The sequence below is a fragment of the Emydura macquarii genome, unplaced genomic scaffold (genome assembly GCF_026122565.2).
Source record: "Emydura macquarii macquarii isolate MOO-44397 ecotype Brisbane River unplaced genomic scaffold, CSIRO-AGI_Emac_v2 contig_480, whole genome shotgun sequence".
Classification (NCBI taxonomy): Eukaryota; Metazoa; Chordata; order Testudines; family Chelidae; genus Emydura; species Emydura macquarii.
In genome coordinates this window covers 5,472,173-5,544,261 of record NW_027130617.1, presented here as the reverse complement: position 1 = coordinate 5,544,261, position 72,089 = coordinate 5,472,173, and the positions used below count along the sequence as shown (strand labels likewise).

The following is a 72,089-nucleotide window of genomic DNA, read 5'->3' as shown; positions in this document are numbered from 1 at the left end:
CATATTCCCTACCTTTGTACTACTGAAGTAGTGCACTACTACGCTAAGACATGCACTCATCCCTGGGAGCTTTCCACATGGTCTTGCTGAAGTTTTTCTATAGGGTATTTACATGAAGTTTTATGAAAAGATTTAAACTAGCTTCTTCAATATCCTCTTGACTCGGAGAGCTTAAAACTAACTTTTTAAGAATCAGCAAGTTATTTTGTTAAAGAATGAGCCAAGAAGCATAGTTTATGGTTCTTTCACAAGTGTAATCCCTTATAGCATTATTTCTATCTATGTATGCACAGAGCTACTGATGACTGAATGAAAATAGGATTAAATGGGATTTAGTGACACTGTCAGTAAAAAGCCTGAACTAATACAAGAATTCCAATGGGAATTTTTGCCAAAGATATTTTTAACTAGCACTTAAACTTTGAAAAGTGTAGAAAATAGAGGTGCAACTCTCGATTTAATTGTAGTGTCAGCCTTTATAGGAAGTAGAATGCCTACTCACAAAGACAAAGTGTATGCTTAGTCTTCTTAAGGTTTTAAAATATCCCTCTTTTCTCTTGTTTATTGACTTTGTTTAATACATTCTTTGAATTTACACTTGATGGACCAAGCAAACCAGGGTATAATTAACCACCACTTAGGTCAGCAGTCAAGAATGATGAAGTAACTGCCAACCATCGGGCATTTGTAAGTCATCAGCCTCATGCAGCCTGTTCCTTCTGTTAATTGTGTTTATTTATTCTTGGTAATATTGCTAAGAATGTCTTCCCCTTACAAGAGTCATGGCTATGCTCTGGCTGTTTCACCCTGTAAATGAGGCTGTAAACTGAGTGGTTACATCAGCTTTGCATCATCGAACATATCAATTGACCGGGTCCTCTGTCTTTTCCTACTAAAACTGAATAACCTAGTTGATATTAGTCTAGCCACTCCTTACAGTATATAATGCATTCTTAGGCTGAGAAAAGCTTCTTAATCACTCTGGAAGTGTTTGAGTGAATGGTGGGTTAAAAATCTTACTGAGTAATTATTACAAGTTGCTGGAACATATGGAAATTTGTAAAACTGGAAACATGGAGGAGTGTTGTAGAATTTAAATGCAGTGAAACCGGCCTGTGGCAATTGAGTCAAGGTCAATACAAATCAATTACTTAATGGAAGTCTGGAGATTCTTCGGGATGGTTTATTAAGCCAGGAAGTTGCCTAATAAGAGTGATCTTTTGCACAGATTTTACAATACTTTTTTTTTTTGCAACTTTACTTTCATTTGGTAAATTGTGCCAAAGTAATTGTAAAAAATCTGAAGGGAATGTGTTTCAGCCTTTGGGACTGAGGTTAGAGGGATGGATCTTGATAAGTGAATCAGATAAGGTGAAAATATCATCTAAAGAACAAACACCTGTTACCAGGGTGAAACTTAATAGTCAGGGAGGAGTGGCTGGTGTCACTCCATTCTCTTGCAGATATTTTTAATAGGACATTTTAACATACAACACTGAAAGTCTAGAGAAAGTAGAAGAGAGGATGCCAAGGGGAGATGTTCTCAGATGGAAAACACAAACAGCAATGTCTTTGCAGGATGAAGCTCAAAGAGTATGATGACAATGTCTGCTTTTCTTCAGTTGCCACAACAGAAGCATAAATATGGTTGGCCCCTCTGCCTCATCAGTGTATAACTGTAAGGCTAACATCACCAAACCCAAAAGGTTGTTTACCTTAAATAAAGATGGTTTTATTATTAGTGTTATTCATGGGCCATCAGTGGAACTCCTCACACAGTAAAGATCTTTTGAAATGAATAAAAAGCTGAATCATGGCTCATAGTTATGCAGGAGCAAGGCACATGTTAGCCAGCATGGGACATCATCTGTCAAGAATGACCGGCTTCTCTTTGTCAAAATGCTTTGGTCCATTTGGTCCTTTTGGACTCTTTATTACTGCTACGTACCCAAATAGCCTAAGGCTGCCAAAAGCACCTTTTCCCATCTGCTCCTGGCCACATGGGAGCACTCTATATTATGGGACTGATTGGAGCACAGTGTACCACAGAGTGGAGATGTCTAGACTTGATTTTTGCATTTCAACCAGGACTAATTCTGCTGACCCTTGAAAAGCTCCATTTGACTGTGTGTGTAGCAGCCTGCCTAATCAGTAACACAGGGTTCTTAGAGCACATCGCCCTGATGCTTCGTTGGCACGATTGGCTCTCTTTGGAATACAGAACCCTATTCAAGGTTTGGTCTCGCTATACAAAGTCACCTGAGTAACCACCTCTAAACATGTGACCAATAGAATTGGTGACAGCTGGCCCACAACTGTGGAACTCACTCCCTGAACACATCAAACTGACCATGAATCTCTTCACCTCGGGGGGGAGGAGAGAGAGGGGGGAGGAAAAACCTCACTTATTCCACTCAGTTTTGCCAAAACAAATGCTCATGTGACTATGTTCCTCCCTCTGAATGCCTCCACCAGTGCCCTGTTTCCCACCACATCAAATTCACTTCAAGGCCCATTACATCCATGCTTCTTCCTACTTATTTGCCCTTGAGTCCTATTGCATTGCCCCAGGCTTTTTGTTCTTCCAGAAATGCTAGCATTGGGTAAGGCCTAGATGGAGATCTGTTAAGTCTGTATGTGTATTGTTCCTACTTTATTTACATCGGGAGAGGATGCTTATTCTTTCTTTTCTATGTAACTGTTCAAATCTATGAGTTTGACATTTCCTGACTTAATAACACACCCTTTGTAATTTTGCTAACTAATCCTCTTGTATTGTGTGTTTCCCAAATGATTGTGATTGTAATCCTCCCCTGCAGTTCAAACTAAGGAGGTGTAAGTAGCAGTGTTCATCAAAATACTAAGCTGAACCCCCCCATGTAGATGCTATGGGCACCAACTTAAAGGTCCTACATTTGCACTAATATAATGCTCGTTGATGACATGCCCTAAGAGTCACTGACAAGCCAGAAGACAACCTATAATTATTCCAAATAGGTTATTTGGCTAACCTATTCCCAAAGCCTATTTACTGTTTATGTATAAAGGACAAATGGTTAAAAAGTAATTAACTGTTGAAATCTTACATTCATCATCAAAAGAATAACTATTTGCTAATAATCGGTCACATCTGCCTTTGAATCAATCACGACTGACTCTTCATAAAAGGTTCCACGAATAGTGACCTACTGCATGAGTCAGCTCTGCAGCTCATCTCTATGAGCAGATATTACGGTAGTTAGATATTAGGGTAGTAATCTAGGGGACACAGTTTTTAATGCGTAAGTCTTTTATTTTTCTAGATAAATTTCCCAAGTACCTAGTTCAGTTTCTTTTTAAAAATCTGCATGGAAGAAACAATGTTAAATCATCAAACAAATATTCAAGATACTCCTGTTTAAAGTATCCCTTGCTTTAAATAACAAAATGTCCACAAGGGGTTGTAAGGAAGAGAGCCCTGCTTAAGATTGAACGTCATTATCTGAGCTGTTGGATCTCTTCAAATGCTGTTGACTAAAGCCTCTTGTTGGAGGATTTTACAGGATTGGGTCCACTGTTGGCCATGAACAACAACTGCACTGATAGTTAGATCTTGAGGAGACCATATTCAAACATAACAGTGTATCCAATTTGTATGACAATGTATGTAAATATATGCTAATTTAAAAGGGTTATTTGGCTGGCCAGAGAAATCCCCATTTAGCAGCAGATGAGCAAGTTATCACAAAAGAATACAAATTAGGATAAAATAATACAAAATCCTGATTAATTTTTGTGGCCCTGATGATGTAGCTGTCAGCACATTTATCAAAATCTCCACACTGAATCACTCCCCTCCATCCCTCCTAATAGACTAGGAGCCAAGTGGTAAACATTGGTACTCTCACCCCATTCACAGAACCTACGCCACCACCTGCACTAGGTGTGTAGTGACATGAGACTTTGCCAAATGCTGATTAATTCTGTCAGGAAGAAACTGCTCTTGCCTGGTCTTAGTTTGAGTGTGATTTACTTTGCTATATAATCTATTGTCCAGTGTAACATAAGACAGGATCCTACCATAATTCACATGAACAAGGGTGGAGAATTATGATTGCTGGATGAACTTTAACTGAGAATTTCCTGGCTTCTGCAGCTTCAAATTTTCAGCCTTAGCATGACATTAATTTAGGAGTTTGGGATTTCAATGCAGGAACTGCTGGTGTTACATATAGGCTCTGTAAAATCTACTGGTGTAACCACACCACCTTTGGAAGTGCTGTTCTTACTAAAAATGAACTACTCACACACACCCAATTCTGCACTGCTCACTGAGGGCTCAATCTCCAGGTCACCTGCTTCTTTTTGTATCTGTTTATGATTAGCTCCTATGGTGACTGGTGCCAGAGAGAAGCTTACATAAAAGTAAATGAATATCTGAGTAAGTCCTGTTTCCTTACTTACTTACTCTCCTTCCTTAGCCCCATTAAATACTATTCAGGTGAGTAGTCAGTCTTCCTGATTATCTCCTAGACTAATGGCTACACTGGGCAGGATTCATGCAGAATTTTGTCTGAATATAACCTATCCATTCCAGGATTTCACGGGTAACAGGGAAATTGTTATAAATATAAAATAGTGTTTTATTTACTCTTGCTTTCCACCAAGGTGTTTCATTATTTTCCTGTGGAATTTTAACTTTCTTATTAATTATTATGTTTTGTTTGTATTACATTAGGAGTCCCAGTCAGGGACCATGACCCCATTGTGTTAGGTACTGTACAAATGCATAACAAAAAATTGCCCTTACCCCAAAGAGTTAACTTTACAGTCTAAGTAAATGCGTTGGCTGCTTTTCTCTCAGTTCCTTACAAAGAGGAAGAAGAACCAAATCTAACAAAAATGAAGATATAAAGAAAGCAGCAGACATTTGCTGCTGTTGTGTGGCTATCTCAGCCTTTTGGGCAGGAGAGAAAATCTTAGCACCCTTATCTGGGAGACTTTGCGTCCTTCTTGCCTTGTTACAAATGCGAGCTACATGATGTACTAAGCAGGCAATCCTAGTCTTACTGAATATTATTTTCTAATTGAGTTTTAATAAATATGACTTTACAGATCCATCAAGCCTGAAATATTAGACATAGCTAATTAGCTAATTAAGCAGCACCTTCCTCTTTCAACTATCTAACATCCAGAAGAAGGCAATTCAGATGTTTGTACTCAAACAAATTATTAAACAAATGGCTGGTTGGGGAGGCACCTAATGTTGTCTCATTAGTATTCAGCACTACTGCCATGGTATGAAGGAGAGGGGAAAAACAAAACCCCCTAAACCAGAGGAAAATGGAAAGCACTGAGAAGAGAAAGCATGTAGTTTCTTAACTGTATTGGAGAGGAGGAGGAAAATGATATAGCCTGCAGCTCTTTGTTTATGGAAACATGCTCTCAGTGATCCATGTCTGCAGTGAATGAGATGACTGCATGTGGTGCCACCTCTTCTATGTTTCCGGTACTTCAGTTAATGTGATGTAAGTCGTTAATGAGCAAGGATTAGCACTATGTAGACCATAGCCATCCTGAGCTGAATTCACTGTGTTAGCACTGCTGACTGCCTCATCAACTGTTCCTAGCTACACTGTGCTGAGGATTTCTCTCTTCTCATGGCTTCTGCTGCCTAAGTAAAAGAATTGTTATGGCAGATGGGGTGGCAGAGGCTCACATGTGGAAGTGACATAGGTCAGTTTTATACATCTCAGGGCTTGTCTTCACTACACGGCTCCATTGATACAACCTTACATAGAGTAGCCGCGCTGTCTTCACTACGCTATGTTGATGGGAGCCAATGTCCTGTTGACATAGCTTATGCTTCGCGTTCCACTGAAATACCGGAGTCAACGGGACAGTGCTCAACAATTGACTGAGCATGTCTTCACCAGACCCGCTCAATAGATGCTGCTGCGTCAATGGCTGCAGCAGTGTATTGAAGACAAGCTCTCAGTGTTGACAGTTTCAGAAGTTTCAGGAACTGGCTTCACTTTGGGCAAGCGTCCACAAGTGTGACTACTTCTAACTTTATCCAGTAGCCAAACCCTGGGAGCCTACAAAATTAGTCTGGAGAAGCTGAGAGAACAGGTTTTCTCATTAGGTCTCTGGCACATCTGCTTCTGGGCCTCCTGGTGAAAAAAATTGTCCAAATATTTCAGAATCTGATCTGAGGTTGGCTTCAAATTTGGTTTAGGAATGGATGAAGATTCAATGATTCCATGTCTAGTAACAACATTTCACAATAGGTTTGTCTCAAAACAGCCATGACTTTGAATACTGATTTTGCAATGTGTATAATGTTTCTCAGTACTGCAACCCATTGTAAGATTTTTGTAATAGGTATGAAATAACAACAACAATCCCCTATGTCACTACTCACTGTATGGACAGCACACATGTAAACACTCTTACTCTTTTTGATGAATAAAGAAAAGACTTCAGTCCCCAGGATCTTTCAATGTAGCATGTTTTCATTAACATTGGCGTTCACTATTCAGAAAAAGGAATTCTTTCATATCAAAGGAATAAGGGGATAATGACGAGTGTGATGGGTCTTGTGCACCATTTCCTATGGGAAACCACATAAAAGATGAGAACTGATATTCATAATTGTGTGGTTTATTGGGTAATTATTAGAACTGTATGGAGGGTGGGAGGTCTCTTTCCCAAAGGATTTAGAGATTTTGAAATTTGACTTCATTCCAAATTGGAGTGAAAACTGAACATTTCAAAATTCTCTGCAAAAGACAATTCTGAATATTGTTTGTTTGTATGTTTGGAGTTGATCAAAATGTTTTGCTTTGCTTTTGACATTTATAACATAAGAAGTAATTCAAACTGAAAAGTCATTTCAAAATGAAAAATTGAAATGTTTAGTTCTGAAAATGTTGAAATTGTCAAATTTTGTCTTTCTTTTTTCCTTCTGAAACAAAATTCTGGCAAAATCAACCTGATTTAGCAAAGCATTTCCATTTTGCTGGAATATGGCTAAGTCGAAGTTTCTCAGAATGGCTCCGGTAACCATAGCTGTTACCTGCTTTACATGAGAAGGGCAGTGGATGTATGAAAGATCGAGGGGGATGGCAAATCATAGTTTCTTGGGTAGGCTGGAGATCCACATGAAAGGACAGTGAATATCCCATAGATATTAGGTTATAAAATGCTTAATCCTTTGACTCTGTAGTATTCCTCAGACACGCCCACCACCAATCCCCTGTGCTGATCCAGCAATGGCAGTTTCTCTAGGATAATGACTGCATGGCTGGCTGCGCCTGTACCACCAGCACTGTGATCCATATGGGGTCATTTGTGGCATAAAATACTGCTGCTGTAGGCAGTAGAAATGTACACTAATGTTTTAGTTGTCAATTGTTCTGGTTAGCAAGGGGAGTATGCTGTGTGGAGGCAACATATTCCTAGACTTTTCTCTTTGTCGCAGGCACTTTTGCTCCATTCAAGGCATAAATAATTACTAGTGGTTTCCCTATTCCTCTCCAAGATGTGCGTGCAAATACCTTACTGAATTGGGGCTGTGTGATGGTGTGTATAAACCACACACTGGGACAAAAAAGATAAAGGAACATTTTTGGGCTAAGTTGCCTTTGGCCTGCCACATCTGCAGCACTCCAGCTGGAGGAAGAGTTTAAAAAATAACCAGACAACTCAGAAAGGGAGAAGACAGTAAAGGGAGAGAGACCTATTTTAGGAGTGCCTGAATAAGGATACAGCAGGAGATCTTAGTGCAAGGGAGCGGCCTAGAAGCAACAGCTACACCAGGCCCTTAAAAGAGGAGCCGAGGAAGAGACCCAAGGGAGAGGTAGCTGGGTGCTTTCTCTCCTGGGCTGAGGGCTGAAGTGGGAGCCTGACTGGAAATGGGCTTCTCAGGGACTGCAATCTACCTGAAACCCTGGTTAGTGGGAGGGTGTGACAGCCTTGGTTGGTGGGAGTGAAACCTAGGAACTTGGGCCAGTTTGAAGCTGGAGATAGCTTGCAAAGAAGAATTCTAGTAGCTGAGCCCATCTAGGTTGAAGTAGTAAAAGACAGATATTGTAAGCCCTGAGTTGTGGGTGTGCCACTTACAGTGACCTGGAGGTAGGCTGAAGACCCCCTATCTTGTGTGGGGATGTTGGACTGTATATATTTTGTTAAATTTTGTTACCCTGGAAAGGGGTGAGTTAAATTGGTGAGCAAGCTGGAGGCTGAATCACTACCTAAAGGTGGACTGCCACAGCATTGGAGTTATTGCTGGTGAGGAATGCTGGAAATGGGCATCAGCTGGGACCCCATGAACTAACTTGTAGGCTGCACAACCAGTAAGGTCAGTCCCCATCACAGGCTGACTATGCATAGTGAATTTTGTGCTTTAGCTCCCTTTGTACTGGGTAGAGGGGAAAACATCTGTGCCTGCAATCTATACAGCATCTTTCTTACACAAGTATTCAAAGTGCTGGTCACAGCCATTTCCAGACTGTGCTTGTATCTCTGACATAGGGCACATGTCATGTAGTAATGTACCTTTAGGGTGAATTACTCATGTACATGTTTTAAAAACTTTATTGAGTAAATGCATTCCCTGCTTAGGATTATTAATTTTCTAAATGTTGTGGCTCATCTAATGACAAATAGTAAATAGTCATATGAAATAAATATCCAATTTCATAATGATCTAGACATGTCATAAATACTAAAATTCAGTAATTACCTCTAAAATGATTTATCATTATTTTTACTTAAGTTTTAATAAAACCCAGTTATGGTTATTCAATAAGATAGACAATATTTTCACCAACAGCAAAAGACTTACAATAGAGCATGGATATAATAGAGAACACACTGCAAACTGATCTCATTTTATTAATTTGGATAGATTACAGTTTTACAGTGTTACTTGTCTTTCTGGCTGAATGGATGTAGAGAATACTTTGTGTATTTCTTGCTATGTATCATTATCTTTATACTGCAAAATAATATCCAATTAACATTTGAAATAAGAATGCAATTTGCTTTTGAAGGGTGAAATTCATTTCTATGTAGGGGGCCAGAATGAGACCTATGCACCTTCTATGTCCAACTTCAGCTCTCAAAATGGAGTGGGAACATTTTAAAAATTGTCTCATTTTCTCCCTCCTGTAATATAATGGCATAGCAGCTTTTGTGTGAGTGTCAGTACTGAGATCTCTGCTGTGTGGTGATGAGAATTGGTCCGTGGGTCTGACAATGTAATCACAATGTGGCTTTGGACAAAATGTCCCCAGTCATGCTGTAATTGGACTTGATATCATGTAGTTTACGCTATTTAAAGACAAGAGCCTTATCCCTCAAATACAGTGCATTACAGCCTTTAAGTACATATAACAGTGTGTTTTCCTTTTCTATTCTGAACCAGATTTATAGAAGTTGGATATCACTATTATCTGAGCACAAAACAAAGTGCCCTTTTTATATGTTGTGGAGAATGAGGAAGTTATGAGGAATATATTTTTTAAAAAATATCCAAGGTCCCTTAGGTCACCATGTTATATTATTCTTCCTGAATGCATAGAGTTAAGTGAAAGGAATTGTTAGGAACCAAGCAGGAAGAACAATGTTTCAAACAAGAGTCCTCAAGTGAACAACAGGAGAGTTGTTTATTGGGGGAATGCTCCTATCCTCCCGCTCCATCCAGGCTGGAATGGCTTACTTTTGCTCAGGCTAAGCCTTAAAGATCCTGGCCTTGGGAAGGAGGGGAGGCTGTCCAGGGAGTCAGCAAGAGCTGACAGTCTGGCAAGGAGTCACAGAGAGATGCTGGAGCAATTTCCTTCTTACAACCGAGAGAGAGAGATAATTGACCTGGCTGAAATGTACAAAAGCTTGCAAGGAAAGATTAAGGGTAAGATAAAGGAAAATATGTGTAGACCTTTGGTTTATCCCTTTCTTCTGATTTTTTTGTACCTTTCGGTGAATAAATAATGGTCTGTTTGATGAGGTGCATCTCCACAGTGAAAGGGCTTATAGGTACTAAACAAAGTTGGACTGATGTTGTCAATATGGGTGGGAAACCGGGAAGCTGCAACCCAGAGATCCAGTCTAAGAGTGGTTGGACTAAATGGTTCCACCAAAAGTGAGGTGCAGACAGTCAGGTCTGTTGACCAATGGGAAGAGCTGAAAAGAGACTAAAAGGGCATCCAAGGTGAAGTTTGTTCTGTAACTGGATCTATGTACTGTATAGGTTGAAACTATTTACCAATGGGCAGTCAGTCACTCTTAGGGCCGGTTGAAGACTTAATCTAGGAGTGGACTGGATGTCCCTTGTAGATAAGGATCTAGTATCTGTGCTTACGCATCTATTTTAGTTGTTACTTTAATAGTGGTATTGCTGTTACATTATGTGAATCAGAGTAAAAGGCAGGACTGGTTCATTTGTATCTAGAGATATAACAGTGTATGCTATCTGAATCCTAGGTAATAAAATCTTTTGTGAAGCCAAGTCCTGGTTTGAAAGCTTGAACTGGGACATAGGTCTTGAACTTGATTCTCAATTATCCGAAGTCCCCTTTAAACTGCTCTGTCAATGGGCCTTAAAGTGGGCAAATATGCCTCCCTACAAATACCCATTACAGTATAGAGCTTGTGTAAGGTCTCTGTGGTGGATTTACTCCCAACTCCTGATTTAGGGGATGGATTGGGGACATGTCAGGGGCTCGACGTAAGTGCAATACAATGTGGCTAGTCTCTGCTCCCAGGGTCTGAGCCAGTTACAGTCACACTGAGTCATACTGAGGCTGCTGTACCTTACAGAATATGGACAGCACAAAAGTAGCTTAAAGTCACATAGGCAAGAATAGAGTAATTGTCATCAAGAGTAACTGAACAGGGGTAAGTTTCAACCTTCAAGACCATTTACAAGCAGTTACCCCATAACACACACACCCTGATAAATTTACCAACCACTCCCTCAATGCATTTGTCAAGTAAAAAAATAACATCATCTAACCATAAGAAGCTGATGTATTTGGCTGCCTACCTCTCTAAAAAGAATGAAATAGAAACATGGACTATGTCTGGGGACTGCATAAGGACATAGTCTCCTCCTTATGGAGGTTTATGAGTAATAGAGAGACCTAAGAGATGGGATATCTGGTTTCTTTTCCCAGTGAGCCACAGACGCCTTGTGTGACTTTGGCTGAACTATTCCCTGCCTCAGTTTCTCCATCTGTAAAATGGGGATGATAGTAATTCCCTTTTGGGCAGGTGTGTTGTGAGATTTGATTAATTAGCTCTTGTAAAGTACTTTGAGATTCTCAAATAGCAGGTGCTATAGAAGTGTCAGGTGTTTTATGTTCTTTTCTCAATAACAGATAAAGTGTTAAAGCTTTTATCCCATGTGCTTTCCTCTGAAAAGGTACTTGTGTCTTCGAGTGGTACAGTAACCGTTAATCAACAGTGTCCTCCAAGGCGACAATAGCTCAGTCTGCCCAGATGAAGAAAATCTGAATAAATGGCTTGTTTGCACTGGACTGAGGCTTAACTAGAGAGGCATAAACTCTCTGACAGGATGCATACTCAATTGCCATGAATTCCTGAAGACAAAACTTGCCAACCACTTTGAGGGCAGGATGCAGAAAGGGGAAATGAACACTTAATATGCTATTGTGAAAGATGATTCTAATCTAATTTTTGACCACTGTGAGAAGGATCTAAATATTTCCTTAAAGCCAAATAAATAAAAGGAATGAAACCTGGTTTAAATCATTCCTGTAGCAGCCCATGAAATCCAATCCGTGCTGCTTCTCGGCAGTTTTTACAGGCACACCGGAGCTAAATTTTACATAAATAGGAAGATTAATTAAAGCCTTTTCCTGATGATACTTGCTGTACTATAAATCTCCTTTTCAGTTTCATATTCCATCTAAACAACCCTGCATTAAAATTCATTCCATAGATGAGCCGAGTCAGAGCAGGTATAACTGATGATCAAGAAGATGAATTAAAAAAACCCACCTCACTGAAAATAAAAGGAATCTGGAGAGTTTTGGGTGTGAGAGATATGATGCTGGTAAAACAAAAGGAATAATTTATTCAGAAAGTTTAGTAAGTTGGATGGAGTACCAAGCCTGCTGATAATACAATAGAGTGAAGTTTACCTTCAGTTCATTGAATAGACTGCTTCACCAAAAAGGCATTTTCCACCCCAAACTATTTCCACACCCTCATCTTGTAGAGTAACACTTGACCCTCCATAAAAATAAATATGTAGGGTCTGAGCTTTCCTTACACTAAGGTCTCTTTGCATCACTCTGGAAGGGTAAAGTGGCCTTAGCGTAAATGAAAATCAGGCCTTTAGAGTTTTATTAAACATGACTTTCACCTCTGAAAGCTCCTTCAGCAGAGATTTTCAGTACACACTTGAGAATCTGTTTCCTTAAGTCCACTCTTGTAGATATCGAGGAGTGTGATCAACTTACCGCAGGTCTGTGGCTGGTGGGCTGTGCCTCCTTACTTGAGTAACAATGTTTCAAAGGGTTGGACTCTGACCCAGTCCTACACAGCTGTAGAGGGGAATAAAATCCCCCAACCCTTGTGCAGCTGCATCCACTCTCCCCTCTTCGCAGCCCCATGTACGTGGGGTCAAGGTGGAGAGCAGAGATTGTGTGCCTCATATTCCCACTGGAGCCTGGGTTTTGCTCCTTCTCCCACTGCCTTGGCCAGTGCAGCTGACCCAATATAGAGCTGAAGTTACTTCCTCCCCAGAAAACAGCTTCCTCTGTTTCCCGCTGCTGCTGCTGCTTGATCAGTGCTGAGACTAGCTTGTAACCTACAGTGTCTTGTATTAACAAACTGAAATCAATGGAAGTTTTGCATGCAAAAGGACTTAGGGTACATATAGGGATCACTTCACCTGTCATCAGAAGGAAGCCACCTCTGGGATTGAACATAGCAACTATTTATTTGAACATAGCAGAACTGCACATTATTCAGGGAATGAGTGACATTCCAAATTGAGCTGGAGCTTGACCAGGCCTTGAGGGCAAACACTAACTAATTTTTGTGGCAAAAAAAAAGCAAAAAAAGCCTTGGAATCTTTAATGGCCACATGTGGACAAGATCTCAGTTTTACATGTCATCTTAAAGTAGTCACCAGAGAACTCTACCCTTTAGTAACACGCAGAATGGAATTGTGGGTAAATGGAAGAGGACCATCTCCTATATAGTCACATCCTCCTCCTAAAATGTGCCTAGGTTATGCCTTGAAGCGATCAGGCCCAGAGATTCAGCTTGGGATACCCAATCAAGGTAGCATGGCTGGATGAAGTAAAATCCCCTGTTGTAGTTCAAGTGTCATATTTTGCTTTACTTACTTGAATTCTCCATTTGAAAACCCAACACCATTAACGAAGTGTTTTCCAAAAGCTTCGAACGGAGCACGTAGCTGATATGACAAAGGAATATATGTAAATAGACAAACTGCCCACATGGGTCACGAGGAAGCAATTATATACAATATATAGACAATGTTGCATAGAGCTTGGAACCAAGTAGATCCTGTGTATTGTAAGGGAGATAGTCAGTCATTCATTCATGGCATAACTGCAGAAAATAATACCTAGCTTTTAGATAGCCCCAACACATTGCAGCACCTGTGCCTCAGTTTCCCTCCACCATTCTTTGGCCTATTCCAGCCATTGGAGCATCCTGAGCTTCCAGTCAGATTATGGAGTTCTTAAAGTCCTAAAGTAATGTATACAAAACCACCTTCAGCCCACCCGGACTCAGCTGCCAGCTACCTCATCATAGGTGTTTCTCTACTGCCTTAAAGGGTCCTCCTGTCTAACCACAGGCTTCTGTGCCTCAAACCCATAGCTCAGGGGCTGACACATTACTCCCCTTGTTCCAGGATTCAGGCAGATCTCCTCAGATTCCCTTTTTCTAGTCAGACTTTCAGATCACAGTAGCCTGTCTGCTCTTCTCTCCTCAGCCTTCTTCACAGAAAAAAGGAACTCTCTGCTTCCTCTTCCCCTCGGTTTACCTATTTGTAAAAAGAATACACAGTAAGATCTATCTAATAGAAATGATGACACTTTATTTCTGATTGATTGATTGTGACATTTTTTAAGATCCTTGGATAAAAGATGATACAGAGATGCATAATAATATCATTTCACCCAGTGTGCATGATAATATTTTACCCAATGCTCCCATTCCCTCTGGTTTTGATTTATTATAAATTATGCATTCTCACACTTCTTTTAACTAGAAATATACACTTTTGTTTAAAAGAGACCCATGCACCAAATTGAGGGTGTTTATAAGGCCTCAAGAAATGTAATCCAAATATTTTCAAGGCAAAGAGTATATAATTCTTTGGAAATAAATCAAACAATAGTATTTTAATTATTTGAATAATAAAACGTGTGTACCATTGAAGAAGCCTTTAATTTGCACACTCAGTTTCTTTTGATTGGGGTAGTAAGGGCTCTTTTACACTGCAAATCAGTTTACATTGCAAAAAAACCCAGACAAAACCAACAACCCTTCCTGCCCTCCCCCCACCCAAAACAATAACAAAAAACTGCCACCAACAACAAAAAATCTAGTGGGGACACTTAAACCAATATAATGCCTTCCATGATGAAAAGTTCCAGAGGGGTAGTCGTGTTAGTCTGTATACAGCAAAAACAACGAGAGTTCTGTAGCACTTTAAAGACTAACAAATTTAATTTCTGCAGGCATAAGCTTTCGTAGGCTTCATCAGATGTAAGGAATAGAAATCAGATTGGGGGTATATATATATACATCTAAGGTTAAGGAACAACAATGGGGAAGTTAGGTATAAGCAAAGTCCACTCAGTTAGAGTAGTTGAGGCCTATTCACAAACATTGATTAGGAGGTGAGAATGTGTGAACAGTGACAATTACCTCTTGTAATGGGATAACCATTCCAAGTCCCTATTTAGACCCAGTTTGATTGTGTCAAGTTTGTATATGAGTTCCAATTCTGCAGTTTCTCTTTGAAGTCTGTTTTTGAAGTTTTTTTGTAGAAGTATAGCAACTTTCAAATCAGCTACAGAGTGTCCTGGGAGGTTGAAGTGCTCTCCGATTGGTTTATGGATGTTCTCATATTTTATGTCTGATTTGTGTCCATTTATTCTTTTGCGTAGTGACAGTCCGGTTTGGCCAATGTACATGGCAGAGGGGCATTGCTGGCACATGATGGCATATATAACATTAGCAGATGTGCAGGTGAATGAGCTTCTTATGGTGTGGCTGATGTGTTTAGGACCTGTGATGGTGTCACTAGAGTCGATGTGTGGGCATAGCTGGCTACAGGGTTTGTTGCAGGGGTATGTTCCTGGGTTAGTGATCTTCTTGTATGGTGTACGGTTGCTGGTGAATATTTGCTTCAGGTTGGGGGCTGTCTGTAAGCAAGGATAGGTCTGCCTCCCACAGCTTGAGCGAGTGAGGGATCATCTGCTAGGATAGGTTGTAGATCCTTAATGATGTGTTGGAGAGATTTTAGTTGGGGGCTGTAGGTGACTTCAAAGAGAAACTGCAGAATTGGAACTCATCTGCAAACTTGACACACTCAAACTGGGTCTAAGTAGGGACTTGGAATGGTTATCCCATTACAAGAAGTAATTGTCACTGTTCACACATTCTCACCTCCTAATCAATGTTTGTGAATAGGCCTCAACTACTCTAACTGAATGGACTTTGCTTATACCTAACTTCCCCATTGTTGTTCCTTAACCTTAGATGTATATATAAACCCCCAATCTGATTTCTATTCCTTACATCTGATGAAGTGGGTTACAGCCCACGAAAGCTTATGCCTGCAGAAATTAAATTTGTTAGTCTTTAAAGAGCTACAGAACTCTTGTTTTTAATATAAAAGTGCTTATACTGGTATGGCTTATTCTGTTTCAAGTAACTGCATCAATACTAGAGCTTTTACCAGTATAGCTATCAGTAAAAATCGCAACCCTAATCAACATAGTAATACTGGTAAAACTTTGAAGTGTAGACCAGGCGTAAAAAGTAGTCAGCTCCAATACCCTGGATAAGAAGATTAATTTGTTTATAAAAGTAGACTTCCTGGACACTGTATGGCTGATACTGTGTCATGCACATGGTGCTTACTAACACAGGTCTACAGGTTAATTATATAGCCATTAAAACACAGTCATTGCTAACACACATCTAGAAGAATTCTCTAACCAGAGGAAGCAGACTTTGTTATCCATTTCTGAGGACTGTGCTATACAGTACTGGGAGGGTTTTTTGGAGTGTACACAGTAAATCTCTAGCGCACACTGACTAGCATGGGAAAGAAATCTCTGACTCATAGTTAGGGGCACTGTGGTAAAATCATAATTTCAACCGTAGTATGGACAGGTCTTTAGACTGCTTTGATCTAAATATTAATCAAAGCTCAGAGGGGAGCTGTTTTTTCAATAAGAAAGATTTCAGTGACTTTAAAGAAAGGTAACCACTGTGGGATACTATGGCAGGGTTTGATGAACATTTTTTTAAGAAGGTGCAGCCAGCCAGATGGCAGTTCTCTTTGCAGGAGACCAAGGGGTAGGCATGTCCTTTCAGGATCCAGACAGAGCCTGCTGCATAGATCAACATGAACACTCTTTTGTGTCCCTGCAGGCTGAAACCAAAATGGGTATATATAGTTCCCATGGATTCTGACTCTTCATGCTGTAGAAAAGAAAAATGTTCCGTGTCAACATAAACTCAACATTTTATTTGAAGAGTCCAGAAAAATGGATTGTGATTTTGTATACAGGTTTGACCTTTTAATCGTCTCTCTTATTTGTATCTTTTACTTTTCTGTGAGACTGTGGCATGTCAGTTGCATGATATGCAGGGATACCTGGACTTCTGCAAAGCTAAACCAGAGGCAGCAGGCAGAATTCATCTGATCTAATCATATTCTACTTTCATACTGTGCTGCACTCCAAACGCTGTGCTTTTTACCCTGAACATGTTTGGTTTCACTTGGGCTGCTTAAACATCCCTGCAATGTAATTATTTTAATTGACGGGTCTGGAGCAATGAATATAGGCAAAGCTCCACAGGATCTATGTCTGATCCTCAGCTGGCAAGCTGCTTATGAGCCCAGCAGATGATTCTGATTTTAAGGAAAATATGAACTTTGTTCTCTCTCTCTTTCTGTTTGAGAGAGAAACAAAGGCTCTGATCCTATAAGATGCTGAACACCTCCTGGGGAAATGCTAAGCTCCTTCAACTCCCTCAATAAACATAATTTTTATTTTCAAAAAGAGGCTGCTTGCACATAGTGGTTCTAGAGGAAGGCATAACAATGAAATGTCTGCCCTTATGCCCAAGCATCCAACCCCCATTGACTTCTATGGGAGCTGAGCACGTATAGCCAAGGAAAGGATGTGCCCCTTGTTTTCTCATCTTGTTTGACACCCAGATAAACCAACAATGATAGAGATGTTTGCAAGAAAAGAGGGAGCTGTGGTAAGGCTGGAACTCAGCATGAGAGTCTTAGTGAACATATTTACCTCAGAATCCGCTGTAAAATTGTGGGAATTCCCATGCTGTCAGCTTGGAAACAAATACCATGGATGAGCCGCTGTTCTTAATATTGACAAAGATCATGTATGTCAATATTTGTACTGTGTGTCATCCATAATAGTATTTATCACACTTCTTATGGGCATCCAGCAAAAATCCGAATTTCCAAAATAGCTATTTCCATTATGGTTTGCTGAATTCAGTGCTGGGATTCCTCATCTATCTACTTATACGTTCCCTTAAGTAGTTCCAAAGTAATTATAGACAAAAATAACCATGAAAATCAATATGTGCTTGTGTAGAGGAACTATTGAGCCAAAGATAAGTTCAAGAAATGAGTTTTGCATTTAGTTCTGAAGGTTGGGAATTCTCTGGTCATTATTATCTCTCCTGGGAGTGAGTTACAGAGTCTAATTCCAGCCCTTGTGGAAGTTCTGTCTGCTGCACACACTATTCTCCTTCTGTTGGTCTCGAGTTTCATTGTTTGGTGGAATGTAGCTGTCATGGGAGAGCATGGTCATGAAGAAAGAAATGATTTCTTAGGTAAATGTAGAGTTAAACCAGTGAAAGTTTTGAACATCAGCACAGAGACCTTGAATTGGACTCTATTCCACAACTGGTACTTCAAAGGTAGCGCTTGTCAGCATGTTGTGATTTAGATTACCAAACTCTCAAAATCACACTGAAGATACCGTGGACTCATACCAATACGTGCAGCAAAGAATTCAGCAGCAACTCATAGATAGAAATTTGTTTGCCTAAAACGTTCATCAACAAACTAACTAGTACAAATCATAGCCTGTTCACAGACAATTCTTGAATAATGTAAAGATAAAGTTCAATGGATAAATAATTTCTTATTAACTGTCTGTTGAGCATTAGTACTAACTCCTTCTGAGCAGTCAGTTATCATAACAAATTATTAGCTACCTGATTTATTCAAGCTGTGGTTGTCTGTTTGAAATAGACATCATGCTATGAACTTGATTTTGCAGTGGATCCAACCTACTGAGCTGAGTGACATTTAGTGCCTTTGGGGCTGTCTGGCAATGAATATTCTCTGACATAAGCAGTCAGTGATTGAAGCATCATATCATCCTGACTCAGTCAACTTTTTTTTAAAATTGATTAGCATAGTCAGTTTACACTGCTTACAGTGCCAAATAAACTCCCTTATAGTCTCTTTGCCCATGGTCTGCTTAACATGTTGTGATAGATAGATAGGATTGGATGAACAGTCTTTCTGAATGACAATGGACCTGATAGTCCTACCACAGGAAAAATTTTCCAGAGCAGGCTAATAGAAAGGTTAATTTCCAGGAGGTTTTCCCTGTGGAGGTTTGATCCTGATCTTTGACAGGGGGCAAGGTTTTCCCATTCCATGTAAAAGGCTATGGATCCCGTTGCCCATATCCTGCATATTTCCCAGAATCTATGTGGAATGGCTGGGATATCTGTTTGGGGGTTCTGTGTCTAAGTACCAGGTCTGTGTCCTTAGTGCCTCCTTCTCTTCTAGCATCATGGTTTTAACAGGAATTGGGAAACCCCTTTCTGTACAGGAATGTTGTGGTCAGTGCATGTTTTTTCCCCGTGAATCAACAATAATGTTCTAACATTATTTTGTTCACATTTAACAGTAAAGATTTTTTTTTCAACATCAGTACCTCAATATGTCAATATATCTAGACCTTTACTATAAGAATAAAGCTCTATTTGATAATATTTAGGACTTCTGCCAGGGCTTTCTGCCATATTATGGAGACCTTCCATTTGTGCTGTTGAATTTGGAGAACAATTTGAATTGCAATTCTAATGTAAGTGACATGTTTTTCAGGTTGTAAAAATATTTCTTTTGAGGCACCCATATGGGAAAGAAATTCAGGCAATCAATAGTGATTCACAGAAAAATTAGCACTGATGGAACATTCAGAAGGAAACAGCATCTTTCTTGCATGGTTATTTCCAATTTGAAGTGAGATTGTGACACCTTTACTCACAATGAATACTGCCTTATTCCACAAATGGTCCCATTGACTTCAGTGGACCCTTTATGAAACAAAGTACTACTTAACATGAGTAAGGGTATCCAAATCTGGCCCATAGTTACTAATCACTGTTACTGTTATCTATCTGTATTTCTGACAAGGTGGTGAGGTAATATCTTTTTATCGGACCAACTTCTGCTGGTGAAAGAGACAAGCTTCCATGCTTACACAGAGCTCTTATTCACCTTCTTGACTTGAAAAGGAGCTCTGTGGAGATCAAAGCCCTGTCTTGTTCATCAACCAAAATTAGTCCAATAAAAAGAGATTACCTCACCCACCTTGTCTCTCTAATATCCTGGGATCAACATGGCTACAACAGCACTACAAACAATAGTTGTATTTCTGACATCATCTGAAGTTGTTCTCATGTAGAAACATGGCACTGGCACCAGAGTTAATGGTGTTTTGTGGTAACTCAATAAACATAAGCTTCACTTCTCATTATAGTAACTTTTGTTTCTTAAATATTACACTTGTTGGGGATTTATGAGTGGTGTTATTGTTCCAAAAGCAATTTGCAGTTTATCTCAGACACTAACGTGGTGGTGTAATTCCTAAAGAAAGGAATTTAGCTGTAACAGTTTAATACAAATATCAATCCTGGATTTAGCTGTAACAGTTTAATACAAATATCAATCCACATTCACATTAGTACCACTGGGTGAGTGTTTGAAAAAAAAAAAGAAGCACAAACATTTCTTTACAACCCACTTAGATTGTGTTCATGTCCTTTTTTGTGTTTGTGTTCCCCAGACATTCTAGCAAATGAGGTTGATTGTGGGAATGTTTCTGGGAACAGCAACTGCATGTGAATATTGGTGAATATTTGCAGAAAGAGAACTTTGAATTTGTAAATGTGAGAATTTGTACCAAGTCCGGATTTTAAGAGTTGTGCTTATGCAGTCATGTAGCAAAAAGAGTCCAAGTGATCCAGGTGTTCAATCAACATGAATAAAGCTTAAATTTTGAATTTGGAATATCAAATGCTTGCCATGAACTCCTCATAAACAACCAGAGAGGAAATTCTAGTGAAAAATGTCCAAGTTTCATTTGGCAATTAGGTTTTGAAACAGAGAAATGGGCTTCTTGGGACTATTCGTCCTTAAGTGAAAATCAACAGAGACCAATAGAAACCAATAAAGACCAGTTGTAACAAATGGACAGCAATTAAAGAATTATAATGGAGCTTACAGAATTTCCATCAGAGAATATGCAGAACAAGAATTTTTCACAGAAATTGAGGTGAAATTCACTCATGATTCACAGGGCCCTGTGCCAGACATAAGCCCTGCTTAGCCGCTGCTTTGCAGGTAAGTGTACATGGCATAGTTAGACTGGGGAGTCAGAACACTACAGCTGGTTGATAACACTTTTTTACCAAAAGGGCTTTTTTAACTAAAGGGCAATTTTCATGAGAAAATTTTCATTTATGTTTAAATTTGGGTGGTTTTGTGAGGAAACAAAAGCAGATTCGTTTTCAGGTTTCAACAGCTCAGAACCAAGAATGTTTCAATTTTCTGATAAACAGAAACTAAAAATTTTTTTACTTTAGTTTTTTTTTTGGAAAAAAACCTGAAAAACTCAGCCAAAAACATTTTAATTGAAAATGAAATAATTTTTGACCAGCTGTACTGCCCACCCTTTATGTGCTCCAAAGATGACCACCATGACAGCCTCACACAGGCTGGTATAGAGGACTTCTCATGGAGGCGAGTTTAGGGCAGGGGCTATGCAATTTTTATTTACATGGATCCAGTGACCTCAACACTCAGAGTAAGGCTATGTCTATACTGACAGCGTGAAATTCGGTGCCTCCGGATCGATTGGGTGGAATTGGAAACCCTATCAATCGATCCGGAAGTCGACCGAATAAATCCACCCCTGGAAAAAGAGTAATGCTGTGTCATTGGGGAAAGCATTTCCCATCAGCACAGTGTAGTGGGGACGCCATGCTATTTAGAATTTAGGAAGTCAATTGGAGATACGCAAGCTACTCTGTGTAGCTTGCTTATCTCCCGTTGACTGCCGACGAATTTCACAGTAAGTGTAGACCAGGTCTAACTGATATTGAGGAGTTACCGTTGGTCTTCCAGCAGGGTGAGGGGGGAAAAAAAGGATGGGCTGGGCAGCAGACGTCCTCTTTGGCCTATTGGCAAACATGTTTTTTCTCAACTCTTTATACCCCATAAAAAGTTTGTTATGTTTCAATTAGTTAAAAAAAAAAAAAAAAGAAGAAGGCATACTATTATTCCATTCTTTGTCTGCTTACAAATTGCACAATAGACATGCTTTGAGACCAAATATACTTTAAGAAGTTAACATTTTTGGAAACTGATAAACTGATCTCAGTTGGTATATATTGGAGGTAGAATTAACAAATGAAATGGCTTCAAAATATATCTGGTAAAAAAGCAAATTTTTAATTTTTTGACAAAAGAACAAATTGTTCATAAAAAAGGTTTGTGATTTTCTACCTTCCATTTTTCCACCAGCTCTGGTTAAAAGGATTTGAAAAAGGTGTTTATTCTAAACCTCAGAATTTTGGGGGAACGGAGCCTTTGTATCCTGTAGTGCAGAATTGGCTTTCGTAATCTGAGATATGCATCATGGTAACATAGAATAAATCTGTATCGTTCTTGATGTTATATAGCATTTTTTTCTTTTATATCATGTCAATTTCAAAAATAAGTAAATAAATCCTGCACAAACAACCCCTCCAGTAAAATACCCCTCCCCCCACAATTTCGAAACTGGTAACATTAGTAAACATCACAGATCTCACGAAAAACTTGTTTTCAAGAGAATCGTTTTTTGACCAGAGGCAGCAATAATATTTCAGTCACTATCTAAAACTCTTTGCAAAGTATCTGTTGCAGTTTGTTTAGCCATGCCATACATTTCACATTTAAGTCAATAGACCAGGAGAACATCTAATAATGTATGTAACTGTTTCTCCTATTATTCTCAGTAACAGGAGTTTTAATGCTTCGTGTTGTAGATGACATTCTCAGAGAAACTAACAGGATGGATACCAGATGTCATGCATGACCACTTGTATATTGTAACCCTGTCACTCATTCTTCTCTTTTTTTGGGCTACTATATGTCCAGATAAGCCTTCCCTCAATGGAAATGTGCTTCTGTACTGTGGGTTATTAAGTTGGTACCTGCCTTCCATCCCTGCTTCTACATTGGCCTCTACTACTGCCAGGCACAGGGGCAGCTCACACATACAAGGGTGCAGGCTCAGGCAGCTGCCCACATAAGAGTCTCTCCTCCAATCCTTCAGTGTTAATGTAAGCCTTGAGAGCCTGCTCCCAAAGAAGGCAGCTGTAGACGTGTCACAGGAAGCAGCATATAGCCTTCTGCTGAATAGGGAACAGATAGGGAGAGCTACAAAATATGAGAGGAAAATCACACCCAAAAGTAGAGAGTGAAAAATACAGAGAAAAGAAAATGATTGGGGTGGAGGAAGAAAAGGGCAGTAGAGAGAAAATGAGCAAGACAATTGATGGCAGCAACAGAGACTGACACAAGAGGCCATAGGCTGATTGTGCTGATTTGCTAGTGTGCCCCAAGGGTGTGTGTGGGGGATCCATCAGCAAAGGTCAGGGACCCACTGTCATGTGTTTGATAAAGTTCCAGTCTTGGATCTGTTGGCTTCAGATACAGTGATCTTTTTTCATATTCATCACTTTAAAATTGACCCATATTTAGAACTGTGATTAAACTTCAATATATTCTATAAAAAATAGGACTTAGCTTACTTTCACGGAAGTGAAGAGATACAATTGCACAATGGTGGTTACAATGATAGAAATACATATTGTTGATAAACTGTTTGCAAGAGATTTTAAAATGTACTGTACAGCACCGCATCAGAAATTGTGTGATGGCAAAATGAATCATATACATATGTTTCAAAGTAAATCAAATCCCAAAATCTTTCTTTTGGAATAAATAATAATAATAATTATCAATGTGCATTATGCTTCAGATTGCTACCAAAATATTTCTTGATGTTGAGCAGTAGACAGATTAAAAAAAGACATAAGGTAAAAAAAGACATTCATGCATTTAAGCCACCGTTAGTCTCTGACTCTAATATAAGGCAGATCATAATCTTTTTAAAACTGTCTTTAGCCACTTCAATCCTCAATAGTGCTTTTCATGACAAGGTCATGGCAGGCCTTGTTGTTTCAAGAGTTAAGATGCTTGTATTTCCAATAGGTCATTTCTGACAGGCTCAGCCATATTTGGAACACATTGCACAGTAGAAAATGCCTTCATTTTTTAATGAAAAAGAACATAAATAAAAAGAAATCCAGAAGGATGTTTTAGAGTTTCACAAATGACACTTTTGAAATGTGCGTGTGTGTGGGGAAACAAGTTTATGTGTCATCTTCAGTCTTAATGATGTGGAAAAGAGTGACATTAAACAGGACCTGATGTCCATTGTTCCAGGCATAGAGAGCTCTATCTCTTGCATTGTAGTCAAGCATGGATATATGAAAGTACTGATTATGGAACGGAATGTCTGTATACTCATAAGTGGAGGTTTTGGTGGAATAAGAATAGTAGACCTTGGCTCCTGTTAAATGTGAGTTGGTAACATACAAGGTTCCACAGATCATGAAGGATTCCCCAGCACTTCTCTTTGGATAGCCTGTACTCCAGCTCTTCATCACTTCTAATGTATCCTGGTTTAGCTGGCTAATAACAATGTTGCCAGCATTCTGGTTGGTAGCATATATGGCCCACAGCCCAATTTCATCTGCCATCAGGTCAATATCTGAAAAACCACCCCAAGTGTAGGGGTACACATTGTGAAAGCCAGCATACTCCAGGCTACGCTGTGCAAGCACCCGTCCTGTGTCAAAGCTGTATTTGATGATGATGTTACTCTGATACTTGTTGAAATAGAGGGAGCCATTGTAGACAACATGATTGGTTCCTGCCCATTTGAAAGGAAGATTGTATGTTCTTGATTCAGCCCCACTGACAAAGTCTGTGATTGATTTGTATTCACGGACAATTTTATTGTTAGTATAACTGTCCATGCACCAGACCTGAAAGAAAAATAAAAAACAGGCTGTGAACTACTGAAATAGAATCTGTGACTGCTCATGCTGTATTCTGAGTACATTTTAAAAAATGTTCCAGAAGTCCTGTGGCATTATAAGTTACTAGATTTGCTCATAAAACCTACAGAAGTGCAGGATGCATCCGTACCTTTATTTTTTTTTTGCAAAGACTGTAGTAATTCTAGTATTTTGGATCAGAACCTACTCAATAACCTCTCTGAGACTACTTTCACACAGTGTCTGCCAGCATCACAGACGTTTCCTTTTAGAGGGTTCTAATCGCTTGGGCCACTGGCTTAGGGGGTCATTTGTATCGTTAATGTGGCGCCCAGACTGTGAAAACCCCAGAGATGGAAGGAAAACTGGTGTGATTCTAACCTTTGAGACACACCCAGAATTAGAACTGGTTGAAATTTTCCAGTTGAAACTTTACTTGATGAAAAATGGCCTATTTTCAGGAATGAGAATTTTTCATAAAAACATGTTTGTTTTTGTAACTTTCAGATTTCTTTACTTTTTGGTCACCTTTCTCTCCCATTTTATCTCCCACACCTTATTCCTTTCCCCCCCGTCCCCACTATCCACCTTCCCCCCTTTTTGTCCCTGACAAGGCGGAAGGGAAGAGAAAGTAAAAGAAATCAAAAACTAAAAACAAACACAAATAATTTTTTCTTTGTTGAAAATTTGGAAAACTCCAAAAAAAAAAAAAAAAAAAAGAGAGAGAGAAAATTTTTGTGACACATACTTACCATATTTCAACTAGCTCGGACTGAAACCAAGCATATTCAAGTGCATTGATGTTTCAGTATTGGCCTTATCAGGCAATCCTTATCTGGACAAACCATATTTAGGGCCTAACTCTGCAAGCATGTGTGTTAGTTTACACATCTAGGAAGCTCATTGATGTCAGTGAGACTACCCACATGAGTAAAGTTACTCTGTTTACAGGATTGGGTCTTTCGAAGATGGCCACTGAAGACAATATAATGAAAAGAAAGAAAATAATGTGTATTTGTATATAGAATACAAACAAGTATGCATCCTCTCTGAAACAATCTGTTTAAAACTAATGAAAATGTGCGATGTGGTTGATTTTTTTATTTTTTTTTTTAAATGAGGATGGTTTTACCTCTTTTTCTGAAGTACTTCAAAATATAGAATATGAAAACGCCAGGAATACAAGAAATAAATGCTAACTGGTGAAATCTCCTGTAGGGAAAATACCTCCTTGTAAAGATGAAAAAATGCAAATAAAATATCAGAAGTACAGAGAGATATTCAATGCCACAACATACTCGGTTATTCTTTTCTGATGCTAACGGATCAGTCATCCAGGCTCCAAATCGGGTTCCAGATGTCTTGACTGTAATGGGGCCCGTAATTTTCATCAGTTTGCCACATGCTGAAATTAGAAAAACAAATGCACTCAACAAAAACCACAAACAATTCCTCACCATATTCTGACTGATGTCAAAGAGTTGTCCAGAGAACAAGACTAATTGCTATAAACCACAGAATGGTTTCAGGATGAACGGGGGCTGGGCTGAAACGAGCTCCTCAACCTCTGAGTATGAAACTGGTAGTTTCAAATTTTCTCCATTGAGAAAGTTCACACTGCTTTTTTAGAAAAGTGAATAAAGATTCTGAAACATTCTTTCCATCTTCTGGATTCAAACAAAATAAGATTAAATATATTAAAATACCTTCCCCACCACATTCACATAAAATAATAATAATAAAAAAAGCAAGAAGTTGGTGTTGCCTCCAAATAGATTTGAGAAATCTATCCCATCCTTAACAACTTGACACACATCAGATGGATAGAAGGAAAATTTAAAAATTCTAATGCAGATTCCCAATATTGCATAATTTAAATATTCATAAGTTTAAAATTCTGAATTGATTTCCTTAAAAAAATTATATTCAATTTACATCTCAGTGAGGAATCCAAAAGAAGCTGTGTTTGAGCTCCTGCTGTCTTTGAATGAATTATGTAAGCACTAACAACTCTACCCTTACTGGCATTAGTGCCTTCTAATGTGAATAAATCCCATTATCATTCTCCCCAGAACCTTGTGCAACTCAAGATTCAAGCAAGTGATGTGGATTTCATTCTCAGAGAACTGGAAATGGCAGGTCTAAAATCCAGTCCACATGCCTCTGTCTACAGAAAGACCCGAGTCATCCCTGATATCATTTTATGAGACTTAGTTTGAAGCTGGTTATTTTCTAATTTCTCCCCATGCAATCAACTCAACTTCATAGGAGCCTCTGGAATAATAATCTTAGTTATAATATCATTAACTCTAATATACCATAGATAACCACTAGAGATGTAGACTTGAGTGTGTAAAACCACCATAAGCTTCCTTGCAAAATAATCGGCAAAAAACACCATAAACGAGGAAAGCAAATCTGAGAATTATTCTGGAACTGTCGCCGCACCAATGGACATCTAATCCACTATGCTGTCCCTTATTAGACTGTCTGGGAGGAAATAATGAGAGTCAATATGATCTTGAATGCTGACCTTCCTAATAATCCAAAAATCTATATTTTAGGGGACATTGATAACATACTTATTACCAACAAAACTCAGAGGGAATCTATTCTAAGAGTTTATATTGCCAAAAGACTTAATATCACAGAATGGTATAGATGAATAAGTGACCTAGCAACTCTGGGGAAAAAATGATATTCGAGATGAATGCAAATATTGAAACATTTCATGATTTTTTTTAAAAAAAGCATTTTAGATATATATGATTCATTCTGATATAACTGCTATTCCACATAACAGTGTCACTGGAAAAGGTAACAGACAGAATATATCCTTTTAAAAGCTAAAGTATATCATTCAAAGATGTAGGTCACTTCATGATTTCATTTTGTAATTTATGTAACAGACAAAGAATGCACTGTATTGTATGCATCTATTTCAGTTAGTTATAATAAGGCTATTGATCAGGTAGCTTTTGAGTTACCACCAAAAGAAATTAAATTCATGGCTAGAGAAATGGGTATAATGGAAATTAACATAATCTAAGTATGTATTGAGGATTTCACGAAAGCACAGGTTGTGTTTTCACTGTCAAGGCCCTCTTAAAAGAGAGCTAATTTATTAGTTGGCTGTTAGTGTTGATCTACACAAGCAAGCATTTGTGTATCTCAAACTCAAGTTGCAAGATCTTTTGAAGACATGCTGGGATTAAACATGTAGAAGACATCACTTTTTAAAATTCTGTTTTTTTCCCAGTTGCTTCTAGAATTTAATTAACTGTCTCTTCAGGGAGTTTTTACAGAACTGCTACCAGTGTCACATTTAGCCTGAATGCTACCATTCTAGTATGATTTGCAAATCTTCACAGTGGAGAATTGAGTAATATATCCCAGTCACAAGTTTTACCCTCATTTAAAATGGCATATCAGCAACTAGTTTTGTGAAGGATATATATGTGGTGAAGTCATAAATCATTTGGAGATTATTAAAATGATGATTTGAGAATCAAATTAATGGAAAACATACAATGCACTGAAAGAAATTAGAATTAAATTAATCACCACAACTAATTTACATTTACTTGCTATTGTTTTTAACTAATGGGAAAAATACAAACTGAATAATGTAAGAATTTGCTGGCTATATAATTAGATCACACAAGAACAGTGTTAAAATTTGCATTAAAAATACACTTTTCTTTTTAGAAAAATGTGAAGTTCTAAGACAAAGGATTTTCAGAAAAAGATAATGAAAAATTTAATTCAGGAAGATACAGAAACATAAAAGACTATCCCTGAAATTTAGCTCTAGAATTTACAAAGTAACTGTTGGATAATTATCTTTCAAGACCCATGGTGGGCTAATCAAAGAAGAGGAAGAGGGTGAATGTACATTTATACTACAATGGTGAACCGGTCATAGGTTTGGTGTATATTTGGGCCCTCAAATATAATTTTATCCATATAAGATGCTGTAGTGAGAGGAGGAGACTGCTGCAAGGGAAATTTGCTAGCCAACCAATTAATTATATTTACAAAGAGACAAAACTCTGGTTTCATTATAATCCAGTGGGACAGCCCCTCAAAAAAGAGCATATTGCCTCTCCTTTCTCCTCTCTCTGTTGTAGTTCCAGCTTTTCCTTTCCTTTTTTATTAATACCAGAAGTCCCAAAGCTTGTCTCTGTGTGAGGGGGGAGCCTGATGAATCAGTCGGTGCTATTTAGAACTAATTAATCTTATACCCACTGCATCCCATCTCTACTTTAAAGGTAACTTTGGACCCAGTGGTGCACTGTAGGTCTGTTGGCTTAATAATGTAATTGCTCTCACACTAGTGCACAGTGTAGACTGGGGTATTCCCCTCTGTGATTTGGAAGGAGATTGGAGAATCAATGCCCACCTCCCATGACTAATTTCCCATGACTAATTTCCCTAATTCTCCTCCATCTCTTAGATCACAACCTCCTCCCAGGTGAGACTTTCACACATGGAGTGCAGTGATACGTGCCTTCAGTCCTGCCCTCCCTTCAAATCTCAACGGATTCCCCTTAATAGCATGCATGCATTCATTCTACATTTGTGATCATGCTTAGAAAGGCATCTTCAGTTTTCATTTGAAAAGTCTGGTCATTCTTACCAACAAGATTACTTTGTGTATGGGGGGAGGAGGGGGGGTGGAACAGAGTGATAGTGGGAAGGGGAAAAGAGAAAATAAAACTTCCATTTTTTGCATAAGGGGCAGTCAGAGTTTTGCTCAAACACAACATCAGTACCCAATGTGCACCTCTGAGTAATTTGAATTCAGAAGGAATTGTTCAGAATGACAACAGTGGCCCCAAAGCATGTCTCAGCTTGGGCGGTGATCTTGATGGATCAGCTTGTACTATTTAGAACTACTTAGGGCCACTGAATATAACCTTCATGGCTGAAAATTACTCTGAGAGCACCACAAATCAACTAGTCTGCTAAGTAGTCTGACCCTGAGAACAGAGTGAGGCTCTGGGCTGACTGATGGTCAGAGAATACTTGTGAGATCAGAGAAGGAAATTAATTGAGGAAATATAGGCCTCACCCCCCACCTCCTCATTTCACTTCCATGAGTCACGCAAATACTGAATCACATGCAATGCCTCTTCGGCCAATGGCGCATCAGAAGAAAAGAGAATCTGATTAACAGAATTTTAAAAAATTAAAAAGTAAACCGCCGCTCTTCTCTGGGAGAGATTGTGCCTGGATATCATTGTTTTTCCAGGTCTATCTTGTGATCCTGCAAACACATTGGCACACATGTAGCAGTGGAGCTGTAAAGATTTTTGCAGGATTGGACCTTTAGACAGTGTATGTTTTTGTGCATTGTAAAGTGCCAAGTGTTTGTGCTTAAGTGATATGAGTGTTTTTATTGTAATGTTAATTATTATTTAATAATGTATTCCTAAGGCATTTCATGCCATTCTTTATAATAAGTTACTAAAGCATGAAATTTTATTGTTATTTTAATGTTAAAATAATAATAATAAATACTAGCTTTAAAATATTAACAGCTTTCCCCTGTTTGTCCAACTCTGGTGCTGCATTCTACAGGGATGTCTGAAGAATAAGAACTGTTTTGAGAGTAAATCTCAGTAACATTTTAAAAATTCATAAAGGAAGCAAGAATAGTTTTATTACATGGTTACAAGTAGTTCCAATTTTCCATTCTGAGCAGAAAATGGAAACAGGTTTCCTTTTATCTACTTAACTGTAAACTGTTTTGATCTAATCCCAGCTCATTCTCATCTCCAGTGCAAACTCTCATAATTCTCCATTTGGCTGTATGAGAATTGATCTTGAATGCTAAAGTTGTTTGCAAGGCATCAGCGATACTAATGTCTTAAAGATGCAGTATCACCCCTATAAAATGTCAGTGGTGTGGCATGGCATGTCTGGGTTACATTTAGAACCTCACTGTTTCCATAAAACACGACTCTGTCATGTTATATATTGTAGCTGGCTGATGTAAAAAAAACGGCCTCTTCCACAGGCTCGGGTTCTGAGAAAGGAAAACTCCTGGAGTTTCACTTAGTGGAATTTTCCAGGAATTAATCTATGGGAAGGGGAGTGGGATACAGATTGCTGCCCTGTGCAATGTGCAAAAGTTCTGGCCCAGAACCCATCAAACTTGCTAGGGCCTGCTACCTGTATCAGTTCTCCCTTCTGCATCTGTGGACTGCCAGGGACCCCACAGGTGGAACTGCCTTTAAGGAAGATTTCCTTAAATCTTGGGAGCTGCAAAAAGATTAGTTCAGGCTTAGGCTGCATTAACTTTCTCATGGCTTTCTGAAGTGCTTCTGCAATGCTGTTCTTTGAGTCCAGGCCATGGGAAAGGTGCTGCATAGATGATTGAAATTCCCGCTTCCAGGATGGGGTAGATTGGTGTGTGGATCCCACTGGTCTTCTCTGATTGGACCCCATAAAGCCAAAATGGGGGTTGAGCTACAGCAGTTGATGAAATTCTAGATCCTGTTTAAGGTTAGAAAGTGACCAGAGTAAAAATAAATAAATAACAAACAAACAAACAAACAAAAAAAAAGACTGGTAAAAAATAATAAAATGAGAGAAATGTCATGACTGTCCTTCCCTTGAAGTGAAAATAAATTAAAAGGAAAGCTCTTGGTCCAACTCATTAGATGCTTTCTGGATAGTAGGTTTCTTGTTTTCCTTTGGAAACAAGATGGAAAATGAATTCTTTAAAAACAGTCCTGGAAGCAGACATGCTGGTAGAAGTGTGGACAAGAGAGGAAATGATGGAATTATACCCTGCTATGTCCTTTTTTTCAACTCTGAAATGCATGGTGGACATGAGCAACTACAACTATGTTAGGGGTATATGTTTTGTGTTTTACTGAATCTTGGTGTTAGTTGGAAATACCTCATAAGTGACTAATAGTAATACCTTAATGGTACAGGATTGTTTGCATCACAGATTTATCTAGTGCCTGTGTCTATTTGTACTATAATTGTGAATACAGAAATATAGCTGGGAAAGTTCAGTGAAGCAAAGAAACAATGAAATGCCACATGCATTTACTACAACAGTAAAGGTGGGCTAAGAAAGTAAACAGCACCCAGATTATTTTTCAAGACCAAAAGCTCCTTTTTTCCCCACTTCAGAAGAGAAGTGTGACAATGTAGAAAGAACTCTTGTTGTGGCATATAACTTTTTGATTATAGTACACCTCAGCCCTTCAGTTTCCTCAGAAGCAGAAATACCAGATGATAGGCCGTCACATCAACGTTCCAACACTTCCTGTTCTTTCCTAGAATGGAAGCACACAAGACCTTCCTGTCTTACTTTTTTTCAGAACAAAGAGATTCAGCTAGGTTTAGATAACCGCAGATTTTTAAGGTGAGATTTTTTAAAGCACTGAATTTTGGCCTAAATCTGCTCCCATTGAATTCAATGGAAAAACTTGATTTGATTTCGATGGAAGCAGCAAGGTCAGGCCTGAGTGCATTTGAAAATCCCAATCCTAAATACTTCTCCTAAGTGAACAGCCAAACCTTTTAATATTTGTCCACTGAATGTGATTGTATAAGGAGTCCAGTGCACCATATCAGGGTATTAGTGGCCTAATTCCCTTCTCATACTAGTGTCACCCCAACTGACTTCAGTAGAGCAGCTCTTGATGCAATGGTTTAAGAAGAGAATCAGGGTAGGGGATGGAGAGTATATAGTATCCATGGAGGAATGTAGAAGCAGATGCACTATCCCTGTATGTTGGGGAGCCCTGGGAAGCAGAATGCATTCTAGAACTCCCCGTGGGGTGGTGAGGTACTGCCAGCACTTACTCTATATGTCACTAGAACATGCGGGGAAGGCTGGGAAGACCCAGTGGGCATGTGGCTATTTTGAAGGTACATATAGGAAAGGGTAGCCAATGCTAATATGTCCCCACAATCTCTGTGATGACTAGTGTTTACCCTGAAGATTAAAAGTTATTCCATATACCAAGTGAGTTTGTGATACAGAGAAGCCTTTTTAAGGAAAAACAAACAAATAACCCCACTGTAATGATCATATATATAGTTTCTTTGTACGTAAGGTTAATTTTTAGATGTCTTGCTAAAAGAAAGTGAGTTGAATACATTTAGCACAAGGACAGAATGGAAGTTTTCCTGGTTAACTAATAAATATTTGCCTATTGAGCCCTGCTAGTATCTAGTTATGTGTTTTTCTTTTTTCTGTCTCAAACGCAATCAATCTGGCTTTTATATGCACAGAGCGTTTCAGGTATTTATTTAGATACTAATCACTAAACACCAATTTAGATACTTGAATTATTATAGATAATAGACAAGGTAGAGGGAAATGAGTCCATTTTTCCATGTATGCACAAGCAGTTTCCATGTGCTTTACTTCATTTGCATCCTTACTTAGGACCAGATTTGTTATGGGATAATATTGTAACATGAAGACAGGGAGACTGAGCTCACCTTTTACTTAGAGTTTGTGTATTCATTATCCTACTTAGCCCCAAACTAATTAATATGGTTGTCTAGTAATTAAAGCCTGCCACTGGGAGTTGAAACCGCTGGGTTCTATTGCCACCTCTGTCACTGACTCATTGTGTAAGCTTTGGTCTAGTCACTTACCTTCTTTGCATTATGGTTTCCTCATCTATAAAATGGGGATAATAATTCTTACCTCCCTCACAGAATGCTGTCCAGCTTAGTGTTTGGAAAGCTCTGCAGGATTGGTGCTATGGAAGTGCAAAGGATCAGTATTATCCAAAAAAAAAAAAAAAACCAAAAGAAAAAAACCCCCCCAAAACCCTTGTCAACACTAACAACTCTTTTGCCATTGAGGTGATGGCATTTTTCTGTTGAATATGGTATTCCACTTTCCAGGCCCCAAGCAAAAATATCAATGTTCAATTTTGCTTTGACCCTGCGGTATAAGACAGCTAGAAATGAGTCCAGCATGAATCTAGTCTAATTGCTTTTTCATATTTCATAAACAACAGTTGTCTGAGAGAATATTGATTTACTAGACTGACCATATCATTTTAAAAAATCTGTCACCACTAAATAGCATTAATGGACAGTAGTTGATTAAATGAAGGTGACAAATCATAGCAAAGGAGTGTATTACTACAGTAAAAATTGTCCATATGTACAGCACATTATATGCAATACAACAAGACCTATATTTTCTTGTGTGTATGTGACTTGCAGGAGCGCCAGCTGAGGATTTGCACACACAAATGCATGCGAGCACACCTACCTCTTGATGTGCAGGCAACCATAATTTATGGACACAAGTCATGGGCATGCTAAACTGCATGCACACTTTTGAAAATGTAGGCCACATTTATCAACTGCTGCAAAGTGATATTTTCCTATTCTAAGGAGCAGAAACCAGTTTCACTCACCACAATTGCAGTAGAAATCATTAAATCTCAGTGACAGTGAAGTGACTGCTCACTATATGTTAATGAATGTTGCAAGGGTTGCCAGCGCAGATGGAAGATTACTTTTAAGTGGCTAGAACTGTATAAATAATACACATTATAACAGTTATATTACTGGAAAACACCTGCTAGGGAAAAGAAGGGCAAAAAAAGCTATTGCACATGTTGGTTAGATGGCTGTACTGCAAGACTGAACAAAAACACTGTAATGATTCAAGCCCAGATCCTGGGGTGCAGTGCTGCTGCTCTGTCTTGCACTGCCATTAGATTCTGACCCTAAACATGGCATGGGTAGCCAGAGGCGGATCACCCCAGTGCACTGGGATCCTCCATTGTTGTACAGCTGGCACAGCCTTTCAGTGTAGCACTCTTGACTGGTGTGAAATGGGTGGCAGCTGGAGCTTCCTATACACAGCAAGATTAACTTTAACCTGATTTCAGGCTGCTCTGATTTACATGTGGGACTGGCCAGGAACACAGCCAGTCCAGGATTAGGGCAGCACAAACACCACCTGAACTGTGCTATGCTCTTCTCAGCCACTACCGAGCATCTGGAGCTCTGACAATAACCACCACAAGAGCAAAGAGAATTCTGCATTAGGATTTAAGATGGCTGAAGCTTTTATGAGTCTGAACCCCCCCTTTAAAATCCTTAAGAATTCAGGCAAACCATAGGGCCAAATATGAAAATATCAGAGTGCTAAAGTCTTACTAGTGTTATCGTCTGGCAGCATCATATTCTTGAGGTTCAAAATGCAGTTGTCTGTGGACTAGAAGAATATAATATTGTTATAAGGCAGAGGGGTGCAAAGACATAGGTCCAGGAAGGCAGAGAGGAAAATGAGAAGGGCCCCTAAAAACAGAGAAAGAGATGGCGTCCCAGCAGTGAACAGGGAAAGAAAAGGAGCCCTGGGGTAATCATATAATTGTACCTGCATATGTAGATAACCGAATTGCAGAGTTTGGATTACAATCAATCTGGAGATGAATTTCCCTGGGCTGTGGGGGAGAGAGTGTGTGGGCATGTGTGCATGCACGCGCATGGGTCTGAGGGGGCTTTCTGCTCCTGTAGTCCAGTTTCACTCAACTTGTATACAGACATTCATATACACACATATGAGGAGCAGGATGTGTTTATTTCAATGTGATGATGGTGTGTGTATTTGTTACTTTATTTCATAGGAAAACTTTTTCCCCCTAAATTGCCAAGATACAACAAAATTATTTTAGGCCCAAAATACTTTTTTACTGGTCAAGAAAGAAAGAATTGTATGTTAAGGCAGAACTCATGAGAAGAGAGTTAGAAGAAGGGATTTTACCTAGGGAAATAATTAGAAGGGAAGTAAAATGTGTGGGAAGAACCTGTAGGAAAGACTACATAACTATAACAAGGATGATTCTGATATTCAGAATATCTTCCATACTGGTCAATTCATTGACTATAAGAAATAAAAACAAGATGATTAAAAAATATGGAATGCCAGTTTTTTCTCCTTAATACTGCCTCAGAACATTAACTACCAGAAAAAAATCACTATTTAGACCAAATTTCTTGCTTGCCACCACATAGTAAAGCATCTATTTTCCCTGGACTGCTGATGTATACTTTGTCATTGTAGTAACATGCTATTAATTGAAGTGTATGTATTGAGGGGGAGAATCGACTCATAAGAGATTTCTGTCTGAGGAATTCTTTCATGTATTTTTGCCCATCACGGATGTGCTAAGCCAGTGTAAAAAGAAGAAGCTGAAAATAAATAATTTAAGAGGATAACCCAGTCTAGATTACTTTTTCTGTCTTTTTCCATTACTTCAAAAAATGGACATCTTTTGTAATAGGCAGCACTTCTTTATTTAATAACATATTTCAAATGCCACCCACTGCCTATTAAAGTAGAAAGATTTGATATTTGAGAAACCTTTCATAGATCTGAGTTCTATTTTTTTGTGTGTTTAATTTTTATTTATAGTGAATCTAGTTCTCATAAAAGATTGAGAGAAGGCAAAGACTTTCAATAAATAATAATTCTTGGTTCTTAAACTGTATCTTCCAGACAAGTATCTCAAAGTGTTTTGTCAGTGACTTTAATTGGAGCAGACTTTGGTCTTTAAGTCCTCGGAACATGCCTCTGAGGTAGAGAAGTATTAATTATCCCCTTTTAAGGGTGACATTTTCAAGTGTTCTCTAATTTTGGGTGCCCAATATTAGAAAATTAGTCCCTAATCTTCAGAGGTGCTAAGCACCCCAGTCTTCAAACTGAAGCCAACAGCTGGGCATCCAAAACTGAGACTTCCCCAAAGTCACAAAGGAAGGTTATGGCAATTGAATTGTGATGATGGTTTTTGTGATGTAGATCTCTCTCCATTGGAAACTTGACGGAGACCACTAACATATTTCACATTGGCCATCGAAGAGCACCTGGATGTCAATACCAGTCCGAGTTATAATACAAGCAGTGGGAGAAAGAAAAAAAATCTTTGTATCCCCTTAGGAAGCTCATGAGCCATTCAGTCCTAAGCCCTCTTTCTTCTAGGATTTCAAAAGTGCCATCCCTTATAATTCTGCATCTTAACTCTTTCTATTAACAATGGGCCAGATTCTAATAGAAATTATAGTGGTGGAAGTCTAGAGTAACAGTTGACTTAAATGAAATTACTCTTGATGTGCATTAGTGTAATAGAGGCCTGGTCTACACTGACAATGTAGGTTGATGGAACATGGCTTACATTGAACACATAAAGTATGTCTCCCCACTGGCATGTCAGTTCTGCTGACCTAAATCGCGGTAAAATTTGACTTAATAAAACCACCTCTGCAAGTGGTGGAGCGCTGAAGTCCAATTGTGTGGGTCAATGAGCATCAATGTAGGCAGAGTGCAATATAAATCAATATCATTGACCTCTGGGAGGTATCCCATAATGCCCCAGGAAATTTTGAATTCCCATTTCCTGTTTGGTCAGCGTGGAGAGAGCTCTGTAGCTGAACTGCTCATGGCGACTGCACGCCCCAAAACGCGCTCCAGCATGGAGTCAACATGAGGTCTTGGATCTCATCAGCCTGTGGTCTGAAGAGTCTGTTCTGGCTCAGCTCTGAGCCAGCAAAAGAAATGTGGATATCTACGAGAAGATATCGTGTGGTGTGGTGGAGAAGGGCCACAACAGGGATGCTCAGCAGTGCCTCGTTAAAATCAAAGAGCTGAGGCAGGCATATCAGAAAACTAGGAAGGCGAACAGTTGTTCTGGCTCGTCACCAAAGACGTGCCACTTTTATGAGGATTCATGTGATTCTCGGTGGTGACCCCACCACTGTACCACCATGCAGCATCGATATCCCCCACAGAATTCCAGTCCAGGATGAATGAGGAGGACTGTGTGGATTAAGAGGAGGAGGAGGAGGAGGAGGAGAACAGGAGCCAGGTGAGCAGGGTATCCATTCTTTCTGAGAGACAGTACCTGTTATGCCAGAGCAGCCCAGCCGGACACAAGATTTCATGATTGATGCCGGTGAAAGCAAATCTGGTGAGTGTGTATAGCAAATTGCATTTCTGTGGTTATAGCCCCAGTCCACCTTCTTATTTCTTGGAAAAAAGGAGTTTGTGATGGGATGAGCTTCCTGGGTTTTGGTCCACTTAAGCAGAGGGTTACCCCCAGAACAGACTATTTATGTGCACAGGGCTGCTTCGAGAATCCTCGGTGGATATCTCCAGGAAACTTTCATGTAGGAACTCTGCAATCCTTTGCAGAAGGTTTCTGGGGAGGGCAGCCTTATTCCTTCTGCCACAGCAAGACACTTTTCCCCACCACTCTGCTATTAAATGAGCAGGCATCATTGTGGAACACAGCATAGCAGCATAAGGGTTAGGCCTGTACTCAGATGCTTGCATCAAATCTTCCCTTTCCACCTGTGTTACCCTCAGGAGACTGATATCACACATAGTCACCTAGGGAAGATGGTGCAAGTTTACAGTACCCAAACAATATAGTCACTGCATGTTATTCTCCTGCCATGGACTGTGTTCTAGGCCCCAACACAGACAATTACTAGCCATGACATTTTTGGCCTGGGTGTTAGGTGTCTGGGAACTGGTGCCCCTATTTTTTCTCCAGCGACACTTCACCCACACCCTCCTCCAATCCCTTTGAACCACCTCCTCCCAAACCAGTCTGTGGGATGGTAAAGGGAAGCCCAATGATCATGCTCCTTGATTAAGTGTGGATTGGGGAGTTTAGTGCTACGGAGACTTCCCTATAATGGATGCAAGAGCCTCTTACTTACCATGGGTGGAACGCCACTCCGACCTGTGCAATAGGTACAGATTGGTATGTGGCTCTGGCTTTGCCTTGTGAATATGAAGGGGAGTTCTTTTTACATTGTAATATTTCTTTTTGTCCATGGGTCTAGCTAACAATGGAAACTTTGTGCTTTACTTTCCTTTGCTTTCCATGGCCTTCACCCCGCTTCACTGCCTGCAGAGCGCCTTTCCCAGATTAGAAGGCAAAAAACACCAACTCGGGATGACATGTTCAATGAACTAATGAATGCCTCCGGGGACACAGAGCTAAGAGCCGGGAGGATGTCCTTCTCAGAAAAACTGAACACGGACGTGGAAAACAGAAAATCAGCCCAGGAGCAGGAGCATGCAATGCAAGAGGAGATGTTGCGTATTATGAGGGATCAGTCTGACATGCTGAGGTGTCTGGTAGAGCTCCAGGAAGAGCAGTGGCAGGACAAACTCCCTCTGCAGCCCCTGCAAAATGCTCAAACAACAAGCTGTTTCCCAGCCCTCCCATCCCCAAGCACTCGAGGAGGAGATTGAGCAGGGTGCAGTATGTGCTGCACTCCACGTTTGCATGTTTTCCAAAGTCACTACCCTTCTTAGCAGAAGTCTATTGATGGCCCAGCACACTTGCATCACAGCAGCTCCCACAGTGGATTTCCTGACTCTGAATTGATTCCCAGCTGACCGGTAGCAGTCTGGGGTTGCTAGCTTCCATAGAGTGATGGCCACTAGCTTCTCCACTGTCAGAGCAGGTCTCAAGTGAGTTTTCATGTGCTTCATGGCTGGGGACAGATCCATGCAAAGTTCAGTGAAAGTGGCCTTTCACATACGAAAGTTCTGCAGCCACTGCTCATCATCCATATCTTCATAACGATGTGATCCCACCAGTCATTGCTTGTTTCACAGGAGCGGAAGTGGCGCTCCACTGACTGAAGATGCTGCGTGACAGCCTGCAGCAAATGGGAATTGTTTTGCTCTATGGCTTGTAGCAGGGAGGCTTCAGTAACATCGCAATTTTCAGCACTGCGGCTCGTCTTGCCCTTGAAAATACTGCAGGATAAGTTGGGAGGAGTTTGTGATGCTCACACAGCTGAACGGGCTCTATGCCTCTCTGGCAATGGCGTGCGCATGGCAGAGATGGGTTTGGAAAAATGGCAAGAAAAAACGTTCATCTGTTTGTTTTGGACAAGATGGGAGGGCAGAGGGAGCATGTTGCACATGGGAGGATGACAACCTTCCCAAAAGGCACTATGGGTAGTTGCACTGTGGGATAGCTACCCACGGTGCACTGCTTTGATGGAAGCACAGCTGGTGGGGATGCAAACCCCTGACGCAATGCATGTGGTGTGATCACACGCCTCCGACTTCTTAAGTTCAGTGAGTGAAAATTGACTGAAATTAAATGGACTTCACTCCGCAGTGTAAACATACCCAGAGATCAGAATCTGTGCCAGTGTGTCAGAGAGTATTGCATATTTCAACATCAAAGCTCTAAAATACATAACCTAGGAAGAAAATCTAGCAAGAAACTGTTAACTTACTGAGTTTTTTCATGCAGTCTCGAAGTCTGGTTTCTAAATTGAGCACCCTCTGATGTAGTTCCTCATAGTCATAGGCACCAATTTCTTCCTGAATCCCAGTAAGAACTGCAGACAGATTCCTAATTTCCTCCTTGAATTGGGTGATTAATTTGGCATCAGTTTTGTACTGTTCCAGAACAGGGATCAATGGCAAGAGCTCATCCATCTTTTCCTTCAACTCCTGCAAAAAGCAGTCAATAGTGCATGAGAGCAGCTTAAAGGAGTTCAGTTCCCTAACTCCCTTTAACATAATATTTTGGACTGATTATTAAAATGACTTTACAAATTCGTATTGATTTTAGTTTCAGATCCATTATTAGCGTATTGTGAAAGTCTAGGAAAATCAACAGTATGTGTTGGATAAAATGTAAAAGTGAATATTTGATTTCTACTGAAAGTACAAAAATAATTATAAAAGATTGGAAATAAACTGTCTGACACCATCTTTCCCTCTGCATGATACAAAACTCCCATTGACCATATTTTTCTTGAGAGAAGGTGACCAGAACTGACCATTCTGTTCCAGGTGAGGATATAGCACTGATGCAGTAACATTATCATATTTGAACTTATTTTCTATTTAATTCTTTATAAATATGAATATTTTGTTTACTTTTTTTTACTGCCACTGCTCTTTGAGCAGATGTTTTCATTGATCTGCCCACAATAATGTCTAGGTCTTTTTTTCCCTAAGTGGCTAGAGTTCAATTTAGAGCCCAACATTGATATGATAGATTCAAATAATACTGGTCAATATGCATTTGCCTTAAGTGATTTTCATTTGCGATCTGCCATCTTCCCATTCAACTAGTTTTGTTAGAGACCTCTGAAGTACCTCAAATTCTTCTCTAGCCTTAACTAAATTAAATAATTTTTTGTCATCTGCAAATTTTTGCAACCTCATCATTCTTGCTTTTTCCCAGATCATTGATTAATGTATTAAACAACACAGGTCCTACTTTGGCGTGTTGGGACATCCCACACACAAACTTTTGCCATGTTGAAAATTGACCATTTCCCCCCATTCATTGAATGTTGTCTGTCAGCCGTTTCTAATCCATAATGGCTATTTATCTCTTTTCCCATGACTAAAATACACTTAATATCCTTTTGTCAGGGAGGTTTTTTTTTAAATAAGTCAATACATTATGGTTCTTTTTCAGTCACTAATCTGTGGACAACCTCAAAGAATCCTAGTAAGATTAGAGGTTTTTCTTTTATGGAAGGCAAGTGGGTTTATCCTTTTCAGATCATGTTCAAATAGGTGTTTTATAATTCCATTTATAACTTAAAGAAACAGCAGGACTTCCATGAGAAAAAGAGAGAAGGAGATGCAAGCCTGGACAGAAAAGGGAGAAAAAGAGATGGAGATACAGGTTTGACAGTTGCCAGCACAGAGATAACAGTGGTCCTGGGAGGAGATGAGATCCACCCAGGGGGAAAGCATAGAGGGAAAAAAATGAGGAGACCAAAGTTAGAGCCCTGGGGAACAACACAAGACAGAAGAGAAGGCGGATTAACAGAAGGTGACTCTGAAGTAATGGTAGAAAGGAAATCAGGGACGAAGAGTGTAATGGAAGCCCAAGCAAGAAAAAGTGGACGGGCGACACTGTCAAAGGCAACAGAGACATTGGGGGTTGGAGACGCCAGAGTAGCACAGGCACTGACACATGCTGAGGTAGGACGGTGTGTGTGTGTGTGTGTATGTAATTTATTACATTTTCATTCGTATTAAAAGATGCAATAAACAATGTGAAAAGGTTTAAAGTTGCTGTAATGGTGATCCTGCACATGAGGTGGAGAGGAAGGAGGGATGCAAGGCCAGAGTTAACTTTGTTTGAGGAAATTTACCTCTGAATGTCCTGCCTTTTAAGCATGTTTTGTAATAATTACAGTAGTAAAATAATATTTGCTTATAAATTAATATGTACCCCCCCATTTTAACACTAACTTAATGGATGTCTTTTTTTCACCTTGGAATTATTAATTCCAGAGAAAATCCTTAGTTGTTGTCAGTGTATTTTACACATAGCTATTTTAAGCACTAGAAAATGGCATTTTTAAAATTGCATGTCAAAATGTTATTACTATAAATGCATTTACAGTAGCAGGATTTCCCTCTGCTGCTCTGGCTTATTGCTTTTACTCATGAGGGTACTTCCATTTACTGTGTATGTCCAGAAATTTTTGAATGAAAGTAGTATAGAGAGGGCTGGGAGGAGAGTTTATTATTATTTTATTATTATAAAAACTGTGCATACAGCACCATAAACTCACAGCAATTTACAAACACATATTAATAACTTTCTCTGCCCCAAAGATCTAAATTTGTGAGCCCAGTCTTGTCCCCACTGAAGTAGGAGCAGTCACTGACTTCAGTGAGAACAGGATCAAGTCCTAAGAAATTTCAGTGACTAGAATTACAGGACTACTATGTTTGGTATTTCATTTTAAAATTGACTTCATAGTTAGAGCGTCTTCTCATGTCACTAAAGGAAATGAAGATTGTGTAATCACTGTAACTATAATGATTCTTTTGATTTTATTGGTACTACTTACCCCTCTTAAAACTATTGTTACAAGAATGAATTCACATTGCAATAAAAGCAGGAAATGGCTGCATTTGTAAGCTTATTTTCCCTTTGATTTGCCCCACAATTCCCACTAGCATTAATAGGAGTAGTGTGGGGGAAGGGTGGATGGAGGGGAGAGTATCAAGGACAGGCAAACTGACAAATTTTGTGTCTCAGGAATGAGGTACAATACCAAAATTTTAGTGGATCAAAACTCTGAAAGACAGCAGTATTATTTTGACATTTCAGATTACTCTCTAATTTGATTGGCTGGCAATCTGTTTTATACTCCTGTCAAACTGAAGCTGAATGTCCACAATATCGATACAAATATCGAATATTTAAAAGGTTAGAGTAGTACAGCAGGAGTTGCCTTTGACAGCCAAATTGGGACATTCAAATTCTGATATTTTGTTCCTCTGGAAAAAAATGTAATGAGAATACAAAATATATAATGGCACAATACAATGTGGTGTTATGGCAAAAAGGGGCAAAGGTGAAAACTTTCATTACAAACTGAAAAATAGCTGAGAGGATTTATATGCAGACTTTCAGCTACACTGAGAATAAATAAGAGATTACTTGAGAGTAAGGTTATTAGTATAATTAATTACTGAAACCAACAGGAGATGTTCGGTGCTCAGTATCACTGAAAAATCAGAGTTAGGTGCCTAGTACTAGGCACTTTGTTTTGAAAATGTAAGCCTATGCTGTTACGTTTCAGCTATCATGAGCACCTCAAAAGACATAATGTTAACATAATTTTAATCCTTTTCATCCTATTTAATGGATTCTATCCTGCATTCCTTGCACACTCAAAACTCCCACTCATTTGGGCCCACTACTGCAATATTATGATATATGTCTGTAACATTGTCTCCTTAATCTAGTCCAGATGACTTCCTCAGAACTGACAATAGTAGTTTCTTACCTCTGTCAACTAGACTTGCTGACAGATACGGTGGTTAAAGTTTTTGTTCAATGAAAAATTACTAGGAAACTTAACAGGGATATTTGTGCTTATAGCACATGTGGATTAGAAGGCTGGAAAACACCCCCAAAGCAAAATAACTAACCCCCCAACCTCTAATCAGAAGCTTTTAGATCTTATTGATATTAAGTACCGGTTACAATAACTTCCCTCATTATGAACTTTACTCACTTCAGCTCTATGAAATGTCAGACAACTGTAAAAGTGCAAAGCCCTCTGGTCATTTGCTATTAATTCCCATGGCTTCCTCATTTATCACCAGTGCTTGACTGCATCTAAATCTCTCTGTATGAACTGCACATTGATACAGTAAAATAGGATTCTGTTTTTACTGACATTTCTCTAAGGTCCTAATAATTAATGGTCACTCCTTACTGCAGTTAAATTGAGTAGAGAAAGTGATTATCATAATAAAAGAGGTTAAATTATGGTTCATTTATAACATTGCTTTTGTATAAGCTTTTCAAGCTGAGATCTTAGCAGTCCATGCATTGCTTTTTAGTGCATAGCTTGCAGCAGGCTTTCAAAATTAGTATTAAAATATAACCTACTTGAAAATGCTTTGTCATTAATGTCTTCCGATCATCTTCAATTTGCCGAAACTTGGCCTTCAGCCCTTTCATTTGTGTTTCCATTTTTAAAACGTACTGGAAATCCCTCTGAGTCCGTAGGTTTAAAACTTCAATAGATTGGGACATATTCTGAACCTGTTAAAGAAGAACACTAGCTGCACTGTTTTTCTTTTCCTTGTATATGTAGTTAAATGTCAAGTAATAAAATGTCATGCCTCTGTCAATGCTTGAATCGTTAGACATTTTTTACCTCAGCGGAGCTTTGAATTCATAACTGTACAACAATACAGAAAGTGGGTCACATTCAGGCCTTGGTCACACATGTGTAATCCCACTGAAATCAATAGGATTGTTCCTCTACAAATTAGAGGAATTTGGCCCAATATCTTTACCCATCATATAATACCTTAAAAAGAAAACTGTGCGCTGAGTATTGTGACAATTCAACAAGTGGAAGAACTGTTCCAGGGCAAGAAATCATAAAGGAGGTTTGATTCAACATTCCTGAACAAAAGTGTAAGAATTCAGTAACTCAGGAAAATGGGATATTGACCTGAGTTGATTTATAATTCCATGCTACTTCATTAGCTAAACCAATTTATAGAGGATTTGCTGACATGGAGGAAGAATGGGGTACAGTTGTGATCTTGAATTTGAATTTAAGCTCCATCAAGGACCTGAACCTATACTTTGGTAAATGAAAGGCATGCTGCCATCCTGATATAGTTTGTACTGTTTTATGCAGCTCTTGCTGATTTTTTTTTCAAGTGCTCTGTATACAGCATATGGCTCTTGGAAGCAATCATTTAGCCCTGTGCTTTGTACTATTCTATTAAAGAAAACGGGCATGATTCTGATCCCTTACACTAATGAAAATCAGGAATAATTCTACTAAAGTCAGTGGAGTTACATGAGTGTGAAATCAGTGGAAGAGAGATCAGGATCAGGACCAATGAGTCTCCTTTAAGAGATGTGTGGTACTTGGGCTTTTGATAAATATGAATGCAATTTTGCAGAGCCCAATATTTTATTCTTTGGTGATGCACTAGTTTAAAGGTCAATGCTTTGGAAAACATGATCTTGGGCTTGAGACTGACATTTGCTCAAACTAGATTTTTAAATTTTAAGGAGGACTATACTACTGTTTTTGGTGAGTCATCAAAATACCCTATTTTAGGGCTTGATCCTGCTCCCATTCAAGTTAATGGCAAAATTACAGATGACTTCAATGGAAGCAGGATTGAGCCTGTAAAATGCCACGGTGTATTAAAAAAGCTTTGATCTTTTTAGCATTGTGCCTTATCTTTGCTCAAAGTTATCAATGCATGGTTCAGAAATATTCCCTAACTCTGATACAGATTATAAGATTTAATAAATTAACACCAACATTTTTGCTACTGTTATGTTCTTTAGACTGTAAGTAGACTGTAGAACTGTCTTTTTGTTCTATGGTTTTTACATCGCCTAGGACAATGGGGTCCTGGTCCATGAATAGGATTCTTAGCTGCCCCTATGATAGATTTCAATCCAGCAAAGCACTTAAGCATGTGATCACTTTTAAGCATGTGAGCAGTCCCACTGGAATTGTGCTTAGAGTGGGCATATGCTCAAATGCTTTGTTGGATCAGGACAAGAGTGCTCAGTACCTAGCAGGTTAAGCCCTAAATGGCTTGGACTATCCTACTTGCTTCTTTCAATGCTATATTGTTGAAGATGGATCAGCAAAGATCCTCATGCTGAGTCTTCTCAGTATGAAAGGGAAGCTGTTGGCTGGGTATCCTTCATGATCATGACCTTTGAAATTCACATTCAGATTCCAGATCTGTTATCCTTCAGAATATGCTACAAGGAACAACTTTTCCTCCAAGCATTTGAGAAGGGGGTGGGAGGAGAGTTGGAGAAGTTTTTGTTGTTTACTGCAGAAGGCATTATTTTAATTGCTAGCATGTATTGACTAGGGTGAAAGCAAGGCATCACATCTGAGATTTTATTGAGCAATTCAGTAATATAACAGGTGGCCAGACTGTAGGATATGTGACTGTTTATGGTTTTATAAGTAGAAAAAAATAGATAAATCTATTCAAATGAAAATCATTAATAGAAAAAAAATCACTGAGAGATGAAAAGAAATAAATGTTTCAAGTAACTGACTAAGAATATGTAGAACAAAAGAATTGTAGATACAACTAGCCCAACTGCTTCTTTGAGACAAGGACAACTTTAATTGTATATACTTTATGTATTTTTCGTCAGTGTTCACTTTACAATATAAGACAATAAAATATGTGGGAATCATAGAATCATAGAATATTAGAGTTGGAAGGGACCTCAGGAGGTCATCTAGTCCAACCCCCTGCTCAAAGCAGGACTAACCTCAGCTATATCATCCCAACCAGGGCTTTGTCAAGCCTCAGCTTAAAAACCTCTAAAGATGGAGATTCCACCACCTCCCTAGGTAACACATTCCAGTGCTTCACCACCCTCCTAGTAAAAAACTTTTTCCTAATGTCCAACCTAGACCTCCCGCCCTGCAACTTGAGACCATTGCTCCTTGTTCTGTCATCTGCCACCACCGAGAACAGCGTAGCCCCCTCCTCCCTGGAACCCCCTTTCAGGTAGTTAAAGGCCGCTATCAAATCCCCCCTCACTCTTCTCTTTTGCAGACTAAACAAGCCCAGTTCCCTCAGCCTCTCCTCATAAGTCCTGTGCTCCAGCCCCCTAATCATTTTGGTTGCCCTCCGCTGCACTCTCTCCAACTTGTCCACATCCTTTTTGTAGTGGGGGGCCCAAAACTGGACACAATATTCTAAATGCGGCCTCACCAATGCCGAATAGAGGGGAATAATCACTTCCCGTGACCTGCTGGCAATGCCCCTCCTAATGCAGCCCAATATGCCATTAGCCTTCTTGACAACCAGGGCACACTGCTGACTCATATCCAGCTTTTTATCCACCGTTACCCCCATATCCTTTTCTGCAGAGCTGCTGCCCAGCTCGTCGGTCCCCAGTCTATAGCTGTGCATGGGATTCTTCCTTCCTAAGTGGAGGACTCTGCACTTGTCCTTGTTGAACCTCATTAGATTTCTTTTGGCCCAATCCTCCAGTTTGTTTAGAAGAGATAATACATTTCCAGACATGAAGCTCAAGCAGAACATGTGTTATTTTTTCACTGATTTTGGTATGTGCAATAATTTTATGCCACAATTCACTTTAACTCATGTACTCTAAATGGGATGGGGGCAGGGAGAAGGAAAGTACCACTAGAAAACATCAGGCCCAATTTTAAAGATCTTACTCAGACAAAACCCCATTGTCTGTCCATTCTAATGGAGCTAGGAGAAAAGAATAATATTTCTTCCATTCCCTAATATATGTAGCCTTTTATCTACAGTTTCAATTGGCACTCCATTGTGATGACAACTGTATCACACCGCATCTGGTTATTAGGATCCTGTAACATACTGTGGATTTGATATAATTTGATTTTACTTAACCTATCACCTACTTGAAAATACTTTAAAAATAGTGTTGATAGCAGTCTAGATTAACTACACACTACCACACTACACTACCACATTTTTGCTAGAAAGTACTGTTAATGGAATAAATCCACATTTTTGTTGTCTTTTATGCTCATTCTAATTATTGAAGCCAACAAAATAAATCCTTTCAAAGCTATGATAAAACTTGAAATATTTCACTTTGTCAGAAGCCACTTTCTCTCAGAAACTGTAATAAACTGCAATGTGTGGCTTTATTGATGTTGTAAGATGATGGTATGTGCCCACATTTGCCATCATTTCAGTGAAAAGGAAAATAATTTATAGAGATTAAGCCTCCATGTAGAAGATGCCAATTTATCAAAGGGCTAGCTGTGAGAGGGTTGGTGTTGTGGACTTTTTTTTTTTTAAAAGATTTTTTTTTAAAATGAGTATTTTAATGCTTGGGAAACACACCAGAGTAAAAGTTTCGGAGAATGAAGTCCTCTGTTTATCAACAACAGAGCATGGGTGGTGGCAGCGCGTGCTGTCTACATTGCTTCATTACTGTGCCTTCACTCTGACCTGAAAAGACCTCCTCTAACAATGAGAGATTCCAGGCCTTGGCCTTTCTTTTGAGAGATGGCTTTAATTTTTTATGTCTGTTCCAAAACTGCAGCCAATGAATGCTGTAAAACTTCTAGGAATGAGACAACCCAGCTGATAAGAGTTCTTGCAGCTATATGTTATTAATATGAGCCCTGCTGAATGACAAACAAGCCTGATTTTGATCTCATGTACACTGGCTTTAGACTGGTGCCTTATATGAATTTCAGTGGTGGAGTTACTTGTGATTCATACTGGTGCAAATGAGATCAAAATCAGACACAATCATGAGAACTGGCTCTACCCCATCAGGTGTTGGCATAGGAGGCACACCATGTGCTTAGCTGGGGAAAGCGAAGGTGGGTGGAGCATTGCTGCTGTACACTGATCCCTGATTGGTGGAATGTGTTCCCTGCAGCCTGCATGTGACCAGGGTGATGGTAGGGGAGGACCTTGGCTGGCTGGCTGGGCGAAAAGGGGTGTTTCTTTTTTAAAGGCCCCCCTACAATGTCAGTAGTGGGGTGGAGGGGGAAATTTACAGGTATGGACAGGAAGGGCAGGAAGTAGGTGGGGCGGGATCTTTGAGATAGTAGAATACTGAAAAATTTGTGCTGGCAAATATGTTTTTAGCTCAATACTTTGTGTTGCTCTCTGCCTTGAATGTTCAGACATGCTCTTTGAGGCCCCTGAGGCTATGCATCACCATTTGTTCCACAGTAAACAGAGCTTGGTTACCAATACTGGGAATGAAGAATAATGGCTCAAGTCTTCATAACTGCAGCATTTTCCTTAATTTCTTATGCAATAGAAATAAGCTTTTACAAATTAAATGTATATGCAGTTGTGAATAAATCTGCGGTGTAAAACTCTTTAGTTGTTTGGCAGAAAAACCTTTGAACAAGCTGTTGATGTGATTAAAGGGAATGAGCTCCAAGATCCTCCTATGATGGCAATGGGGGCTTGAATCCTGGTGCTTCTAGCTACCTTGAACTGAGATTTGTAACTACTTTTTGAAGGTCAGTCTGTTTTGATACAGACATATAAATTATGGGACTCAGTTCTCTTAAAGGAAGAAATCTGGGAGGAAGAAACAAGAGAGAAGATGAAGCATTAAACTGCTGGATCAATAACTTGGATCAGGAGAGCTGTGTTGTAAAGAAACCATATGAAGTGTGATTAGTGGCGGAAAAATGGGAAGGGGAAGTAGAGAAATAACATTTGATAGATAGATAACCATTGAATGCTGTATTATATATTATTTTACAGAAGGAAAGGAGCAGATTATTATGGAAGTCTTAGTGGACAAAAGGAAGGAATACATTTGGGAGACTTACCTTCTCTAGCAGTTGTCTAAGTTGCCTGCTTTTGGCATCTCTGGAACATAGGTTTTGTTCTGGTGCAACTACAGTGCAAATACATCGGCCATCTGGGTCTTGGGCTGAACTGTACACTTGCCATCCTTCTTTGGGACTAATTTGAGTCTATAGTAATAAAACAACAAGCAAAGTAAAGGGAGTGAAATAGCTGATATTCATGAATGACTTTTTGGTTTACACACACACACAAGACGCAATTAAACCTAAGAAAATATTCTTACTCAGTTACATAACATATATATTCATAATCATGTTCCTTTTAGCTATCTTTTATTATCCCCTAAATGGATTATTGGTAATTTTGCATTTTTCCAAAGTTTTCCTTTATACCTGACTCCTTGGCTACGGCTACACTAACGGCGGCAAAGTTGCCGCCGTCAGATTGATTTCTCTGGATCGACTGAGCGGTCAGTGAAGACCCGCTCAGTCGATCCAGAAATCGACATACTAAGACCATCTTCTCAAGTGGCATAGCGCTGCGTCACCGGGAACGCGGTTCCCATCGGCGCAGTGCAGTAAAGACAACGTGCAGAAGAGGAGCAGAGAAGTCGATGGGAGTTATGCAAGTTTTTTGCGTAGTTTGCATAACTCCCATCAACTGCCGCCAAATTTCGGAGGTAAGTGTAAATAGGGTCCTTGTTAACAGTTCTTTAGAAATGTCTGACAGCTCTGCTTAATTGCAAGCGCTATATTCAGTCTGGATGAGAACAGTTTTCTACTTATGATTCAACACTAGTTCATTGATTTCATTCCTTGTGGAGGGTTTTATAGTTTTCCATCAACAAAGAACAAATATATCCTTTCTTATTGGATGACTATTACTTTAGACTAAAGGAAACTACAAAGATGGAAAGGAACAAATATTAAGTCCCCATGAGAAATCACAGTAACAGCATCCATGCTGAACCAACTCTCAGGCCTAAAAACAGGTTAGAGGGGACCCTCTTTACTTTGAAAGGTGAAATACACAGAAAAGAGCCTGGCAGTTACATAGCTATAAACACCAATAGCAATAGAGAAGCCTCAGAGAAATACAGTAAAGAATCTGGTTAGGTTAGATGAGAGGGAGCAAATTTGGATGCTGTAATGGATTCTGGAAATTGCTAGCACTTTCTGCTTTCAGCAATCATGGTAAAACTCAAAAGTTCTCCTAGTCTTATGGTTTTTTTGCAGTGGCGACCAACATCCCATCTCTATCTGCCTATTTCCCTAAATATTACATGATAAATTGGAAGAGTTGGGTGATGTTCATTGAATAAGATGTATAGAAATTTACAGAAGTCAAGATGAGAAAAGGAAATAAAAAACTTGATAATGGAGGAATTTCAGATGATAGAATTAATTCTGTTAATAATATGTAATGTTCTTGAGTATTGGATTTAGAGATGACTAGTCAAAATATAATTATGCATTCTTCTTTTTATATCTAACAAATACAGCATTAACTACTTGATTTCCAAGCTCAGATGCTAATGGCTGCCACCAGAATAATTTTGTTTTGACACAGTGTATCTGAGTCACCAGCTATATTACAAAAATGTAGTTAACATCAGTTCAAACAGTAATTATTAAAACCGGCAAGCATTAATATTGATGCTTACTGACCTAGTGTAAAATCAGCTATTGCATAGTTCATCACTACAGGGTAGATACAGTATCTCTCTAGAATGAGTTTAGAATAAAAGGTGAAAGAGTATTCCCTTGATGATGCTTCTCTGCATGTCACCTTGATGCAAGAAAAGAGTACCACCTCTTTTCTTCCATGGGATTTCTGCTGGGGTCACTGAAGAAATTAGTGACCTCTCCTTCTGTAGAGTTAATTGAAAGATCAAAACTGTAATATTCCCCTGTTGTGCTAGGAAAATAAAAGCCTATCAGCTAAAAGGATTGTAAATGGAAGACAGCTGAGCTTGCTTTAGGGTGTGCTAGAAAGACATATCTAAGGTTCATTGCTAAATCATGCCAGTTTTATGATGTTCTTCTAGCCTTTATTTTTAGGGCACAAGGAATCTAGTTTAACAGAGATGGTGAACAATAAAATCTAAACAAAATTACAGCTGCAGGGATAATTTAAATTGGTTTTGAATAGCAAGTAAAATTGTGAGCTTGAACAATTCAAGCTTGTCAAAGCAGTTAACCCTTACATTATAAGCTAAATTTAGGTTGGTGACTTCTGTGATTTTCCGTAGTTCTCACACTCAGATATTGATGTCATATGGCAGCACTGAAGCCAAGTCAAAGTTTAGGAATATATGCAGAGCCCAATGTTAGCTCATATCCCTTCTGAAGCACAGGAATACTTACCCCCAATGTACAGATATATTGCAGTCTTTGGGCCTGGTTGTGAGCTGATGCTGGTATAACTCAGGCATAACTCCATTCCTGTTAATGAAGTTTCACCAGTGTAAAATGGATGAGACACCAGAATCAGGCCCAGTCTATAGTAAAAAGGATGTGATCCAGACTGTATTGTCCAAAGAGTATTTTATATGTTCTTATAACACCACACATTTCAATCTCATTTGCTGACAAAAAAAAAGCATGTTTACCCAGACACAAATGTTCTTATAATGTGTTGTTAGATGAAGAGACACCATACAGTAATAAAAGCAATGACCATTAGATTTTTTTTAAGTGAACTATTTCACCCTTCTGATGTACATTTATCACAACGAGAAACCTTCAGGCACATGCTAGAAGTGCATTGTGATTTATCTATGAATGAGGATATATTACTCTAAATTAAGGCTACATTACTTTACTGTATTCTGTTTTTCCAGGATTCTTTCATTCACTAGGAAAGAAGTTGCAGTCATGATAGATAGATACCCTCTCTCTCTCTCTCTGTCTAATCTATCTAATCTGCATGTGTGTGACTGTGCATGTGTGTGTATAGTTTTTTCACATACCTGCACTGTTTTTTTTGTTTTTTTTTTGTTCTTTCCCATTTAATCCCAACCTCAAACAGAAGTTGTTCTGCCTCATAGGGAAGGAGCTAGAAGGCATCAAAATCTTATGAAAGCTGCAGAATTCAAACCCCAAATGCAGGCTTACTGTCGACAGGTCTTAGTAAGAGGACAAGAAAAGAAATAACCAAGCTGGAAGAGGAGAAACAAAAATATTTTTGCTAGTTCTTAACAATCTTATGGAAACAGAAGTACGCCCCTGCTAAAGTTAATATTTAATGTTATTGTGGAAGGCAGCTATGCTATAAAAATGACAGTACTCGACCCTGAGAGGTTTCTTTTACCTTTAAACTACCAGATATTTCAATATGAGTGTTATAGCTGTGTCCATTGTCACTACTGTCTGGGCAAATGCTTTTTATTGCAATATGTATAATTTCTATGACTAGTTGTGTATAAACTCTATGGGAAAAATTTTCTTCTTGTATAACTCCACTGATTTCAACAGAGTTATTCCAGCAGAGAATTTGGCCCTATCGTTTTGCTCCCCCTTCTCTCCCCTTTGTAGCAGTCTTTTTTAGCTCAGGTGAAAAGAAGTAGTTAAATATAAAGGAGATGAGGGGTTTTGTTCCTTTCTTTCTTGTACAAAATATACAATTTTTCAAGTTTTGTGTGTCCTGGGGAAACATATTTAGGGAGTTTTATAATAGCAAGATTCAATTTGAACTGTATATTGCTCATGAATGTACCTTGGTGGATTTCTGAGAATATATTGGCAATATATGCCCAGGTGTCAAAGATGAGTACTGAACCCCCAATATATTGGGTCTTGCCTCATAATGTTGCATTTTAGAAATTACATGCCACAGAAATAAGAAGTCTTTACAACAAGGTGGCTAAAACAGAAGAAATTCTCTGGACTCTGATACACTAGAGAATAGGATGTTTTCATAATACCAATGTTGCAAGGCTGCTCTACTTCAGATAAAAGGCGTTTATCCCTGTGTGCCAGCTTTGCTGACACTTCTACTACCTCACATCTCACTAAAGCATGAAATAAGCATGGTTCCTCCATCTTAACGAGAGCAAACAGTGTAGTTTAAGTAATGACAAAACGTACACACTATGGGCCAGAGCCTCAGTGGGTTTAAATCAGCAGAAATTCATTGAAGTCAAGGGAGATGTTAGTTTACACTAGCTCAGGATCTGATCCTGTAAATATATATATAGCTATATATATATGTATAGTGTGTGTGCCTGTGAGTGTGTGTGTCTGTCTCCCTTAGCTAGTCAAGCACAGATTTATACTAGAGTTAAGTGACCCATCTGACTTGTGGATGTCGGTAGGAACTAGAGACCTGCCTCATATAGTTCAATGTGAAAATTAGTTATATTTTAAGAAAAATGGAGGATTCCCCATCCCCTCACAACACAGTGTTGTACTAACATAAAATCTCATTTCTTTAGGATAACAATACCCTGAATTAAAAAGTAACAATATTAAAATCTTTGTATGCAATATTTTTTCCTGTCCACATACAATCAGACAATTAAATATTGATCAGTAAATTAATCACTTTTAGCTACGACTGAAATTCAGTCCTGAGAATAGTAAGCTGGTCTACTCTGATTTCATTTACACTGAAAGTACACAGATAGGATTTCTCAAGTATTTGGTAGAACATATTCTGTTCCAACTTCATTTGTTCCTTTACCAATGCTATTGTAGAGGTGCTAGAGTTCACCTGTCTGATTGAAATATTAATCTAATTTTTAGATTACATGTAGAAGTTCATAGAAAGAGTTAACACTTTTTCTTTAGTTCTACATAAACAGAGACTGCTGTATGTTGTGTTAAAATTTAGTGACATATGAATATCAAATACAAGTAGTGGAAGAATTTAACTAATTTAACTAATAATTCATCTTCTCCATTATTTCCTAATCAGCCTGCATAAAAGTCTTGGGGCCAAACTGAAAAGTACCTATTTTCTTTTCTTTTAAAAAGACATTCCTTTGCTTGACCGCTTTGCAAATTAAGAAAATAAAAATATTGATTGCATATTAAAATGAAAAATCATTTTAGATGGCAATGTTACAGATTGTAGGTTTCTTTTCAGTGATCTTACTCTGTAATACAACAGTATACATTTTCTGGAATAGTAAATATGGAAACAAATCTAAGCTAAAGAAACAAGTATTTTCTTGGATATTTTTAACATTTCATACTCAAAATATGAAGCCTTTTGTTCTTAAGTACTTCATTTAAAAAAAAATGTTTCCCTTCTATAGTAAGTCTGTAGCATCCTCACAAATGCTGTGCAGCGTGAAGTGTCCAGACAGAAGCATGCATTAAATTACAGCATAAAGATTAGCAGCTCAAAAAGAGATTTACAAAGAGGCAACTTAAACATAGCCTTTGTGGTCCCTTAAAATACCATTTCAGCATGAAGATGGCTTACAACACATCAGAGCTACTTACTAGTGTATCTGAAGTGGATAGCCTGGTGACATTTAGTCCTACCAGAGACGGGAGAGTTTGGGACATCCAGTTAGAGATCATTGCCATGGTACTAAGAACAGCACCAAGCTTGAGCAGTGGAGGACTCATTGCTGTGGAGCTAATGAGTTTTCATAGTGACTGATTATCATCCTAGTGCAGGCTGGCAGGGAGAGGCGTGACTGCAGCACTCAACAGCCACAGCATGAAAGGATATCAACCTCCCCAGATTTAATCATCCATTAAAAACACACACAGCCTCCCCCGGCCTCTGTTCTTCTACCCTGACCAACAGATATTTCAACAGACTGCCTTATACTGACCACTAAGCCATTCTTCAGATGTCAATAATTATCACAGCTTTCATATGGGTCGGGGGGAGGGAAAGAAGTTTAAGGTGCCACAGAGTCAGTTGCATCTAGTTAGTTCAACTTCTGCAGGCTGATGTGAGGAATTGTCTAAAATGTCAAATCAACCAACCAAACAAAACCCAGATGCTCACTCCCCACCCATCCCTCACAACTCCTTCTCCTTAATTAAAAATATGCCTGGGAACATTTCTAATACAGTACTTTGTATTTACATTCATCTCCATTAATGGTGGAAAGGATTATTAGAGAGGCCAAGAAAACACAAAGGCTGTCCTTCTCAGAAATGGTTACCTAAAACTGCTATCCATTGATTTTGGAGTAGTCACTTAAATTATCAATATCAATAACTCCACAGTTTGCAAAGCTTGTTATTACACAATCACGCGCAGTACAGAAGTAGAGTAACTGCAGAACAAATATCTATGCTACTTTTGAGAAGAGGACAAAAATAATTATGCATGGTTCAGGGAAGAGAAAAGGGGTTACTGATTCCTTACATCTGCTTCAGGGACTTCTATTGTCTAATGTGACACAATGATTTTTTTAAAGTTCAATGGCAGTTTGTATTTATTTATAGGGAAGTCACAAAATAATGTACAAATAACATAACAAAAGCTTGTACCACAGATTGTGCAATATGGGTAATTTAAAAGTATAGTATGTGCATTTTGAATATGACTCTAAAGAGGGTAGGTAAAATGTTTTTTTAACAGTATTTACTTGAAAGAGTACTTGGTTAAAAGTTTGTAAGGATTCAGAATATTGTATATGTTCCTAAGACGAATGCTGGAGTTTGCTTCAAAATTTACTTCCAAAGAAATATATTTTTCTTAAACAAGTTTGGCAGGTGATATGAAAAAATCTTTAATGAAATTGAAAAAGATACATATTTATATAGAAGTGTGGAAGCTCACGAATGCATTCCCTAGAATTAAGCTTTCTCACTCCCCAGAAAAGCATTTGAAATTCTCAGAGCTTGTGTTCCAAATTCATGCTAGACTTCCCTCTCCTAAAATGCTTTTAAAATTATTTCAATTAACCCCTGTTATTTAACCAAGAAATACAGAAAATCAATCATTGTCTTTTTAAAATCAAGAAAAGCAGGAAAAACACACCGAGAGCTACCATATAATCTTACAAGGGACCTTGTGGCCCAAAGGCTCACCAGCAAATACAAGAGAGATGGCATGTATCTAAATATTAAATACTTTTGCAGAATTACACACTGAACTATAATGTTACAACCTTTTTTCAGTATTTTGAAACTTAACTCACTGAAGAGTGCATTTGGAAACCCATGAGATTTTAGTAATGCTATAACCACCTAAAGCAAAAATCCTTTTGAAAAATGTGTTTCCAACAAATCAACAACAATTAACAGAGAGTTTAAAATGTGAGGCAGATTGTAGGTTTACTTATATATAAGCCTCTTCAACATGAATGATAAAACATTGAATGTTGGCAATTTTTACCCTGTATTTTTTATTAGGCATGATAATAAAAAATCTAAGTATGAGGAATTTTTGGTGCCCCCCTTTTCAAATATTATAACTACTACAAACATTACACCATTTATGGGTTTTTGTATGGGTTTTATTTGGAAGGTCATACAACATTAGATAGAGCGGGTAAAATCCTGGCCTCATTTAAGTCAATGTCAAAACTCCCATGAACTTCAATTGGGCAGGATTTTAACCACTCTGTCTAATGTGAGTAAAGTAGTAAGATCTTCCACCCAAAACCCATATATACCCTTTTATCCAAGGATCTCAAATTGCGATACAAATACTAATTAGTTATAATTCACAATGCTCTCTGAGGTAGGTAAATAATATCTCTATTTTACAAAGGGGGAAAACTGATATAAGGAGGGTAAGTGATTTGCCCAGGGTCACGCAATAAGTCAGTGGCAGAGATGGGGCCACAACCAAGGAGAATTTCTTTTCTTATTTCTAACAAATAACACTCCCTGCTCTGTTGTGTTTGACTTTCACCATGTAAACTAGTCTCCCTTAACAAAAGTTTGTTGGCTCGAATGCTTTTTAGATACCAATTCTGACTAGTCAAACTTAATGGGCCTGATCCTGATCTTGTTTACACTGCTTCTACACTGGTGTAACTCCATTGACTTCATCTAATTTACACCAGAATTTATGAGAGCCAAATCAACCTAAATGTATCAGTTATATTGATTTGTGCTACATAATTTCTGTATTTCAACAAATACTTTGCCTTGGATATTAAAACAAATGTTAATAGGTTGGATGCTCAGATGTACCAAGTAAAGGAGGAGGCAAAGGTGGCTCTACATTACCTCTACTCCTTCCCTGAGCTTGAGGGCAGCTGGAGATTGAACCAGACAGAGTAACCACAAGGCTGTTCTAACTAAAGCTGGCTGGAGCGCTTCCCGAGGGTTCAGGATTTCCGTCTGGTTCTAACATATCTCTGGAAGGCCTCCTACTACATCAAGGCTGGGGGCAAGGGTGTGCTGTAAAGACTCCTATGCCACTATTATCCCAGCCAAAGATTCACCTGCAGTGGGTAAGGGCTGAGGAGAGGGGGATCCTCAGCTGCCTAACTAAGGCAGCCTTAAGTCCCATTTATGTCATTGGATTGGCTCCAAAGGGTAATAACCAAGGCCAAGAACCTAGCAATGATGTGTCTATTATGTTTATATTTATAGACAAATGTGTAAAAATGGATCTTTCAAGAACTTGTGGTCCTTTTTATATGACTACTGTACACAAATGCACAATGTACACAAATGTACTCAAGGTTTATTATACTGTTTACACCAGATTCTGCTAAGAAGAAGTTTTCACCATTTGTAATACAATCATTGATTGGTTTCCCACAAACTGGATGATTGTGCTGTGTTAACATATAAGTCCTGCTGACATTCCTTACATTGTACTGCTCATGTCCAAAAAGCTGCGGTTTCTTTTTCTCATGCTCACGCTACCGCACACTAATATGGGACGAGACGCATACTCCGATCTTCACACAAAAGAAGTTGAGCAGCCAACCACAATTTCTCCCTCCACAGTTAGAAAAAAGTAGTAAATGCTACAATATTTTACATGGAACCATTTCTTGAAGGGGATTCTACCTTCATCCTGACCTCCTCCCCAAACAAATAAACCACCCAGAACCACTTCCTCTCTTCCATATTTCCCCAAATCATATAGAGCTCATGCAGTATTTAAAATTGCCTGTAAGTGCCCAGCATCTGCACATTTCTTTGTCCAGGGGACTTGTCAGATCACAAAGGGACCGTTTTCTCTACTCTTCCTTCCCCTTTCATAGAGCCTGTTGTACAGGGATCTTCCTTTCAACACAGTTGGGCTGGGTGTGTCCTCCTTCCTCTGTAAGTATTTATCCCACCCTCCACCATATTGCTCACAAGCGATAGGCCCAAAGCACTCCTTTCTGCAGGGCTGCGCATGCGCCTGCCAGTGTTCCCAGTCCCAGTGACTCTGAGTGAGAAGACTGGCTTTGAATTCAGAACCCAAATGCATTCTCCTTGCAATCTCTGGGAGGGAAAATATTTTTGTGAGGATTGGGAGCCAGCAAACTCTAATCCCACCTCTGCCATTGACTCATCCACTGTCGGCCATTTAACCTGTCTCTTACTCTGTCTATAAAATGGGCTAATATTTTATCATGGATGCCATGAGAACCAATTAGTTAATGTTTGTGAAGCCCATTGAAGATGTAAAGTGCTATATATCAATGCTAATTATTATTATTACTATGGCCATTTCCTTTCCCTTCCCCTTTGAAAATACATAACTTCCTTGTTTGGCAGGTTTCCACATACTGAGCGGCTGCCCACACTATATTACATTAAGCAAATTAGCCCAGTTTCTGAAGAGAATCCCCTGGGGGGTATCTGAGTGGTGTGAAACTGAATTAGGAAAATGTATTTCAGTTGTGAAAATTTGCTTGAGTTAAACAGTTCTAAAAAGTTACAGTAAGTTATTTGGAAAGGATTGACTCGCTCCTCATTTATCTGACATAGGATTTATTCTTAACCAAAGCCCCAGTCTGAAAGAAGGCAGAAAACTGGCAGCAGCATAATGAGAAAAAATGTCTAAGTGTAAAAATATAGAACATTTATATATCTTGTTTGTAGGTGACTCAAAATAAATAACTGAAAGCTAGTGCTGCAGTATACAAAGCGAGTTTTAATAGCTGGCAAGAGCACTGACACTCATCCGCCTTTTTTAACCTGTCAATGTGTATTACTTTGCTCAGGGGTGCAGATGGAAGTTTCCACACAAACAGAACCTCAGACTGCAATGCAAAAGTCCTAGTTATGGTCAGGCAGATATTCAGACTTTAAACAAAAGAGCCCTGTTACGCTGCTGGATAAAACAATAAAATCCTCAGCCATTTGGGACATTATCCCAAGGACAACTCGGGGAGCATTACAATAAAAATACATTACATCCATAAAAAGAACGGAAAAATGTGAATTGGTCCCTTACTAAGCTAAGAAGAACTCTTTCATTATGAAGTCATTTCCTTTACTGAGGCCCACACTTAACTCACATTATTGTGTACTAAAGAGAGAGAAACCTAATAGCAGATTTCTTGAGAGCATTTGGCTGCTCCAAATGCCAAGACAATAGTGTGACAAGGCCATAATCACTGGCTTACAAAAGTTTAGAATATGCAACTAGAAGTTCTGAGCTCAAAGATCTTTAAGATCTCCATGTGGTAAAGTAAGACAGAGATTCAGAGCCAAATGAAATGTGCATGTAACCTACAGGTGAGTGTGTTTCATGGGGCTCGTTAGCACAAGCTGTAGGAGCTCATGCTTTTTTTGCACTGGAGGTTGCTGAATCATGCCCCAGTGTATCACCCATGGCCATCACATCAGCATGTATATCTAGTGCATAGTGCAGATCTCAATTCTCCAGAGAGCAGGTGGAAGTGGGGCATGGGCAGGGATCCACTGGTTGTGCATAAATGGCATTGCTGCTTCAAACATTGGGGTGATGGCACTTCTGGAAGTGGCTCTCCATGTCTGGGAGAAGAAGGTGTCTTCTTGCTTTTTGTCTTCCTGCCAGGTAAATGGGCTGAGCACTGTCTTCAGGATTAGGCCAAAATGTACACTAGTGACAAGGTGCCTCATTTTGGATCCATCAAAGCAATCGTGTATCATCAGTAGGAAGGGAAGAAGGGAAATGTAATAATCAAATCATGGTCTAATATGATTTTAGGACTGAACAGACTCTCATCCATAGAGTAAATACTTAAATCCTAGCTGTGCTTTTCAGAAGGAAAAGTTTAGAATTTTATAACAACAGGAACAACATATTGTTCAACCAGAAAACCTCCAGGTGAACAATAAACCCCTAAGATTCCTGAATAAAGATCTACTTCCAAAATATCTGTCCGATCAGGAAGTAAAACAGGTCATTCTTTCACTCTGCTATGTGAAATCCATTACAACAAACCATCCGACGCTGAATGTCAGACACACAGTGAGATAGCACATTCAAATTAGATAATAATTCAAGATATGTAGAGCATAAGTGAGGCCAGAAGTAGGCCCCTATGGTGTGTGTAGAAATATATATATATATATAGATACACAGTAATGTTCTCTATTATTGCTATCCAATGAAAACTGAATGTCATTAAAATTTAGAGAACATCTGCAGTTGTATTATCATTGTTCCTGGACTAGACTGGAAAGAACACTGAGGAACTGAGGTGCGTGACTATCAAGATGAGGGTATATCATTGATTAATATCATTCAATAGAATTGTTGTTATTTGCCATTCCTTTCTTAATGCCACCTTGCATCTTGTCTATTTTTGACTCCTCCTGATCACTGAAGAGATGTTTTAAATTGAACTATCCAAAATGATGCCAACTATACATCTTTTTTTCTGAACAGTTACACTTAATTTACAGTCTATCAATACACATGAATAATTCAAATTGTTGCTTTCAATATGCATTATCTTTCATTTGAACTGGGTTGGCTAATATTCTAGTTTTATTCGATTCTTCTGAAGTTCCTCAGAATCCACTTTAAACCTGACTAACTCAAACAATTTTCTGTCATCCACCAATTTTCTCCCTTCATCGTTCACCCCCTTTCAGAATTTAAATAAATACATTAAATACCACCAGTCCTTGTACAATTCCATTGGGAGAAACCACTGCTAAGCTTTTTCCATGTTGAAAATCAGTTACTTATTCCTTCTTTGTTTTTCTCCTCATAATCAGTTTCTGATCCACTGCAGAATGTCCCCTTCTGACTTCTTAGTTCCTTAATTGTCTCTTGAGATGGACTTAATCAAAGATTTTTCAAAAGCCCAAATGAATTACAAGCCTGGTTGTCCTTTATCCATTATATATTGTTAACATTTTCCAAGAACAGTAATTAATGGAGAGGCATGATTATCCTTTACAGATGCCATGCTGGTTTATCTTTATCATAGCTTACTCATCATAGCTTTACTTTATCATAGCTTACTTATAACTTTCTATTTAATTATTTTTTCAATTATGTAGGCGGTACTGACTCACTGATCTGTAATTCACAGCATTGCCCCAAGACCCAATTTTTAAAGCTCGGTACAACTCATGCTGCCATCCAGTACTCGGATGAGCATGTAATGATTCTGAGCTCCAAGTTGGTGCACCCACACAGAGCTCTATTGGCTTCCGTGATGCTTCATCTGGTGCCAGAATCTGCCCTCACAGAGCCCATCATAAGATCTGAGCCTTAGTCTCTGACAGTCCTTGGAAACAGTATGTGTGGGGTAAGTATATCCCAATCATCCCTTGTGGTCTGTGATCCAAAGCATTTGTGTAACCTTTGTGTAATGCTATATGTGTTGGTAAAGTCTGATTTGTCTTCATTATATTAAACAAGACAAAATCTGAATTTTAATCCATATTAAGATCACTGGTTAGACTAGAGACATTTGAAACAGTCACATTCTTTGACTTACATCAGCTGAAATTTCAGACATTACCTTTACTAAATTGCCTTTGAACGAAATCCCATTTCAAATTGCTTTTCTCAATGGCTTTGTAAAATCTTAGCCCGGTGACTAAATTGAGTCTTTAAGTAATTTAGACAATTACATTTGAAAGTCTTGGGTTGAAAGTCCTCCTTGAAAAATGACCCTCAGGATCCAAAAGTGTTTGCGGAATTTCATGAAAATGTATGAGTAATGAGGAAATGGATATATCATCGGTTATATGTTTCTAGTATAACTAAGAAAACTACTTCTTCAGGCATTTAAATAAAGAACATATTTCATTCTGCAAACACTATATTCTATTTCTCTTCATTATAACAGTACTAGAAAATTATCTGGGTTACATAAATTTAAGGCATATATTATTTAAATAATTAAATGAACAAATTACAACTTTTTACTTCATTCTAATAAAAAGTTCTTATGAAATATTTTTTATACATTTATATAAGTATCTAATGTCTTTGCATTCATTTGTCAAGTAGGTACTTCAAAATCACACTGCCACAGAGCACTTCAGCGAGGGAAAAGTGTGCACTTGAAAACACAATTTGGCTCCTTCAGTGGAGCTATACACTGGAAATGTGATTTGTTTGTGTGTTGTCTTTAGAACTAGACAAATTAACCCCAAATCTTTTTGTAAATACTTGAAGGAATAAGCACTGAAATCATTTTGACTATTTTTCCATCCCTCTTATTTACAGAACAGGAATGTTCATGGAAACAAGAGAATTTTAAGCAAATACTAGAGGGACACAAATGTTTGATTTAATAAATGTGTAATAAATTTGCACCAGAAATCTGATTAAAAAAATTACTCTCATCCAGTTAGAGAGCAGAAACAAGGCCGCATGATCTATGTGTCCAATCAAATTTAGCACAGCTTAATGTCAGATGTCAATGGAGTATCTCCAGATTAACATCCATGTAACTGAGAAGAGTAAATGGTCCAGTATAACCATTCACATCAGTACCTTCCACAAGATCATTCTTTCATCAGTTATTTACATTTCAGGCCTGTCTGTGAATGAAGTTTCAATTATACACTACCTTTGTGTATTTAATTTCCCTTTTTGGTGATGGTATCATGCATCATGCCTCATTTGTTGGCAGGATCTGGTGAATAAAACTGATCATGGTAATCCTTAGTTATTGTGGAAAGGCTCCTTTTCTTTGAGCTGAACTTAGAAAGTGCTGGCATCTGAAAAGTAGCAGATAGACTTTTCTCAGGTCATGGTGCTATAAATCTTACATAGACCTTTTCCTATTAATAGGTGTTACTTTTGTTACCTTATCTCAGTGATTTGATCTTTTTAATGTGACACCTAGACGCAAGTAAGATTCTATCTTTTTTTTTCTTCTCTGGAAAAATGACGACAACCTGAAAGAACACAGCTCTGGGTAAGGAACTTAAGTTCTACTACCCTCCCTTGTCCTTCCTATAATCTATACACCTCTTTATACTTGTCTTTGGGATTTTAGTGTCTGGATTTCTGTTTGGAGCTTTGGCATGTTCAGCGTTCTATCCAGGGTTCCCAGGCTCCTGGACATATGCTGTTACCTATGTCTAGACTAGAGAGAAGTTTCTCCTTAGTGTATTTTTAGTGAACAATAATAAGTTACCTCTTTTTAGGACTGTTAGAGCCATACTTATTCTTTCACTTATGTCTGGTTATTTTCACCCCCTGCTGGGGCTACTGAAACTTGTTGAGCCAAATTTCCAAAAACGTGGCCTCCTTTCATATTCATGAAGCTGTGGATACACTCCTTTTGCTATCTGTCACGTATGTGTGTAAAGGTAGAATTTATGCAGGCAGAACACCTTGACCGCGTAGAAGACATGGGGGAGGAGGGAGGTAGTGTGAGTTGAGCAGACTCAAGCTGCATTTCTCAGTGTTATCATTTATTTTCACAAGTGCTAATGGACAAATGTCTCATGTAAATGTGATAGTTGTGCATGCAAATGGAGGCCAGGCAGACGTTTCATTGAAAATTTAGACCATTGTGCTGCATCCTACGATTTTTGTCCCTCTACAAGGTCCATTTCACTCAATGAGAGAAGGCAAGACCTAAATATAAGAGAGGTGTGATTTTTAAATGATAGGCTGACTAGACCCTTATCTGAAAGGGAAAAGTCAATACCCAAAGAGATAGAAAGAGGGGATCTTTATTCCTCTCAAATAAACAGAATTAGCAGTTCTAAAAATCTGATATAATGTGTATTTTAAACCTTGCCCCCAAACAATTACTTGCTTGTAACCACAATATCCTAAAGTAATGTAATTGGAAAGTCTGTGAGAGGGGCAACACAGTATTTTGAAAACCCTCATGAGCCAAAAAAATGATAATTTCTTCTCCCTCCCCCACCTCCTATGGAAGAATCATGCATATTAAACCATATTATATAATAACTAAATCCAAGTTTAAGAGTATCAACAAAGAAAATATCCTGAGGAGTCATAAAGATATATTAAAGTACATTTATAAATACTACTATTGTTCCTTTTTCCAGTCAGGAGGGAATTATGTATTTTAGTGTAACCGAGGGGAACCAGGACAAAACAACAGTAACCTGAGACATGAAGGGATGTCTTGTAACCAAGCTACTAGCATACAAAATGTATGTGAAAGGACTGGGAGCCAAGTCCCATACTTTTTCCAGCATTCAAAATCAGACTAGTATGAGTAAAATGAAAGCATTATGGTCATAATCTAGATAAGTGCTGCAAAATTGATTTTATTAGAATAGCAAAATAAGTTTGTTTAGTTTGAAAAACAATTTATCAGCTCGTCTATAAAGCATTTGCATAAATCACTGGAAATCGAATCTGTTGCAATTCTGTGACAAAAGAGGTTTTATTTTCTTAATTTCTTTTATAGAAGGGCCCAGACTGGAACTTTAAATGCTAGCACCCTTGAACTTTGATAGGGGAGGGTTCTGAAACCAAATCCATAGCCACATGGCAAGGCTTGCACCATCTCTAGTGTTTTTCCCTAATAGACTATATTCCAGAAGCAACACAATAAATGGGTTTCAAATAATTTACAAGTTAGTATATTAAATCAGCATTTCTTAGCTTTCCATTATTTATTTCTTCAAATAGATTTAATGAACACCTCCTCAAAGAACTTGCTCAACAATTAAAAAATAGAAAGCTAAGGATCTACTTCTAAGCAAGTAGCCCTTTGCCCAGTCAGTTCAACCCCAAATCGGAAAAATATAGAACACTCAAGAAACCAATAACCTTCCACTCCTGACCATCCACTAAACAACACCTTGCTCACCCTGCTCAACAAAAGCCTATGCCTTGCAGTGTGACAAGAAATTAATAAAAGCCAGACAGTGTTGAGCCAGGAAATGGGGAGAAGTGAGTTCTAGAATCAAGGACCCGTCTTGGAGAATATCCCACTACCAGCCCCTTGCCATTTAAACAAGATGGCTGTTAGCTCAAGCACCTCCATTGATCACAACTGCAGTGGTATTATGCAGGGAGCATTTTCAATTTTTTTATTCGATTCACTTCTAATTCGTTCTTAATATTGCAATTAGTGTGAAATTCTTCCCAATGGGGAAGAGGCCTTCCACAAGGCCTTGTGAACTGCTTCATCTTCACTTTAAGGGCTTAAAAGGTCCATAGGGACTTGTACAGGCCCTCTGCACTGGGGAAGTCAGTCCTCATTGAGAATATCTGCATCTTTTTTCTGTCTGTTCTCTCCTTCCTGGCTAGTTGCGATGCCTGCACAGAGCTACTATTGAGTGCTGCATCTATAATAGGATTAGTTTATTAAATGAGCTGGCAGGGACTTGAAGAAAGCAGGGCCGAATACTTTAGAACAGCTTGCAGCTAATGGAAACATAACTTAAAAAAAAAAAAAAGAAAAAGAAAGGACCCAGAGCAGTGACTGGTTGAAGTGAAATCAAGCCTTTGTTTTCAATTAATTCCTGCAGTTTCCTATTTTTGTTAAAGGTTACATCAGATTCTCAATAAAAGCTCTCATTTTATTTCCTAGGCCAGCAGGTCTGTTAACTCAGATGCCCAAAATGACTGATTAATTTAACTGGAGAAATTAGTTTAGCAGACTCAGCCGCTTTCAACTCAGTATCTTTACTCCTGTGGGTGATCAACTCTTACAAATAGCTCACACTTATTAGAAAACGATCTGTACTGAATTATATGTGGGGATCCATTTAATAGGTGGCCAAATGCGTTAGAGCAAAATTGTTCCTGGCCCTTGTGCACAGCCTGGGAGAGAGTGCAAGGAGTAAGCGTCAAGAACTATTGCAGCCTCTGCACTCAGGAAAATGCAGGCACGGCTCCCATTGTCTCAAATTGCCCCAAAGGGCATGAGGCTGGAATGGAGTAGGAACAGGCTGGGCATCCCAAAGAACAGTACAGCTTTCAGGGTCTTCTTGTTTGCTAGGTAGCCGAGGATAGGGTGATAGCTGGGGATTTTGTTCCTCAGGAACAATCCCTCCTGGAGAGCTCCTTGTAGTGGTTCAGTTCTAACCACCTGTTCTGGGGATTGGATAAATGTGAAGGTCTAGCCCGTAAAACTTACAGCAATTCCTTCCCCCATTATTAATATTATGTGGAAAAGGGGTGATTATCCTAAGGACTCACCCCTTCCCCTCACCATGCCTTGTGTTTTTTCTTTGCAACACTTTCAACCTGCCCTTCCTGTCTTCTCTCCCTAGGTATTGCCTTCTCTCCTAGTCTCTATGTGTTGGTCTGGCAGCTTTGATCAGTACTCAGTTCCCTTTGCCTGACATCCCCAGGACTACTAGCATTAGAGATTAACAACAGTTGCTGTATGGCTTGAGTTAGTACAACAGCAATTCCAACATTAAAGGTTGGAGCACATTATGGATCTCTAGCTCTAGTAGCTTTAACAGGATTTCCTCTGTGGGATTGTGAGTTCTCTCTCAGCAGGTATAAAGGCAGAAGTTGGATACTGTAGCCTGTCCTAAACTGTTGAATAGTGCTGTTTGTTTCACCTCTGTGATGGCTGCCTTTTGGTGGTGGATAAAACGATCCCTCTGTACTGTATACTGGATATTCCAGTTTGTGATGAAAAACACTATAAAGATGTAATATAATGCTTATTTATTAAGTGTATGCAAAACGCACCTGATTTTTTTAAGGTTCCTATTTATTTTTTTATGGATTATGGTTTAATAAGAACAACACTAAACAGGACCAGGCAAGTTTATTTGAGAATAAAAACAAAATGCAGAATAATAGCAGAAAAATAAATGATCTCACCCAAGTATCTTGTTAGACTCTTTCAAGTTATCAATTACAGTATGCTGACTGCAGCATTCTTTTTTATTTCCTATTTCTCTTTTACTGATGAGAAATAAATTGTCATTTTAAAATATTACACTTTAAATCATTTAATTGCTGATGTTTTTGTGGAGTCTACTGTATACCCTGTTGTTGGTCTTAGTATGGTCTGTAAAGCAATGGCATCTTCTTGTCAGGATGTGTTGGACTGGCTTTTTGGGTACAAATGAGTAATGATATTGCCCTCTTGTGGCCTGCAGAGAAGCTAAAGGATTTAATATTAGCAGGTGAAAGAACATTCCTTTAGGATCAAATGGAAGAAGAATTTGGTATTGGAGTTTGAAGGACCAAGGTTCTAATCCCAGCCCTTATCTGATGATGGATGTTTGTGTGTGTGTGTGTGTGCATGCATGAGATTTATAAAATTGTGTCTGTTTTCTTATGATATTATTTTTTACAAATTAACTTCAAAGCAATCCACAAGAGTGAGCAAAATATAAACATGAGCCTGTAAAAATATTAATCGGTGGCAGATTTTGTCAAGCCCAACTACTTTCATTCCATGTGAAATTTTGGATTTTTCCCCACTTCTTTCTGGAGGGCCCAGCAATATTCAGAAGAGTCAAAGGGCCAAAATTATTGTTTTATATGAACTACCACAATTCCTGCACACAGGTGAAGTGCTAGATTGAAAGAACCAGTTTGACCATGACTAGCAATATTAGAGATATTTGTAAAGAGTGTAGGAGGAAGGGGACACAACACAGAGGGAAGGAGAAATGAGAAAAAAAATGGAGCAATAAATATTGACAAATATCCACTAACGGGCTTCTTTTTAAGAATTGCCTTCTTTCTGCTCCTAGCATACCCTATGGCAAGAGCAAGAGTGCTGAGAAAAAGAAAATCCAATGCATTGTTCATAGACACTCAGCAAAACAGAACTCCATGTATAACCACCGTCCCCACACTCACCATCACAATCCTGGGCCTGTCCATATCAAATCTGCTAAATGCTGAGTATTTTTCAAAGAATTTTTTAATGAGACTTCCAAGAGATTCTGCAGAGCCTCTTCCAAGGAAATCAGGAGATCCCTAATTATGGGAAACAGTTTTCCAGAAGTGTTGGATAGTCACTATTCAAGCACTATTGTTTAGATGGGAGTGGTTAGAAAAGTCACATGGGTCTGTTCCTGTCTGTGGGCCTGATGCAAAGTCCATCGAAGTTGGGGGGGGGGGAGGGGAGGGGGAAGGAGGTGTCTTCCTATTCATTTCAGTCACCTTTAAATCAGTTCTAGCTGAATGTATGTGAAAATGTATGTGAAAATGTAAAATGTGGCTCTATGGCTACTCTCTCATCATACTTTGGAATTCTCATTCCATGAACATTCATGCCAGTAAATTTGCAGAAAGGGAACACATAAAAGGCATGAACATGGCCAAAGCAAATTCATATAAATGCTTGAGTGAATATTTGGGGAAATACTCTGCAGAATTTCCCATTTTTATCACTCAACAGGAATCTCTGTGTATTCCACTGATTTGTAATTGATGGTTTTTATTGGTGCAATGTGCATGTACCTTAGTCCTTTGCACCAAATATAAACAAAGAGGTGAGCAATTCAAGGTATTGACACTTCAGTGAGCTAGTTAAAACACTGAGTATTTGAAACTGCCTCTATTGTTGGGCCCATTTTTAATTGCTACAAGAGCATTGTAACTGACATTCAAAGAGTGTCAAGACAGCTAAAGATATCCACATTTTATTATCAAAAAGTCTATCTGTTCTTCCACAGCCTCACTTAGATATCGAACTCCCCTTCCCCTCCTACACAAACAGAAATAGTTTGCTTAGGTATTTCTATATCAGCAATGTCAAGGGACATGGAAGCCATTTAAAACACACATCACTTTGAAGTGTTTTATTAGTTTCAGCTTATAATGCAATACGCAAAAAAATCAGTGCCATATACTGTGTATAGGAAAGCAACATTTTTTTTATTAGTGAAGAGAAGCATAAATTCACTACAAGGGAAAGAAAATAACCTTAAAACAGTATAGAAAATAATGGAGGCTGGGAAAATATTGAAATAAATTCTAAGAACATTGTAGACTTGCAGTAATAGGACCATAAATGTGAAAATTTGGTGAAATTTTCTAAACTACTGAGTTCCCTGCATATTTTCTGTTTTAATTCAAACTAATTGGTTTACACAGCAACACTTATTATATGAAGAGTTTACTTTTTCAGAAGGGATATCATATGATGGGATCTGCTACAACTGCTTTATAATATGTGTTTCTATATTATAACAAATGATATGCAGATGAGCTATCTTGAATGTCCATGGGTTGAAAGAGCTTATGTTCAACTACTATAGTGAATATGAGATATGTAAGTCCTGCCAAATTTCAAATATGCATATGCACAACTGTCTACATTAATTTCTGACTGCAAACATTTAAAGATTAGGGCTAGCAAGCACATTGCTTACTAAGTTATCAATGAAATGCAGTAATTTTGCCCCTCTCATTCAGTCTCTCATGTAATTTCCATCCTAACATTCAGAACTGGCCATGACTCCAGAGACTTATACTACCAAAAGCAAAATGTAGTAGCTATCAGGACAGCTCTTCATTACACATATCTAATGCCCTTGGGAGAAGTCAATCTTCTGAATGCTTGTGATTCCTCACCACATAATGTATTATCATTCTTTTATGTGTCTCCCAGACAGGAATGAGACAATAGCTTTTGAGCTAGAGACCTGGGCCCTCTGACTGATAATAAATGACTCTTCAATTATTACAAATCTAGGCTATTACACAAGTTGTAGAGGCACTGGGAAATAATGTGACTAGGCTTTGTCTGCTTTTGCAGTCCACTGACTGAATCTATGATATCACAGCCTATTTGTAGTGGAGGAGAGAAAACCTTTTTATGTCATAGTAAACAGTTCTGACATGAAGCTGATGGATGACTTTTTCCATACAAAAGGCCCACAGCTTTCAAATGCAGAACAGCTTAGAAAACTGGGAACATGTCAAGCATTCATTCTTAGTACCTTTTTATGACCAAGTGAAGAAAAAAAGGTCTTCCCCTTATGGAATGGTTGTAGTTGTATAGAAGTTTTGAGAGTTTTTATAAACTTACAGTAAAAGACTGTAAATTATGAATGCTGAAGTGCCAAGTGACACTACTTGGGTTGTTACGAGAAACATTCCATTTACAGGCACAGTGCATGACCTATATTCATGTTTTTTTATCTCTGGTTTTAATACTGAGGCTATTTTTTATCTGCTCCTTCAGTTTATTCCTCATGTGAAGTTGTAATCCTTTGCTTGTAATACTAAAATTAGAAACTAGAGAGAGGAATATGACCTCATGTGAGGAATATGCCGCTAGATGAATTTGTAAGGAACAAATATTTTGCTTTCAGGAAAATGTTCCTTCTCATAAACAAAATGGGAGGAGGTAATGGGCGATTCACCTAAAAAGAACTTGGTGGAGGTAAAATCGTTTCTAAGTAGAATGCTGATTTTTCAAAGACTCAGTGGATCTTTAAATGACTGCAGCCTAATATGATTGCAAGGAAAGGAATTCAGAGCCAACTCTAGCAAATGTTAATGTGTGCTTTTAGATTTAAGTTATAGTAATTGTTGTTATTATAGTTCTAGCACTAATCTCTTGCTATAGTAAGATCTTTACAGAGCTTGATAACGATCAGTTCAGTTCAGATTTTACAATAGGGCTTTACCACAACACCACTGGAAAATGACAGAGAAACTTACCTGCTCTACCATTCTGTAGTGTATTTTTACAGCTTAACTAATATAGTGATGTAAAAATGTACAAACAGTTCAGCTACAAAAATCATTGTCATTTTAGATCCAAAATGTTTGTGCAGCAGCTCCTGAAAATCTTTTCAACTGAACTCTAAATATAAGGGGCATGAGGGGAGACCTTTTGATATCAAACACTACACAGCAGTTTGAAAGAAGAGGGAAAGTAACTTGTTTACTTCAGCTCAGTGGAAAGCTGAGTTTGTGTGCAGAAGGAAGGAAAATCTAGTTCAGTTCAATGGGGCCAACATGCCTTGAACACTTTGAAACTGTGGGTAAATGACTAAACTACGGTTTTTTTTAAAACAAATTAATGGTGTTAACAGAATGGTGTTTTTTTAAGTGGTTCAGCTGTCTGGGTTATACTTTCTTGTTATTAAAAATGAAAAACAGCCATGCAAAATTCTACAAGGAACTGTGGTTGGATGCACATACAGACACCATGGTTATCAGCTGGGACTGAACCCAGGACACTTCAAAGCATTGCAGCATGTCTTTAACTTCAAGCCCCTAAATCACTACTCTAGTATCCCCCCTTAAACATGTTAGAAGTATTTTCCTGGACCAGGGGCAGGTTGCTCAGCACTCT

The 72,089-nt window shown here is 38.7% G+C and overlaps 1 protein-coding gene across 2 annotated transcripts; it reads right to left on the bottom strand.

The window, feature by feature from the left end:
* Nucleotides 1–23,361: 23,361 nt before the first annotated feature.
* On the bottom strand, nucleotides 23,362–55,104 carry OLFM3 (olfactomedin 3). Of its 2 annotated transcripts, XM_067538236.1 has the most exons (7): nucleotides 54,959–55,104; nucleotides 54,081–54,095; nucleotides 49,546–49,681; nucleotides 44,106–44,261; nucleotides 39,952–40,171; nucleotides 25,977–26,083; nucleotides 23,362–24,666 (listed from the first exon to the last, which is right to left on the bottom strand). In XM_067538236.1, exons 1-7 carry the CDS (start codon nucleotides 55,102–55,104, stop codon nucleotides 23,989–23,991), a joined length of 1,458 nt encoding a protein of 485 aa, XP_067394337.1. In that variant the 3' UTR covers nucleotides 23,362–23,988. The 2 variants fall into 2 exon arrangements, with proteins under 2 accessions (XP_067394337.1, XP_067394336.1); XM_067538235.1 differs by lacking the exon at nucleotides 54,081–54,095 and having other exon boundaries at nucleotides 49,546–49,692; nucleotides 54,976–55,104.
* Between the last annotated feature and the right edge of the window lie 16,985 nt (nucleotides 55,105–72,089).

Bases quoted from the DNA above. Each gene is read 5' to 3' on its own strand.
- OLFM3 (XM_067538236.1), bottom strand. From the start codon at position 55,104: ATGAGTCCTCCACTGCTCAAGCTTGGTGCTGTTCTTAGTACCATGGCA. The intron at 40,172-44,105 runs GTAGGTTATATT...TGCTTTTTGCAG, and splicing joins TAATGACAAAGCATTTTCAA to GAGTTGAAGGAAAAGATGGA. The intron at 24,667-25,976 runs GTATGTTGTGGC...TTTTTCTTTCAG, and splicing joins CATCAGAAAAGAATAACCGA to GTCTGGTGCATGGACAGTTA.